Source organism: Plectropomus leopardus, chromosome 4, assembly GCF_026936395.1.
Source record: "Plectropomus leopardus strain MGB_pleo_1.0 chromosome 4, ASM2693639v1, whole genome shotgun sequence".
Taxonomy (NCBI): domain Eukaryota; kingdom Metazoa; phylum Chordata; class Actinopteri; order Perciformes; family Serranidae; genus Plectropomus; species Plectropomus leopardus.
This window is the reverse complement of record NC_142179.1, coordinates 21736923-21787732: the sequence shown is the minus strand read 5'-3', so window position 1 is coordinate 21787732 and position 50810 is coordinate 21736923. Positions and strand designations below refer to the sequence as shown.

The window sequence follows — 50810 nt, the reverse complement described above, 5'->3', positions numbered from 1 at the left end:
CACCTTCAGAGTATCTCTTTTCTTCCTCTCTCCGCTCATCTCTCCAGTGGCCCCACTTAAAACATTTGCCAAAGCATTTATTAATTGTTAAACCATTTTTTCCCTCCTTCTTCACTTCTTCATCTCAATCTCCTCTCTCCCCATCGATGAAACCACAGAGGAACTGTTGCCACATAAAAGCTCCAGCATTTGGTAAAGTGGTTTTGAATGAGATTCACTTTTATGTGTTGCAAATCAGGCACGGGAAAAGCATTTACTTTGCATCCCACTTGAGGGAGTGAAGATCTTCCAGACAAAAAGGCAGGGAGAGATGAAGGAATGGGGGCAGCTCTCAGTCTGTAATAGAGAGTTAGATAAATGGCTGGATCGGGGAGACAGATTGATCTTTTTATGTTGAACTTGATGAACATGAATGATGCACCAGATTTCCTGTAGCGGTGAATAGAGATGAAAGGATTATCTAGATATTTAGATCATTGAGGCAGGAACGTTGCCCTGCACTGCTGTCTCTTTCCTCCCCATCATAATTCAATATTTACAGTTTAAGCTGGAAAACTGCTCCCTCTTGGCTGCCTGTATCTGGTATCCATGGCAACAGATTTCGAGAACAGAGTGCCGTCTGTATGTGTCCGTGTGTGTGCGTGCATGTGTGTCTGTGTGTAATGTTTACTGATACACTGCAATTGATTGGTTGTTGGGGAGCAGCTGTTGACCCCTCGCTCTCAGGGGTCTCTTTGTATTCTTGCACACATCCCAAATCAATAGACACATGAATGTGAACACGCACATGTTAGTTAGTCTATATTTGTGAGGTCCTAAAATTTATCTTGGAGTCAAATAATCCAAAACCCTGATGTCAACCCCCGAATTTTAATATAGCCTTATTTTAAAACATTAAAGGGACAGTTTAGATTTTGATTTTGAAGTGGGGTTGTATATCGTACTTATCCATAGACGGTGTATTACCTACAGTAGCTGTCAGGCAGCACAACTCCAGTTTGAAGATGAAGCAGGCAGGAGTCCCATATGAAAGCTGAGCAATCTACTACTGTGTGGAGGGGCCAGCAACAAGATGAATTTCAGCCATCTAAAAAATGTCCCAACTACAAAACAATCTCTCAGTTTAAAGGTACAAGTACAAATTACCTTTAAAAAAGGCAAAAGAAGAAAAAAAGAGAAGAGAATGATTTTTTAAAAATCCTGAAAATTGAAAAAGAGAAAATCCTACATTTTTTCTGTAACATAATTTTATATAAATAAAGAATCTAAATATAGTTTCTGGACATGTTTCCATTTTGGATGATTTTCTAATAAAATAACCATTTTTTTTGGGGGGGGGGGGCATTTTTCACTATTTGTTTTGTAATTTGTGGGATATTTCTGCTAAGTTGCTCATTGCCTTTTACCCCTTGTTTTCAATCGATATGAAACCTCAGGTATCAAAGGGTTAAATAGCTCGCATAAGGCATCTGAAAACACAGCACAAGAAAACTGATGTTTAGAATAGTTTAACCCAGAATCACCTTAAAAGCAACAACCAATAATAACTTTGTCATTTTGAGTGTCTATTTCTGAACTTCCTATCATTGGTTTGACATTTGGTCCTCATAAAGATAGACATAAAATGCAAACAAAAACACACATGCATAAATACAATACTGGCCCCCTGCCCATACGTGGAGAAATGTGCAACCAGGTAGTAAAGAGTTGCTGTGGCATTGCTACGAAAACAGTCCCAATAAAAAAAGAGAATATAAACCCACGTGCACAAACCCACATGCACATAACACGTTTGTGAAAGTAATCAATGTGCCACAGCAGGGGATGTGAAAAGCAACAACACCCAAACCACTGATGGCACTGCAGATTTTTAACTACAACTTTGAAACTGGGCTGAGTGTTTACATGCTACTGAGCACACACTCACAAACACCACCCCGGCTAATGAAATACCTCCCAGTGGGATCTCTACACACACACACACACACACACAGGGGATGAGTAACAGCTACTAACTGTGGGGCACCAAGAGAGAAAGGTCATCTGACATAATTTGCATTGCTTGTTAATGTTAAAGGATGTTTTCCATACAAGGAAGGTCAGGGTTTGCATGGAGACACGATACAAACACATCTGACAATGATGAATTAATGGAGCAACTGTGGCTTGTTCAAGGTTGGTTGATGTGGGTTTTCCACCCTGCTGTAATTTGACATATTAAGGGGAAAGCACCAACACACACATTCTCTCTCTCTCTCTCTCTCTCTCACACACACACACACACACACACACACACACACACACACACACACACATACGCACACACACGCACACTTAAATCCACCTTCACTCAGTCACTTGTCCCCTCTCACAGACCCTGAAGCAAAAGTGTGTTGTGGCAACTCTTGTCTCGCTGAACACATGTTAAATTGGACTTAATTACACTGTGTCTGTCAAACAACATCATCTCAAGTCATCCCAGTCATTGTGGTTTATGGGCAAACCATTTCCTATTAAGACAAAGGCAATAAACTTAATTTATAGGTTAGCCCACGGGTTTGCAAAATGTTTCATGTCAAAACTTTCAGGAGGATGTGCAAGACAACAACATCTGATAAGATTTATGTATTCAGTAATGACTCAGTCGAGGTTTGAGTGGCTGTCGATTGTAGGTGAAGGGAGTGGAACCAGTGATTATATTTTTTCCTTTAAATCCATTACCTTTGAATTGAAGGAGCTAGCTGTCTGTGTTTCTAAATTGTTTATTTGAATTATTTGTAATTGGACAGACCTGTTTTCACACCTGTGTTCAGATTTTATTCCTGCCCCGTGCACAGTTATTACGTCCACACTTTTGATAGCTGCTCTGTAGCGTGCTTACTCGTCACATTAGTGTCAGCGTCCGTACAGCTGATACCACTGTCAGCACAGTTTAACACATCTCCTTCCATGGGGAAAAATGACTGATGGTCACACAACACTTTCTCCAACTCGGCACAGAGCATTAGCACACTCTCACCAAAACAACCGCCATGTCCTCCACTGATGATGTGGTCCTTGTGAGGGACGCATCAGGACAACTTAGTGTTTACATTATGTGGTCAAGTGCGTCCCAGACCGCCTCAGTAAGTGGAATGAGAGATTGAATCACAATGTGTCTTGGTTGCGTATAGTGAGCATGTCCCTCTCAATATTTAGAACATATGCATTTGTCTCTTCCCTATAAAGAAATGAAAGCAGTAGAGGACTCTTATTTTGACGAAATTAAAGACATTTACACCATAAATTGTTGCAGAAAAATTCTAAATTGGTGCATAAGATTCACCAGATGCAAGAAATTAAGTATTTGAAGCTCAAAATTTTCTGATGGAGGATCCCCAAACCTCCCTGTTTCATAACTGCCTTCCCTCTAATGTTGAAATGAAAACTACACCCTTGGGTGCTGCTACCTTGGCCAGGACTCTCCTGTGACAGAAACTTTAATCAGAACTTAAGTGAGGCTCTTTCCTGGTTAAATAAGTCTATCAAATAGAAAATTTCTTCATATTTTTGGGAGGTGCCTGGGACTTCAGGACCATGGATGTTCAAATTGAGTCTGGTATTCTGTGGGATTATACTATTATTTGTTAATGTGGCAGCAAACTGGTTTAGAGTCCAACCCAATCTGACTGGACTTCAAGCCTCTGATTTGGTAAACTCAACATCTGTTGAACTGACCCCGTCAAACCTTTGATTTCTGTAAGGGAATCAAACACTTCATTTTCGATGTTCAAGACATTTTTTGAACCAAGATTCCTATAATTAAAGTTTCATCCAATATGTCAGAATCATTATTGCAGAGCCACACTCTATAAAACTTTCTTAACCCTTATAAAGCTGAGAGAATTGGTTTGACTTCTGTCAAGAGCATTGGCAGTAAGCAATGAGCAACTACACAGGAAATGGCCCCAAAAGTAGGAGGAAATTAGCGGGAGAAAAACAAACAAACAAGGATTTTTTTATGAATATTTTTTTTCTGTAACGTAATTTTAAATATATGGTTATAATAATGAGAAATAGGCCAATAGTTTTTTTCCCTGAAATTTTTAATTTTTCCTCTTTTTTTAAAAACTAAATTTCAGGTCATTTTCCTTTCACCTTTTACTATTTTCTTCAATTTGCGGGCCAAGATGCTCATTGCCTTTGTCCTCATGCTTTCGAAAAAAAAAATCAAACCAATTTGCTTAGGTCTCAAGGGTTACCTAGCGTGTGAAAGACTCAAGAAAACTGATGTCAATCCAGGCTTCAAAGGGTCAGCCTGTTGGAAAAAAAAATGCAAAACACCATATTGTCCTTAAAGGAGTGACTCAGTCAAAACAACAGGCATTTTGCCAGATGTTGCTTTCACCCTATGCATTACAGTCCCACAGGAGAAGGCCATGGGAATTAGGGGAAGGTTGTAGAAGGAGACGCGCTGAGCGTGTTTGCTGCCAGGTGGAGGCGATGTCGCTCCTCCTCTCTCCTCTGCTCTCTCCTGCTCTGCTCGGCCACAGCTTTCAGTCTGCTGGGTGAGATCATTACCAGACACCAGGCTCCGGGACCTGACATTCACCGATCGGAAAAGCAGAGAGAGAGAGAGACACAGCGAGCGCGCGCGAGAGAAAACCCTTGATCCGATGCAACCGGCGAGGGAAAGCGACCTAAACCACCGTCTCCGGCCTCGGCTCTCCAGTCGCCCGCTGAAAGCGCGGTCTCGTCGCTGACATTTTCCCGCTGGATTTGGGCTTGTAGTCGGATGCGGGCTTGTTTTGACTGCAGTAATAGTCCTACTCCCCCCCTCCTCCCCTACCAACCCGAGTAGCGGATTTGCGAGGGATCTCAGCGCTGTGCAGCTCCCCGAGTGACCAGCGATCCTGCACGGCACCGGAGACGCACTCTGCACCGCCGCGGCTCCTCACCACACCAGCCAATCCGCCACAGCCTCCAAAGATCGTATTTCTGTGAGGAATTGGACACAAGCGCCAAGTTTCCGATTGGATTTTTTTTTCCTCCTGTGCGGCTACCTTGCTTCTGTCATCAGATCGACTGCAAATCCTATTTTCGCTTTTTTCCCCCCTCTCCAAAGCACCGTTGACGCCATTTTCCTCGGGGTTTTCTGTCAAAAAATATATACATATATTCTGGCACCGTTTGACAGCTCCCCGGGAGGCTGTCATCCCATCCGTCGCTTGTGTAAAATGTTTCTAAATGGATTGTAAATGATCTTGATAAAATATTTACACGTTAGAGCCGAGTGTGTGACAACATTAGACATGGGTAAGTAGCCCCGGTTGACTGGCCACATTCCACACCTGAACACACCTCTGCTGTAAATGTTTTTAGAAATGTTATTAGCTGCTTTGCATGCTTGCTTTTTACATGCTACCTTAACATGTGTACTTTTTTTTATATTCAATCTGTGTCGTTTTCATCCTTTACTTGACATGAAATATGTGAAATTGCTTGACACATGCAAACAAATTCCGACCAAACACACGCACGCGTGCTCATACTCACAGCACCACGCGCACATTCACGCACATAGACACAGACCACCCCAAACAATGCTGTACCACTCAGCCACCATCCATTATGACTGTGTAATACCTCGGTAATTAGGTGGCAGTAAGATAAAACAGCTAATTAGGTCAATGGGGTGAAGTGTCCACTACACATTGATCAAGGAACAGCTCAGCCTTAAATGGACCTCCTGCATCTTCACAGACATTGATAGTCCATCACAAAGCATCACAGTGTGTGACATGCAGCAAGCAGTTGGCTGTCATGTCCCATTAAACTGCATCTTATGGAATGTTTTGGCATATTTGTGTTTTTTCTGCATGTTCTGGTCGAGTTGTAGAGGCTGGAGAGGGACATGTGTCACATGAATGATGTCAAGAGCTGGGGAAGTTGCAAGCTGAAGCACACTCAGTATGCGAGGAGGGTGTTTCATTCCTTATTTAATATTCGTTAAGGTTTGTTTTTCATTTTCTAGCACAAAATGCACACATGCCACTGTAGCACGAGCGCAGAGGTGCCGACATACATCCAAATTGGATTTAGTGGGCTTGGTGAAAGCCGGTGCTAATCCACTCTGGTTATCAATAGCTGGTCAGTTTCATGTGGGTGTCAGAAACAGCGTGGCCAGAAGTGATGGCCGTGCTTCAGTTGTGTGGAGTGAGGTGATGTGGTGAAAGTGAAAGGCCACTTTTATCAGCAGCCTCCAGAAACCTCCGTAACAACCACAGCACCAGAAGATAAATAGACAAGCTTGGATGAGTCAGGGAAAAGTCTGGAAAAATGATCAGCTCTCTGGGATATGTGGGAATGAAGGTGTGGAAACTGGATGAAAAAGGAAGGGCATGAGAAGAGAGGCAATTGTAAGAGAAGTGTGTGATGGAAAGAAATAGGGTTGAAGGATGGATAATAGAGGTGACTCAGACTCGGAGGGAACCATCGATCTTGTCTTGTTAACAGGTTTGCGGGGAGTTGAAACTCCGGCAGCGTTTTTTGTGGCGTGGAAGTATGAAGCAGGCTATTAAACCCCCCCTATTAGGTAATGAGATGCCCATGCCACCTTTAAATTAAAGCATGAGAAATCGATTAGGTGTATCCCCTTCTGAGCTGGATACCTCTGGGTCGAAGTGGGATCAGAGAGGGGGTTGGGGGGGGGGGTGAATGGGATCCAAGGACAAATCTAACTGTTGGCAGGCTCTCTTAACAGAATATCAGCACTGGAGCACCTTTTGGCAGAGCGCACAGAAAGAGAGAGGGCGGGAGGGAGAGGTAGGAGGTGGAGGGTGAAGGAAAGAGGTAGCACACAGAAGAGGGGAGAGAACAGAGGTTTGGGGTGGAGGGGGTGAGGTGAGGGGAAGGAGGAAGACAGTTGGGGAGAAGGGGAGGTGTTTTTGCTGACAGCCATTTTGTGGCTTCTGCTGCAGTTAAAATGGTTTAACATTCATCTGCTTCTGCGGGGTAGTTAGGTGAGGATGGTTTTAGTGCTACCTGGCATATGGCTCATCCAGAGGAGTGTGTGCGTGTGTGTGGCTGCACAGAGCGCCTGCAAGGCCATCATTTTCTATTATGGCTGTCCCACACATGGTACTTTATGATTGTCCTTCTCGCTGCCCTACAGCTGAACACATGCCTGTGCCACCCGTGCCGAACTGCGGAGAGATGGCTTTTTATTCTGTATTCCCCATCCAAATAGAAGTTCATTATGTCCACTTAAAAACAGACTATGTTCTTTAATGTGACAAAATGATGGCTTCCTTCACCTTACTCCGCTCTGAGGTAGAGCACTAATAGACTTCCTGTTTGAAAACTCGTCCCGGCTGCATTTGGAAGTATTAGAAGGCCGAGGCCATTCCTTTTGATTTGTCTCCAACCAAAGATTGGATCCTTCTAGAAACATCGGTTTACGTGATTGCCCCTTCACTAGAGGGCTGGAATAAAAGGGAATAAGGCGATAAAGAAAAATGAAAATGGCAGACAGACTATGTTCATCATCCCTCTGAGATACTCATCTGCAGCCAGGGATGGCTGAGCCTCTACTACACTCTCACATCAAAGAAAAGGAGGAAAAAAAAGACTCTTCACCTTGTGCAATCACACAGGCGTTTGGTGTGGATAAATGTGTGAGCCCGTGTGTGTGTGTGTGTGTGTGTGTGAGCACGCATCTGTCTGCATGTGAGCTATTTGTGAGTCCACCTCAGGCTCTGGGCTGCTGGGTATGCAGCCTTAAAAGGTTGTGTTTCTGCTGCCATCTCTCTGCCTCTCTCTCTCTCTCTCTCTCACTCTGACTCTGTCTACCTCTGTTTTGTCTGTGTGTCCGTATCATTCACCATCTCTCGTTCTGTCCATCTGCATTCCATTATCGACGCTTTATCATAATTGTTTTCAAAGGACGAGGCGAAACGTCGGAGGAGTGTCTCATTCACAGCCTCTCACATCCAGCGCGGGGAATGACCTTATGCTATTTGAGAGGGAAGCTGGTTAGCGTTGGTAGTTTTGAGAACATAATAAAGCTATTTATGCAGTGAGTCTGGCCTCTCACAATCACCCTGCTGTCTGAGGCTAGTCGAGGTGTGTATGTGTGCGTGTGTGCCAGTGTGTTTGTGTGTGTAAGAGTGAGAGAGAGAGAGAGGGATAGAGAGAGAGAGAGGAGACAGTGAGGCTCAGGCTAGGCGAGGGAGGCCCGAGGAGGGGTCAGACTTACATAAACTCTCAGCCTGTCTGCCAGTAACAGAGAACTAACACAGCTTAGGGCAGCGAGCAGGGAGGGAGGAGGAATAGTCATGACCCAGCTAAGTAGTTTACACAGTAATGGGCCAGAATGAAGACTGTACTAATGTATGACGCCATTTTGTTGTCATACTGGGTTATAGTGGTGAGGGGAGTCTTGAGAGCAAAGTGAATAGCTTTCTTTTTTGATGTGTGTTTGTGTTGTTGTGGTTGGCAGCTGTCTCTTTTTCCTGTCATTGTCCGCAGTCACATGACAGACGGAGTGGGTAAGTTTCACACATGCCATGAGGGCGAGTCACCAAGCTGACATTAGGGACTGGGAGGTTCCTGGAGGACCAAACATGGTCATGTGGGCGCTGCACGATCAGGTCGGGACTGAGCCTGGACTCTCTATCTTTTGGTCATCCCTGTATAACTTTGAATACTTGAAAAGTTACTGAGGGGCCACTGTGGTGGTTTTGCATGTTTTATCCCATTAAATGCAAATCGCCTATACTGTACTTTACTGCTGACCGTTTCCCGAAGCATACCATACATTTTTGGACCGATTTCCTAACTTCCAGGAAGCCAGTGGTTTATTGGTTTTAATGGAGTATGAAAAGACTGTCCTGAGATAGGTAATCCATCAAACTGAGCATTTAGCCTCCTTTATTTGTACGTCACTGTTACTGATTGATGTAACCCTTGTCGTCCTGTGGTTATGCAGCGAGCAGGCTCTGTTTTAGAAGACTGTTTGTAGTGGAAGAGCTCTGACATTTGAGATTTTTAGACTGCCAGAAAAGCATTGCACTCAAAATCAACTTGAAATTAAACTCAAAAGACAAATAGTGACAGTGTGAAAAGAATAACAGGAGTTTGTTGCATTAAAGGAGCAGTGTGCAGGATTTAGGGGCATCTAGTGCTGAGGACTGCAGATTGCAATCGGGTGAAACTTCTTCAATGTGCCAAACTTAAACTCCCAGTTAATATTCCTTCAGTGTTGATTGTTCAGGAGTTTTTTACCAGGAGCAAAATTATCCCCAGAGGTCTCTTCCTCTCCAAAACAAATGGACCAGGTGATTTAAACCATTAAAAACACTGATGCAAGTCAGTGTTTCTCCAACGCCGTTCAGCTAATTGCAGACGGGCTGCTTCTAATGTGTGCTCACCTTTTTTACTTATTACTTAAGATCAAGACATTGAGGAGGTTTTAAGTTTCTTCATCTCCAAAACAGACGTTTTTGACGATTCATTTAAAACATGAATAGCCTTATCTAGAGCCAGTGCTTATTTTGTCCGTTCTTGGCTACTGTAGAAACATTGCTGTGGGAACATGCCGGATTTTGTGGATCTGCTCCCTATATAGATTTAAACGGCTCATTCTACAGTAACAAAAACACAAGCACCCTTATAACATACTTATTACATACTTCTATTATATTACATTTCTGCAAAACCCTACAAAGTGGACCTTAAAATTAGTTGCTAACTTTACATTCTTACCATAAAAGATTTCCTGAAGGCAGCAATAAGGGATAAACTGTCCTTCCACAGAAATGTATTAACATGTGAAGATAGTATAGCATAGTATGATAGTATGATGTAAAAATATAGCAGTCTAAAGACTCAAGTTTCTTAATGAATGAAAATAGATGACTTTAAAGAAGGCTGGAAATCAATTTGAGAACATATTAACATGCTTTGGAAAATGACTGGCAGCATTAAGTTGGCCATGTAAAGTATCTGCGATTCGTGCTCATAAGCTCTCAACATGCACAACCACTGTTATGGTCCTTCAAAGAATTTTCGTACTCAACCACCATGGGGCTACCAGAACCTCCATCAATAACTCTTATGAGTCAGCTTCCAATGACTGCGGTTTCAGATTGGCAAACTTAACAGCTAAAGAGAGGGTTTCGTAGAAACAAACCTTTTCATTTTTATTTAATCTAGCAAATGCAGAGGAGAAATGAGTAACTGTTGACTTTGACCTCAGGGCTGGGCACTGTTTATGTGCAGTCTTACACTGAAATACTGCTGTGGATTATGATTATTCAATCACACTGTAAGCACGGGGCGGCACAGCGGTGCAGTGTTTGGCACTTTTTTTCTCACAGCGAGAAGGTTTGAAGCTGCTGGCCGACGCTTGGGTTTTCTCTGGGTGTTCCCACATGCAGGTTGGGTTAATTGGCGACTCTAAATTGCTCATGTGTGCCCTGTGACTGAGTGGCGACCTGTTCTGTACCCCACCTTTTGCCCAGTGTCAGCTGGGAGCCTTTAAAAGGATAAGCGGGTATAGCTGGATGGATGGACTGTAAGCATGTGCTGTGAGGCCTGTTGGGTATTATGATGGGGATCAGCTGTCAGTACAGTAGTGTGGGCTGGTACGAGAGTGCACACAGAGCAAACACACACACACACATTCAGAGTTTCAGAGAGTGTATTAGCTGAATTCTCAAAGCCGTAAACCTTTTGTGCTCTCAGGTCATTGTGAGTCTGCAGCGAGCTGTAAGCTTTTACTTGAGTCATGTCTGCAGGTAGTGGTCTAGTCCGGGTTCACATCAGTGTAAATGGTGTCAGTCTGAGCTCAGTGTGTGAGACAGCATTCCCCACTTCCAGCTCAGTCATGCCTCATGTCATATTGACTGATGGGATTCCCTGGAGCTGCAGTGAGAAGTGTAGTCCAGTGTTTGTTTTGGTTGCTTTCTGTTTATACGCCTGTGTGTAAGTGCATACGTGTGTGTTGTGATGGAAGTATGTAATATATATCTGCGCCGGCATGTGCAATGATCCAAAAAGGAAAACCTGAATCCTGTGAGAAATGGCTACCACAACGTTTTCTCTGGAGAGCAGAAATAGCAGCGGGGGGTGAATAAATGTACGCGGTGACAGCAACACTGTCATTTGGATGTTGTGCATGGAGTGTAAGCAGTTTTTCATGCATGTGCGGGTCTATCAATGCCACTGCATGCGTGTGTAAAACAGTTCAGACGCTGGTTTTTCCAGACCAGCTTGTAAACCACATCTGGGGAAAGAATTTAGATTCCTTCCCTCCGTCTTTCTCCTTCTCCCCATGTGTGATTCCCTCCCTCCTTCCCTGCTCTGGTGAAAAGAAAAAAAAAACAGAAGTCAGCTTCTTTCATTTTTTCTGTCTTGTGTCCTCAGGCTAACTTCAGCCTGGTTTTAGAGCAGAGAAGAGGAATGTCTTATTTTGCACTGATCACTCTAGTGTCTGTACATTTCTGCTTCAGATATGTCGTGGAGGACAGAACGAGGGGATGAAGGGAGGGAGAGGAGATTAGCAAAGAGTGAGTAAAGAAGAGGGCAGGGAGAGAGGAAGGCAAGCGTCAGTGGGTGTCAAAAACGGGTTTGTTTATGCGAGGTAGAAAATGCAAATGAGAGCGCGGCAGCATGCCCCCACAGTTCTGTGATGAGCCTGTGTGTTTGTCTTCATACATAACAGGCGGCTAATGATGTTGATGACAGCAGACAGGCTTGTGCTGAGAGGTAGCACTGGAATGGAAGCTATGAGGATTACAGGACTCTGTTTTAGTCGCCCTTGTTTTCCTAATCATATCCTTCACCTGCTCTCTCTGCAGACTGTCCCTGGCTTCGCTGTGTTCCTGTGGGACAATCAACCCAACCCCAGTAGCTGATTGACAACAACCCGACCAGCCCGACAGACTACTGTTCTTGATCTTCCTATTGGCTGGCTGCCACAGCTTCCCCGATCCTGACTGGCTCTGGCGGGAGCGTGGATGGAGCCAAGGGATCTGGTTGGCTCGGCCCGACCCAAAGAGGCGGAGATACAGGGAGGCAGGGTGGGGCCAAATGAAGAGGACCAAGTAGGAGCAGGGGGCATCGGTTTGGCGCGCAGCGATGATGTGATTAATGGCGGCATCAGCGAAGGGGAGGGGCTAGAGGAGCAGGGGGAGGGGCTTCTGGAGGAACAGGAGTTCTCCATCAAGGAAGCGAGTTTCCAGGAAGGAAGTCTAAAGCTGAAGATTCAGACCACCAAGCGAACCAAGAAGCCCCCCAAGAACCTCGAGAACTACATTTGCCCACCGGAGATCAGGATGACCATCAGACCTCCAGTTGGAGAGGGCAAAGGGGGGCGGCAGGGACGGACAGGAGGTGGGGCAGGGCGAGGCCAGAAAGATGAAGAACGAGGACCCCCCAGAAAAAGGGTAAGTCACCATCTCTGGAAGCACTGTCCATTTTGTGTGGTTTCAGTAAGAGTGTAGTATGTCATGTACAAAGCGGTATAGTGGAGGGTTTGCGCAGGTATACGTGGTAAACCTTTCCCTTTTTCTGGCCATTTATAGTATACCACCAGGCAATAATCGCAGACTGCCATAAAACATCTGCCACCACAAATAAGGTTGGGTATAATTGGGATTTTTTCTGATACCTGTGCTAAAACGATACCGGTGGCTAAATGGTGCCTGAACTGATACTTAAAAAAAAAAAACAGCACAAAACAGTTAATGACACAACTCGACAGACAAACATTTCTCTATTATCTGTTAAGGATTAACTGAGACTGTGCCTACAATAAGAACAACCTGTCCACCTTAACAGTCTACCTTAAGGGACCCTGGGTGGCTAACTTAGCTTGCTAACTTCGGTGCTACCCCAATTCACTTTAGCAAGTGGGCAAGACATGAGAGGTTGGCTTGTGTCTGGGAGTTTTAGTGTTTATTAACTGACAAACAGCTTTAGCTGTACACACACACACACTGCACTGCCACTTAACTTAATACTCTGCTCCGCTCGCTGCAGCCTTTAGTGTCATCTGCACACACATACTTGCTCGCTCGCTGTTTTTCTCGCTCGTTAGTCACACAGCCTAGCACTAAAATGAGGCACCAAAATCTGCGTTATGATTAGGTCAGGTATGTAGCAATCGTAAAGGAACCGATGCCATGTTGGCACCTAACCCTAGCCACAAACTAATTTTCTATTTCTGGAGTTGGACCATTTATTAGCAGCACTGTTTAAATATATATACATATATACAGTATATATGTATATATATATACACACACTGTTATGCATTACACCACACTCTCAGAGAGCAGAGCGTACTCTAGGCAAAGATGGAGCAGTAGAACGTCAGGCGCAGTGAAAGTGAAACATAATCATTTATTCTGCCGGCTCTAACAATTTGCTGTCACTCACAGCAGCTGCTCCTATCATCCATCGATCTGATCTGATCAGCTCTGAATGCACCAACAAATCAATTATCCACACTGCGAGTACCAAAGTGCTCCTGAAGAAAAAGAGAACTCATGGAGAGCTCTGCCTGTCTAGCATTTACGGACCCACTAAAAACCTCAGAATTTTGACACAGAATAATACAAAATGACACGCATTTAAAAAAAAAAGAAAAGAAAAGTTTGCTGTTGTTGTTACACCCCTGTCGCCACAGCCACACGTGCACCCTAATGCTGTGGGATACACTAAATCTGTAAGAGTATACCCACTTCCTCCTTGGTAGCACACCTGTCTCATCAACCACCACTACACCACTGGTTGTACAGTTTGTTTTTTACAAGTTTGAGTTTTCACTGAGTGAAAAAACTCATCTTTCTACCTCAACCGCTCATTTTCTGACATGCTCCACTATATGTACCTCTCTCTCTCTCTCGCTCTCTCTCTCTCAGTAGCTCGTTTCCCTGCTTGGTTACACAGGGTCAAAGTTTGCTGTGTAATTGAAACCAGTCATGGCTAGCTGAGATCACAAAGTGACACACACACACACACACACAGACACACAAGCACACAACATACACACTCACATAAGAGCTGAGAATAGGGCTGACATAAGCAAGTGACAGCTGCTGTCTGCTCTCTCCATTTGTGGTCATATACACAGAGACCTTTCCTGTCTCCTCTCCTCTCCTCGGCTTTAATGAAATCAGCTCTTGTGGGTCACGCCCCTTCATCCCCCTCCTCCTCCATCACACCCTTTACTCACTACACTGGTGCTCGGTGTGTGTGACACTGTGTACGTACAGGTCCTTGGGGGAATCTAGTGTTTGTAGCGTGTGTTTACCTACACAATGGTGTGTGTGTCCAAACCTGACAGCCATCTCGGTGTCACTGAGCTCGACAGGCCCAGCAGGAGCGGAGGCGTCATGTTGTCAACATGATGCTGGGCCTCGTTTTGTTCTGTTGTGCTTCAGTCTTGTTGTTTTAACTCCAATTCAAGGGGGTCATGAGGTAATTGCATGGTCAGATTTATCTCTGCTCTATGTCTGTGTTCAAGAGGGGTCTGATGCAGCCAAAAAAATAACTGTGGGCGGTTATTAAAAAAAACACACAAAAAAAACAGCATTATCCAGGAGCTGTTTTAAATAAGGGAAATTTGTACATAACCAGCCATTTAAAAACACCTCTTTTACACAGAAAATTGTCTAATTGTTTAAAGACATGGTCTCTAAAATCAGTAAATGAGAGGAAATACAGTTGCCAGACAATTAGAGGCTGCATGCTGCTCACCCTCTCAGATCAGCTACCTGTGTTAAACCAGCTATATACAGATGTTTTGTACATACTTAACATCATGGGTGCTCAAAGTTTTGAGCAGCTGACTGAGTGCCAAATTAGGGAGCCAACATAAAAGAGCAAAGGTTTTGTTTCAACATGTGAGACACACATGAAACAAGGGGTCTTGGGGTCCTCTGCCAGAAAATTTTAAGCAACAAACACTGAATCTCCTACAATCTGTTGAATTATTTTGCAATATTTTGGGCCTATTGCAGAATAATTTATGTTTTAAATGCTTTTTTTCCCTGCTGTCATGTTTTTATTGAAGGGGGACAAATGTACATGTTCTAAATATTGGGGGCGTGCCCTACGTCCCCTCTGAAATGTACACCCACCAGCATATGGTTGATGGCCGCACATGGGGAAGGTGCACACATAAAGTGAAATATATTTTACCACTTACTTCTACATTAAACTGCAGAGTTGTCTACGGAAATAACTTACTTTTAATATATGAATATTTATTTGTGTTTTTGGTAATTCATTGAGTACAGCAATCGTCAGATTAATAAATAGACAACTATTATAACACCAACGACAACACCAAAAAACAAAAACACTGACACTGACATTAAAGTGCTCTACATATCGTAAGGTGCTGCATCCTCGCACACAGAGGATCAGTTATTTTACACAGTTTCTTCACAGTTTGTTCAACAGAGCAATACTGATTTTGGAGGTCTGGCACCCTGTAGCCTCTGCCTGATGGTAACAGCTCATATCAAATTTTAGTTAACAGCACTAGCACTGATGACAGCACACACATCCTGCAACACTTTGGCCATGCTGCTATTTGCCATGAGACCAGTAGCTTTCTACATAGTGCCTTTCATATCCTGAATATGCTTATTAGGGGGTATAGTTTGATGCAGTAGCTAAGTAGGGTATTTAATGTAGTTTCCCAACTTGTGGCTGGGAACCCAAAAAAGGAGTTGAAAGACAGATTTGAAGGTGTCCTAAGATAATTCACAGGCAAGGCAGAGAAGAAATATGATTCTGCTACACAAGGTTTTTCTGCTAATCATTTTCTTAATGAATTACTAGATAATTATAGCAAAGTAAAGCAAGGAAAACTTGTTTTTGTTAAACTGGTGAAAACTAGTAGGCATTTGCAAGTGGTGAAAAGTGGTTGGAAATATGTTGATAAGTCTTAAAGGTTGGAAACGGCTGCTCTACATGTATGGTGTCGTTTTTTTTTTAACTGGAACACTGGCTGAAATCACCACCTCAATCTGTCACCTTGTGCTTAGAGTCTGGTGGTGGTGACTCAAATACAAAATTGCAGCTAAATTGGAAAGAAAGCATGTGGGTGTTGCTTTGTCATCTGCAGATTTTGACGTCATCCACAGAACACAATTTCAGCCAGTCGTCTGCAGGATGTGTACTCTCACCACAGAGTAGACTATATCTGACCTGCTGTCGCATTTCTGTGAATAAATTCTATCAAAAAGAGGTGTTTACCACTAAAAAATGTTTTTAAATCCATGAGCAAGCTGAGCAAGCTGCACTCTAAAATTTGGGCAGCCATTCCTAATCCAGCACCATCGGTCCCCATTTGGAAACCCGCTGCTACAGTATGATTGACAGAGGTTGTCATAGTGACAGGGGTAGCAAGCTGGTCTCTATTGAGATTTGAGGTTTTAGGGAGGGGAGGGGAGTGGAGGATGTGTTGGTGTTGATTCAGATCAGTTTCAATCCTTCATCCCCTACACTGCGTCCCTCAATCACACACCCCCATCCCCCTTCCCTCCAACCCCCCTACTCCCCCACCTCCCTACATCCTTTCCCTCCATCCACCCATCACCTGCCACCCCAAGGGTGTAATACAGGCAGGCTCACTGGAGAGGAACGGGTTAAAGAGAGAGGCTGGGCCGCTTTCTGTCTCTCTGTCTCCCTCTCGTGTGTGTGTGTGTGTGTGTGTGTGTGTGTGTGTGTGTGTGTGTGTGTGTGTGTGTGTGTGTGTGTGTGTGTGTGTTGAGGTTAAATACTCTCTTTGTGGTGTGTGTGAGGCTGTGTGTCAGGAGGGGAGGGGAGGCAAGAGGGGGAGCAGATGGACAGCCTCTCTGCTCTCTGCTGTATTGTATCCACATCTACTCTTTCCCTCTTTCTCTCTTTATCTTTTATCTGTCCCTCTTTCTCCGCTTTTCTTCCCTCACGTCTTCCTCTTTTCACTCTCCACTCCTTTCTCCCTCTTCCTCCCTTCTTTCACCCTCTGTTGTCTTGTAGCAGATGGCAGCGTGGGGCAGCAGCAGCAGCGGCAGCAACAGAGCAGAAGCCAGAGTGTGAGCAGGAGATGGGGAGAGGAAAAGGGGGTTGTGGAAAGAGGAGGAGGAGGAGAGAGGAGGTGGGGGTCAGGCATATGGAGAGCCTGGTTAAGGGGCCCCCTCAGAGGGAGTGTGTATGTGCGTGTGGTAGTGTGGTGAATAGAGGAGGGGGAGAGGCAGGATACAATAGATGCCCATTAAGACAGAGATTTGACTCTAATAGACAGAGAAGGGGAGAGACAGACAGATAAGTAGGCAAACATGCAGAACAACGCATAGTAAGACAGCGTTGGCAGCCTCTCCGTCTTTTGTGGATCTTCTGTCAAAACTTCTCTTCTCCGACCTACTAGAAGGTGAAACTTTCTGTTTCTCATATCAAAACTAACATGTTCCAGCATCAAATAGTAACCAGACGCAGCAGGCAAAAAGCAGAATAAACACCAAAACATGCAGATATGGGTTATGTTAATGTTCACAACTGACGAATTCAACAGCAGAGGCAAGGCAGAATTGGTGCTTGCATAAGAAATAATATAGATTGAAGCACAGGCTGCATCTGAAATCACACCCTACTGGCAAATGAAGAAAATCACATATTTTTGACTGAATTCCTCAATATTGATAAGGTTGGGTGTTTTTTGGGTTTCTTTCCAATACCGGTACTAAAAAGATGCTCTTAAATCACTACCAGTGCCTAAGTGGTGCCTGAATCGAGAAACCGACAAAACAGTTAACTACACTGAGGAACAGTTTTGTTGTTTTTTTGTTTTTTTTAAATCGCAAAGGAAAATTTAAACTTGAAATTTTTACAGTATATTTCACAGTTTAAAGTATACTTAAATATATAAATATGGATAAATACAAAGCATTATTAATTAATTCACCTTCTAAATAAAACTGAACCCAACCACAAAAATGTAACACCAACAGTTACAGGACCACTATCAGCAAAACAAGTCATTGTCTGTTTAGGCTTAACTGAGACTGTCACTACAATGAGAACCGCTGGTCCACCTTAACAGTCCACCTTAAGGGAGCCTGGGAGGCTAACTTTGCTTGCTAACTTCAGTGCAAACCTTCTTCACTCTAATAAGCAGGTGACAAGCAAGACACAGGAGCTTGGCTGATGTCTTGAGAAGTTGTATCATTTATTCACTGACAAACAGCTTGAGCTGTTCACACGCTGAACTGCCTCTTAACTTCAAACTCTGCTTCGCTCGCTGCAGTCTCACTGTCACCGACACACACACATGCACGCGCTTGCTCACTCTATCTTTCTCACTCGCTCTCTGTTTCGCTTCTCACACAATTTGGCACTGAAATCAGGCACCGAAATCTGCGATATGATTTGGTCAGGTAGTAACAGTCATATAAGAACTGCAGCCACGTTGGCAGTTTTCGGTACCTAAATATTGCTATTAAAATGTCATTGTAGGGTTGACTGTGAGTGCTTTCACAAAATATTCACACAATTACATTTTTTATAAATAGTCATGAGTAATGTAGATATAATGACTAAGCAGGTATAGGCAAATAAAGCCTTGATTCGACCAACTAGTCCGGTTCAGTCCGGTTACAAATGAGAACGGCTACTTTTGTGTTCCCATTATTGAAAGTTGTAGATGGTACCAATAATAAAGCTGTTCCATTTCCAGAGTTGTAGTTTTCATCACCCCTCTGTTGAGGTACCTCACAAACTAAACTGATACTAAAAAGCAGAGCTAAAAAATTGTCACGTCACAATTCAAACATCTCCCACCACGTATTGGTATTATATTTTTGGAGCTGGACTGTTCCTTAGTTGCACTGTTGAAATATTTACGCCTTAAGTTTGGTTACTGATTGCACGACACTGGGAGTGCACAGGCACAGACGGAAAAGCAGAACACCAGGTGCAGTGAAAATGAAACTTTACTGCAACTATCCATCGTGCGTCTCAGTCCTCAAACTAATGCTGAGGGGAAAAAAAGATCTCATGATGACCTGTGCTATATTCACAAACCCACCGAAATGTCCAAATTTAGAGACGGAACACAGAATGATAAAAAAGGGACACAGACATAAGATAAAATAAAAAGTTTGCAGACCTGTCATTTCATGGACAGTCGACGAGGTGCAGGCATTGTTGGTGAGAGGAAAGAGGAAATATAGCAAGAGCTGACTGGAGTAGTGACGTGAGTATTATTATCTAGAAACAACCCCACCATCATTATGTGCACTCTCTGCAGTGGAAGCACAAACAGATCCACAGTTTAGGTACAGGTTACATACAGTCTAAGTAAACTTTTCCAAAAGTGATTGGTGGAAACAGCTAGAACACTCTGATCATGATATCGATATATTAATATATTGCCCAGCCCTCCCCATTTACCATGGTGCTCTTTATTTCCCCTCATCATTTTATTTGAGTGTCCAAATGCTGACTGTAAATGTATGTATATAGGATGTAGTACCCTTAAAAATTCCCACAGTAGAAAGAAAAGTAGCGTCCATAGTGTGGACGATCCCATATTGCAATAAGTTGTGTTCTATAGATGCAAAAATGACTGCTCTAAAGCTGCCAGCGATGACACAGAAAAACAGCGATTCATAAATGTCCGAAATCTCAATTTACTATTCAGGATAGAGTGCGCTATTAGTGTCCATTTTTATGTAGAGCTTAGTGAATGAGTGAACGACGGAGTGGGTTCAAACTCAGAAGCACTGAAGAAAACATAAGAAGATGTAGTTTCCAGGTCTTAAAGGGAATCTCACCCACCTATCATCTTCATAGCGGGCATCTATAACCAGGGAGGTCAATGAGCAGGCGCCTTGTGTCAGGGGACAGACCCACACACACACATAAACGGGATATGATGGGCTCCCCTTCTCTGTCTCCAGCTGACATCACACACATGCTGAACGTCCCCTCACACACAGCTCTTTGTCTGGGCACGCTGTGTGTGTTTGGAAGATGAATGCGTGTGTTCTAACGGATTGGGTCCCGGGTCAACCACTGCATCACTCCTCCAGACACACACATAGACACACAGTTATCGATCCAATGCCTACACATGGGGGAGCATACGCAAGCTAAAATGCATCCACTCCCTTTCTTTCTCTCTCATACACACACAGACACACACACACACACACACACACACACACACACACACACACACACAAATCATGTTGAGCAGTGATTGCAGTTAGAGAGAGTGTTTTCCTGGTTATCTGTCCAGTTCTCTGGACGTGCCAAATGTGGCTCTTAATCCATTTCACTATCTGTGGGGAGAGATAAGCCAGAGCTTTTCCAGGAGTCCAGGCCAGGCTGTGTGTTGTTGTTGTATATGCGCACGTGTGTGTGTGTGTGTGTGTGTGTGTGTGTGTGTGTGTGTGTGTGTGTGTGTGTGTAGTAGTAGTGGGTGTATACGAAACCCTAACGCTAGACACACACTTATCTTGTCTTGACAGCCCCTCTGCTTGGTGGTCCCCCTGGCTGTGTGTGTGTGTGTTGCTGCTTGGTGGTCTCCCAGCAGTGTTTGGGATTATTATGTGTTAGTCAAGTGCATTCACAAGGAAATTAATGCTGCCACAGTTGCCACGCCAAGTGTGTGCGCATGCTCTGCGTGCACATGCGTGTGTGTGAAATGGTTAGCCTTTTGATGTGAGTTTTTTTATCCCTGGCTGAGATGGCGGTTGGTGACCTGAGGGACTTGATGAGCTCATAAAATAAGAGCGCGTGTGTGTGTGTGTGTGTGTGTGTGTGTGTGTGTGTGTGTGAAGCTCTGTACTAACCCACAGAGAGCAATCCTTGACTGATTTATGAAAGTGTATGATCATGAAATGATCACCTCTAATATGACCTGACCAAACTGTCATATTAGACTTTTTTGGTGTCTGTCATCACTGCAAAAATAACTAGGCTTTATTTTAGTGTGTGTGTGTGTGTGTGTGTGTGTGTGTGTGTGTGTGTGTGTGTGTGTGTGTCCTTAGTGTGCAGTCTTAAGCCCTTTTTACACTGCCTACTAATGGCAAGAATATCACGCCTCTATGCCACCTTGCTGTTCTTTATTAAAGCTTCAATTGCAGAATGGGGGACAGCGTTGTCTCACCTTTAAGCCAGGATCAGCGGTAGTAACAGTGCCAAGTCAAGGACTGTGTAAAAGGAACAGCCGGCATGTTTGACGACATGTTATGTCTGCAACCCACCGCCTGGAGATTTTAAAAGTAGCAAGTAGCAGTTAGCAGCTACCTCAAAGAAGAGGAGCAGCAGCCAAAAACAACGTTAGACACGTAATGGACATGGATGGAGCCTTGTGTCTCTACTCTGTGTTTATTTCATATGTATTTGTGTTTTCTAAAAGCTTAAGGACGCAGAAGAAACACTGTATTATTGCCATAAATTGCTGTAAACAACCTCTATTGGCTGCATCTATGCCATTACAAAGGACCCAAGAAAGTATGAGGGCAGTGACATTTACAACGTTTTAAAGTAGATGTATCTTGTATTTAAAGGGAGTATAAATAAGCCCATAAACCTCGTTAACACTGCCAGTTCAAGGCAGATATATCATACCCTTATTTCATGTTGCCGTTCTGTACATAAGGTACAACTACGGAAAAAGAGAGAGCTGTCCCGTCTTTAAGTCGGCAACAGAGGTAGCAACAGTGTCGAAAATGACTTGTCTGTAAAAGGGACAGGTGGGAGGGACAGGCAGGGTGATTGGCAGCAAGGATGTGACGTTTTGACAACATGTTATGTGTGCGACCTGCTGTGGTAGATTTTAAAAGAAACTGTTAGCAGTTAGCAGCTACCTCAAAGAAGAACAGGGGCCAACAATGTCTGCATATTGGGAAAATAATGAGGTACGGGAGCAGAGGACAAAACTAGCCGTTACAGGGACGTAAATGATTATTATTGCCATGTTATGCCATTGTTATTGTTCAGAAAGCGTTGCCGATATGTATGTTATATGTTGCACTATAGAGGCCGATGCTGTTGTGTTACATGTCATACTCATCACTCTTTTGTTTCCACAATGCTGGCATGCTGTCTAAATTAATCACAGAGAAGGGATGGCATCATGCCGCTGTTGTTTGGTTCGGTGTAAAAATGACTTCTTAGCAGCCCCACAGCGTGCTCTCTGTGTAAAAAGAGCTTTTGAGAGTAAGAGCTGGGAATGCTTTAAGGGGCGTTTCCCTGTGGTCGATGGGGGATGGGACATGTGTATGTTTGTGTGTGTGTGTGTGTGTGTGTGTGTGTGTGTGTGTGTGTGTGTGTGTGTGTGTGTGCTTGCATGCTGGGGAGGGGTGAGTGATTTAGCACCGCTGAAACACCAGCTGTCCATCTGTGTCTGACCCCCATACACACCCTGTACACACTTGAAACACACACCGACACCCACACTGACACACACACTCACACACACACACACACACACACACACACACCTCCTCGCATCTAACCTCTGATCTGCTCTTGAGTATCTCTCAAACCTGAAGAAAGTCCAGACAAAACACAATCTGTTCATCCGTCGTTCTCCTACCAAAGACACACACATATGCACACACACACAAATATACACACACTCTACATTACACTAAGCAAGATTGCTCCCTAATCAGCTCTGCAGTAGTGCTGGTGCTGCAGTGTATCCACAATGAATGACTCTGCAAGGTCACTCCTAGTGAGCACATGCACACACACAGACACACACAGTTACACAAAGAGACGCTGGCGGCTGGCAGAAGAAGAGATGAACTTTGACCCTGCCGGACATTCAAAAGTCGAGGTGATAGCAGGACTCCACAGTTGTGTTAGCTTCCATGTGTGTGTGTGTGTGTGTGTGTGCTGTATTGTTTGTTTGTGTGTGTGGGTCAGGGTTGAGACAACTGGAGTCTGGCCTTTGCTTTCTTACCCTCAGGGCTGGATTTGGTCTCTATGTGAGTGTGTATGTGCGTGTGTTTGTGCTGACCATTTGGTTGGAACTGTAGCTAATTTCTCAATCAGACACACACATACCATCTTCCCAATCTGTCCCAAAGGTCAAGCCCTATTCATTCACTATTGTGTCCAGTCCCAGTGGGTTGCTGTTCCTCTTCAGGCAGATGTAGGCAGAATATAATAGCCCGTCTAGCTCAAGTTACATTTTAATGAAGATCTGAAGCAGCCACTTGCACTTAAAGAAATGCCACTGGCTCAGTTGGCTCAGTTGGGGAGCAGCTACCAATGAACATGAAGACATTTAACAATGGCAACCAATACTTTGCCAGTAAGTCATGTTTTAGTTCAGAAGAATCACAATTTTTCAAGATTTTTAGGATGCTTTCTTTTTCACAGCAACAGCTAAAATAATACAAAACAGACTTTGTGTAGTAAAAAGAAGACTAAGTCATCTTCCAACTTGGGCTGCTCGATTATGGCAAAAATCATGACACAAAGTATTTTGGTACATATTGAGATTGCATTTTAACACCATTAGTCATTGACTTTAGAAATACAAAGCATTTATTGAACTTTTTTAAAACAACAACAACAAAAAAACAACCTTGTTCTTTTATCACTGGATTTTCTTAAACTTTAAATACAATATATTTTATGTATAATTCTATTGAAAAACAGGCTTGAGGAGTATGAAAGATGCCCCAGTCTGGCTAAGGGCACTGAAACATTAAGCAAACGCGTGACTGACGGTCAGTGTCGGGCCTTTGGTAAGTGTTTGTCGCCCTGGTTTTTGCAGTGTGTCCAACATCATTGGCGCTTGTCTGCTTTTTCATTGGCTGATTCAGCATGTTTAATTTCTGTCAGGGCGTTAGTGATGGCAAAACGCATCAGTAAATAAAATCACTTGATTGGCTGTTGTGCTCAATACAGAAGAAAAGAAAAGTGAGGAAAACAACCAATCAGCTAAAGTCAATAGGACTTGAGATTGCAACAAACTTGCTATATTAGGTAAGGGTTTTTTGTTAGCCATTGAACGTTTTATCAGAAGCGGTTCTGACCTGTTTGTGTGACTGGCTAAGTACCGTCTTGAATTCGTCTTGTTGATCTTCCAGTTTCCCTTTTTGAATGATAATTGCAGATGCTTTTAGGGACAGGCAAAAGCGGTACATTAATGTTTTATCTCAGTTATCATAATTATTAGAAGCCAAAATAATAATTGAAAATAAAAAAATAGATATTAATTAGAAATATTAAGGAAAAAACAAAAGACAAAATCCAAGTACTCAAGGGTTTGACAAGGCAACATCAATTTAAGTGTAGACTATAAAAAAAAAAACATACACAGGCCTGAATTGGGTTTTGGATAGCGGTTGACTGTGACTCACATAACTGTGGGATTATCTGGAGGGCGGCCATGTTTGATGTCCTCTGCGGTCAGGGATGATGTTGAGTCACAGACTCATGTGTTCCTGGTGGCCGCTTTGTTAGTGTGGCTCCATCATGCCTCTGCCTCTGTGGTTAGTCAGTGTGCATGTGTGTGTATGTGTGTGTGCATACATGTGTGTATGTTTGTGCACGCAAGGAGGAGTTTGTATTATGTGGTTTTGAGAGGAGGTCCGGCAGGGATCGAGGGTGATGTTCGGTGCAGGGAGGGAAGCAGAGGGGATGATTGGAGTCAAAGGAAAGGAGAAGCAGGCGCAGAGTATTGACTTTCACTGTGTCTCACTTGAAGCGTAAGTGTGTTTGTCAGTGAAATCTGATGGCCCCATCAGCTGTCCGGGACTCGCCTGTCAGAAGGGGTGTGTGTCGCTGTGTGTGTGTTTCTGAAAGCCAGAGAGATGACAGTGGAGAGGTGGTGTCCAAAAATCTTTTTTACAGGCTGTCACCGGCTTTATTGGCATGACAGTATTCTTAAACAACATTTTTGATTAGTTGGTTTTAGAACACTATGTGGTGTAAAACATTTTCACATTAAAAAATGTAATGATGCAAATCATTAAAAAGCCTCTAAGCCGGGGCTTTTCAGACATTGTGTGTTTGTGTGTGTCACTCTGCCCAGTTCTCCGCTGCTTTTCATGTCTTTGTACCAGGCTTTGTAAAATAATCCGTCTGTAGTTCTGCTGTTTATTTATGCTCGTTGTCTTTTAAGTATGGATGCGGACATGAATAAATGATATAAATGTGTCTGTCTGTCCTTCTGTCTGTGTGTCCATCCCTCGGGACGGCTCAGACTAAACAAACAGCTGTGTTTATGAAGCAGGGAAGAGCCACAAGGGTCTTCTGTTTAGTGGTCCATTTCAACACACACACACACACACACACACACACACACACACACATATGCTCACATGCACACACACATACACACTCCCGAATGCCCTGCGCTCCTCATCTTTTACCTGCCCTGCTCTGTTGCGTTTTTGCCCCCTTGTGTTTTCTGCCCTGCTCTCTCTCTCCCTCTGCCCCCTCTGCTCGGCGTAATGCTCGCTCGCTCTCAGACCGAGAGGAATGCCACTCCGTGTGACCTCTCACCTACTACAAGGAGGGGTGCTGGTTTAGACAAGGGAGCGAGGGGGCAGCTGCAGTCATGTGCCCAGGCCTGGAAGGAAACACACAGCCCCACACACACATACACACACACACACACACAGCCAGGTTGTTAGCTAAAAGACACACACTCTAATTCTAGTTTTGTTTGCACTGATGCAGATCTAGATGTACGCTGCTTCTCCCGCCTCCCTTTGTGACTGTCTGAGAAAGTGCAGGATGCCATGCTTTGGTCTGTGTGTGTGTGTGTGTGTGTGTGTGTGTGTGTGTGTGTGTGTGTGTGTGTGTGTGTGAACGCGCGAGTGGAGTGCAGCCTCATACAAAGGCGTTATTGTTGGTGCGAGGGGGCCTGAGGGGAGGCGGGCAGTCTGATTGGTTAAGACTATTGTGTCTCTCTTTGCCCATTCTCCCTGTCACTGAGGATGTCATAAAGTGGCTCTTTAATAACTCTCTCTCTTGCAAGCTGGGGATCATCTGAGGTCTTGATATATTCACAGAAATATGTAGACAAAGCAATGAAAGTGTTACTTTATGAGCTTTAAACTTGAAGTGCAGCCTCAAGAGTTATTCTTCAAGACGTAGTAATTCGTCTGTCAGCTACTGTTTGTAAGCAGCACTTGATGGAAAACAATTGGCTCTTCAGTAGTGCTGCAAATAATGGTTATTTCATTTTATTACCCATTAATCTGTTGATTAATGTTATGCTACACGATTAATATAATTGTAATTAAATAACTGTTATGTAATTATTTTTTTCAGTCTATATAAAATATCATAAAATAGTGAAAAATGCTTATCAGCTCCTGAAGCCCAACAAATTGCGATTTTCGTCAATGGAGAGTAGTTTGAGTGAGCATAGTAGTTTCACTTTTCGTGTCCCCGACAGAAAGCGTTGTCTGTTTGGAAGTACCGAGCATACGACTGGATATATAAGAGCTGGACTATACTGTGCGAGTTGCGTGAAAGTTTGTAAACTGTTGTTTTGATTTAGTTTTCCTGCTGTTAAACGTGCCCTCTTATTCGTGGATTATTCTTTCATTGGAGGCATGCAAGAATTGATTAATGAATTGACCATTTTCAGCAGCACAGTCCAGTGTGACTATGTATTATTTCCTTTGCCTTTCCTTATCAAATTGGATAATAAAAAAGTGATTTTGAATTTTTAATATTTGGTATAACAGAGCATTGCCTGATAAGGAGACACCATTACTTAAGTTTTTATCACCCAAATATGTACAGAAATAGATGTAATGTAATAGTCTCTTGTTTTGTAGGCTATTGCCTCAGTAATTAGACAACAATGCGTTAGGGTGCATTATTTCTAAATAACTAATCAGTGAGTGGGGCTTTGCTGTTACAGACCACAGTTTGCCAGAGAGGAAGTGTTTAATCTCTGTGCAGCTCCTGTCTTGAATTACCCATCATTCCACACAGGAAGCCATCCCTTAGGATTTAGAGCAGCTCATTGGCTGTTAATTGTTTCCTGTTGTACAGAAGTGGTACAATTGGGTCATATGGTGCACAGAGCACCGTGAACAACTCGTTCGTCTGTCGTGCACGTGTATATAGGTTCGTTATTTACTTCTCCCAATATTTGCACTGATTAAACAGTATTCTGTCTGTCAACCTGCATTAGATTTGTTCTTATGCTTTCCCATAAAGAGAGAAAGTGTGTGTATGTGTGTGTATGTGTGTGTGTGTGTGTGTGTGTGTGTGGCCTGTCTCTCTGCTTGTGTATATTTTCTTTGTGCTGAGTGAAATGCATAATGCTGTCACTGGAGGTTCGTCCATGAAAGGGACAATTGGCACATAATCGCTGTAATAATCACTATGAAAAAACTCTCTTAGCGCTATTCACAAGTAGGACACACATATGCCGGCACACACAACATTAATGCTAATAGCGGGGATTAGATGTATACTTTGTGTAGCATGTAAATGTGTCTGTCATTACTGAGCGGGTGAAAACCTCCAATTGCACCGTAATAACATGCTTCGGTTCAGCCAATCACTGGCTTTTGTTCAGATTGAGTCATCTACGTCTGAGCGTGTCTGAAGAGAGTGTGACAAGGAGACTCTTGGGTGTTTTTGCTGCTATCTTTAGGAGCACTCCAATCTGAAGGATTACTGCTGTGGACGTAGGAGGGAACATTTTGCTCGGGACCAACTGCTGTGCATTAAATCTGTCTTCTGCCTTACAGTTGGCCAGAGGACAAATGTACTGTAGATCGGATCCTTGATCACGGCCAGCAGGGAGGGCACATATAACAACGTGTAGACAAGACTATGCTTCAGATATAGTGAGGTTTTTTTTGTTGTTTGCTTAAATAATCAAGCTCTATTTTTGTTAAACTGTCGCTGTAGTCAGAGCACATAGTTGTGAAATTGTAGCATTAGTTTTGAATGGAGCCCAATTTCCAAACTTTCCCACCCAACTTTCCCAGAAGATGCTTTAGCTGGCACAGATGCCACTAGAGCTGAGATAGTGGAGCGTTGGCCGAGGCGCGCTGAGTGAAAACAGACGCACACAATTTTAGGCAACGGGCCTGATTCCAGTGATCCACAAACTGTCCCACCTTGACACCCCCTCATCTTTCCTCCCCCCTTCTCCTCCCTCTTTTCTCTCCCCTGCTGTGGGTCTCCTCAGGCGCATGAATGGAAGTCTTTATTCCCGGGAGAACTGGTGGGAAGAACGAGAGAACGAGAAACAGGGATGGGGTGGGGGTAGGGGGGGGCAATGAGGGAGGGAGGGAGGTCTGTGAGAGTGGCCACAAGATCAACACAGTGCCTCTTTTCTCCTCCATCGCTTTTCCCTCCTTTTCTCCGCACCCCTCCCCTCCACCTTCCCTCCCTCTCCTTCCACCCCGTTTTAAGTGCTGTGGACACAAAGCCGTGTTAGTATTCATGGTGTTTGTTTGCAGAGGAGCTGTGTGTGTCTTTGTGTGTGTGTGTGCGTGTGTGTGTGTGTGTGTGTGTGTGTGTGTGTGTGTGCGCAGAGCTGTCAGAAACACAGATCACAGTGAAGCAGCGCTCTGAATGGAGCTGGAGAGAAGGGGTGGGGGGGGTGGGGGTAGTTCCCACAGGGGAGAATGGTCAGCTCCAAAAAAGAGAAAAGAAGAAGAAAAGGAGGGATGTGATAAGGAGGAGGGGGCTAGTGCACGAGGCCACAGGGGCAGAGGGAGACAGCATGGTGTCAAAGCCAAGGAGAGTGAGTGTGTGAGTGTGACGAGGAGGGAGAAGGTGGGAGAAAGAGAGGATCATATCAATCATAAGGTTTCGGAGGGAACTAGTTGTTAACGGGTCTAGGCACCTCTCTCCTTGTTTTTCTGCTGGTCCTCTTCTTCCCTCCCTCTCTCTGCCGCTCTCATTCTTTCAGTAACCCCCTCCCTCCCCGTTTCTCCCTCTCTCTTTCCCTCTCTCTCTCTTTCTGTGCCTCTCTCTCTCTCTTTCTCTTTGTGTGTCTGTCTGGACAGCTGCCCAGTTCCATACACAGGGAAAAATGAAACACTCTAACCACCGGGCGTGCAGCCAAATAAAAGGCTGCGAAAAACTATTTGAAGGGCAGCGTGTTTGTGTGTGTCTCTGAGTGCGTGCATGGAGTTTGTGTATATGTTTGCCGGTGTATTATGTGTGTATATGTGTGCTGGGTTGTGAGATTTGGGTGTGCCTGTTTAGGGTGTTCTTTCCCAGTATAATGGTGCAGCCAGGGTGCTCTGTGTGTGTGTGTGTGTGTGTGTGTGTGTGTGCGTGTGCGTGTGCGTGTGCGTGCGTACGTGAGGGAGAAGTTCCACTCTGAGTTTATTCAACAGTGGAAAACGAGAGGCTGCAGGAGAGGAAAGGACAGGAGGGGCCGTCACATACCTCCCCTCACGTCAGAGTGGAGGAGAGAGAACTTTTTACATCCAGATCTGCGTTCACAACAGCCACAGTCAGGCGCACACACACACACACACATGAATTTGTCCGTAAATATATGCTGACTCATTTGCAAAGTGCCTTTCAGTTGGGTGATTGCAGCACTTAGTCACATATTATCCACAAGCTCCTCTGCTGCGCTCTGACCTTATCTAATGGTTACATCACCAGTAGAAAGGAATGTGCAGCTCCATATCTGCCCGCATTCGGGTGTTGGAGACTGACTGTGACTGACTGAGACCAATTCATGTTGTTACAGTGCTGACCCAGTGGAAGACTTCCTAGAAATGGTTGTTGACCTGGCAGCTGAGCACGACCCTTAACCCCTGAACACGGCCCTGCCTAAGCGCCTCGAGGGAAGGAGAGTGCATCACGACTAAACATGCCTTGGGTCTGTTTCGTGCTGGCCTCTCTCCATATCTAAGTGTGACCCGAGGGGACTTGTGGAAGAAGGACAGTGTGGAAAAGGTTGAAGCCTCGCAGCTCTTGTGCTGGTGGGCTGCTCCAGGGTCAGAGTCCAAGCTCTGCTGATTTTCCCGACCGCTGCCCCCTGCTGCAGGCCAGCAGTAGCACAGTCCCTATTCACACAGCACTTGAAAAGAGCAGGGCAGTGTATGTACAACAGAGAAATCAGTTTGCAGAGTACAGCAATGTTTTTCTGTAGCACTGGTGCAGCCGTGCAGAGACTGTTAAAGTACATGATAAGGATAAGACCTCCAATACAGTGATGAAAAGGCAATGCAACAGAGAAAAGTGCATAGCACATATGAAAATGTAGAGTAATAATCACATAGCAAGGAGAACTAAAACAATAAATCCATTAGGTGTCAACTATTAAATTAATCAGCAACTAGTTTGACAACCAATTTATCTTTTTGAGTAATTTTTTTAAGAGAAAAAAGTCAAAATTCTCTGATTTCAGCTCACTGGTGAAGACACTGCATGTTGCACTGGGGCCTAAAGAGAGTTGGGATAAAGGTGCCTTTTACAAGTGATTCAGATTGCACTCTATAATACGACTGTGATCACAGAAGAACTCACATTTAAAAGTGTTGTTGTCACACAAAAGTGTTGTTATGTGCAATTTATGCCCTCAAAAATGCCCTTCATTTTCTCTTTTTTTTGTAAAATAATTAGTAGCAAAAATGATAAATAAACTTTATTTAAAAGAAAAATATTTAATTAAATAAATCATTTCTTATTTTCTTTAGTATTTTTGTTATATACAAATTTGTAAAAATGATTGCTGGGTTATGTTGATGCCTTCCATTGTAAAATTTCAGTTTTATCATGTGACAAGATGATGCGATATATGGTAGCTAGTTGAAATGCAAAATCAGGTATTCAGGTGCCCATCATTACAGTGTGTACTGGGGCCCATCTTAACTCATTTACTCTACTGTTTCAGCCTCTTAAATGTGAATATTTTGAGGTTTCTTTCCTCCTTTATGACAGTAAACTTTTTCACCATTTTCTGACAATGTTTAGAGCAAACAGCTAATCAATTAATTGAGAAAATAATCAACAGATTAATTAATAATGAAAATATTTGCTAATATTTTTAGATACAAAGCTAGTGACAATCTGTCAAGTTGTATGAGTGACTTAGATTGACCCTGTCTCAAACGGCAAGGAGAGTAAGTCTTTCTTTTCACACTGTGTTGACTACAACAACCACGAGACTACCTTGATCCATATGCCCACTATTTATATCTACTTGTGTGAATATCAGACAGTGTATTTTCCCTGGAAATGCTTCATGGAGTGTACGAGGCAGAGAGAAGGGGAGGCGGTGGTAGAAGGGCGGAAACTAAGAACAAAAAGCTGAACTGGTGCCAATAACCCAACCACAACCAGAGGGAGGGGGGCTCCCTATTTCTGTTTTGCTCTCCTATCTCTAGTAGGAAAGGTGTCCATGCCTCCTCTCTTTATTATCTCTCAGTGGTGGCTTTGTGGTTAGTTTGTGTATGTGTGTCTGCCTGACTCTAACCACCTCCATCTCCCCGTCTCTCTTTCCTCTGTGGCCTCCTTTAACCTGAAACAGCAGGTATTCTAGGACAGGTTAAATGAGAAAGCATGGGTGTATCAGGTGTCTGTCATCTTATCCCCCTGTGGACTTACAGCATCTCCTCTCCAGTGTCACTTTGTGCACACACACACTTAAAACTCATATATATACACACACAAACACACACACATACATCTCAGGACTTAAAGGATACTATAGCAGTGTGTTCAGGAGGTAAATGAGAGTAAACGCACGTGCATTTTGTGGCTTTGTTAATCATGCTGCTTAGTGTTTGCTTGTGTCTAGTGTGTGTTTTTTTATCCATGTGTGGAGTGTTATCTTACGCAGTGTTTATGTGTGTTATTGCGCTTGTGAGTGTGTGCAGCTTGCTTCTGCTGCCTTTGTGGAAGTACAAAAAGTGTAACTGCATAACTACTGATTGGACAGCAGAAAGGGGAAGAAAACAGTTGGATAGTGATAGAAAAAGGAAAGAAGAGATAAAGGCAAGCCACTGGCGGGGTAGAAGAAATGAAGTGCTTCTTCTTGCAAACATGCATACTGTGATAAGAACATTATATGCTTCTTTACTGTGTGTGTATGAGAGTGTGTGTATCTACAAAGAATGAGCTAATCACCTGGCAAGGTGCCGATCCATCTAGACTTAAATTGGTTGCCTGATTGTTTTTATACACTTTGTGCTACTATGTGTAAAACCAGGATTTCGTGAAGCCTTTGAAATGTGTACATCTACTGTATGCATGTGTGCGTGCGCGCTTGCACGCCTGTGTGTATATGCTGAGAGGCAGGCCTGTGGTTAGGTTACATCTCCCTGCAGCACAGCAGAACAGTGTCTTGTTGCGTCATACTGAGTCTGTTAATAACAGGCTAAACCACAAAGGCCATCCGCTGCTCTATTTCTCATCTTCCAGCAGTACATCGATTAAGCAGCAGTGATACATTTAGCAGGGTTAGGATTTCTATACTATATCAAGCTTTTACAATTTTAGTTTTACATGACAAATGTAAAGTAAGATTTGCTTCAGATTTGTGGCACGTCATGGGAAAAATGTAGATAAATTGTGCCATAGTTCAGAACACTAAAGCTGTGAACAGTACACGAAAGTTGTCAACAAAGTAAAGATAATAAATAGTAAATAATTCTGGGTCTAGGGCAGTCAGTGTTTAATACTGTGTGTAGTCAGACACCCCCGACTCCATCCCCCCCAGCTCTCACAGCATGCAACATCCTTGCCACAGGAATTTAATTGCTCTGTAAACAAGCCTTTTGTTTTGTTGCACACTGTTTGCTCATGCACACAAGATGCATTAAAAGCTCCAGTCCTGCCGTGAAAAGACGAGAATATCGTATCAGAGAAGAGCAAATCACTGATTTGATTTGTGCTGACAAAAAGAAACTGACTGCAGCACTGGATGCTGTGTGACATATGTATTATCTCTGTGAAGATAGGCTCATGTTATGAAGACAGGATATAGAGTAGTCACAGCTTTATGATCACATTATCATTATCATATCATTTGTCTACCCCTGCAGCTATATACAGCTGCCTTGTGATGGCCGATCGTATGTGGTAACCGGTCTTTGTTTCTCCTCTCTGTCCTCCACAGACATATGAGCGTCAGTTCAGAATGCCTGAGCAGAGAGAGGGAGGCCTGCTGCAACTACTGGGAGATCACACTCCGCCCAAACACCAGCTTCGCAGCTCCCTCCTTCCTGCACACACACTTGCACACACACAGCAAACACAGCACACCCTCACGCAACAATTCCAGCATGCACACCAACACCAAATCAATCCGGACTGGATCACGTCTACAGCACCTTCAGCATCCCCAGCCAATCCTGCAGATTCGGAGCCAGCCAGAGAACTGGCAGGAGCCAGCAGGAGCTCTTTGCTCGATCCAACCCAACCGTTCTCACGCACAGCGACACGAAGCCCCTCGCCTCAGAGATCTCTGACTCCAGACCTGCAGCTGCCAGTGGTTACAGATGCCAGTATTCTCAACTTGACCTCTCTCAGCAGGTATGGTTTGTTTTCTTGTATGGTGGATTTTATCATGAGCCAAACATGATCATTAGAACAATTATGCTGTGCACTACGCAAAGTGGATGGGAGAAAGTCAATATAATGCTGTATTGTGATGTTTCCTGGTTTTGTTTAATTTTGCTATAATAACAAAAAAAATGCAAAATATTACAGGTTATCATAATTGTAAAACTGTGAAAACTTTATATCATAAGAGTCCTCTAATGATACCAATCCATAAATACAGACACAAAAATAGTCAATACTGGTGAATACTGGTAAATACTGGTGAATATGGGTACTGGTTATATTATGGTGAAATACAAAACATTCTTTCTCTCTCCCTCCTCTCCCTTTGTCATCATTTTTTCTCTGTATACATCTCTCCAGGGGGAGGGGGTTGCAAGAGGTCAGTGAGCAGCTCTTTGGGAACATCAAGAGGAAGTACGGCAGGAAGGACTCCCAGAGGATGCTCTGTAATCCCCACAGTGCTGAAACACCTTGGGGAAGACAGCCAGAGAAAGAATCGGAGAGCCCAACTAATTCAGAGGAGAGGCAGAAGTACAGGCACGAGGAGACGGCTGAGCGGTTTCATGAAGAAAGAGAGGAAAGGAGGAAAGAGGACAGAGAGCGAGCGACTGCTGGGAGGAGGGGAGATGAAGAAGACAGAGGGATGCCCATGCTGACAGAGGAAGGGAAAGGAAGAAAGAGGAGGAGGAGGCCTTCTTTCGACGAGTCACTTTCTGTAGAGGAGCAATTACAGCAGCGGCAGGACTCTGACGCTACAGAGAAGCACCAGCCTGGGCCCCCAGAACCCAAAGTATCACATAAGATGGAGACTCACAAAAATGATTCTCGGCTCACGAGTCAGGCAGATGTCAGCAGAGAGAGGATAGAGAAAGCAGAGAGAGCAGATAAAGGTGATAAAAGGGAAAAGGGAGAGAGGGCAGAGAGAGGAGAGATAGTTACAAGTGGAACTGACCCAGAGTCAACTTTGGGTGCAAACAGAATGAAAAAGAACCCAGTGGGTCGTCCGAAAGTCAGCACAGACACCCTTAAACACAGAGAGCCTCCTCACAATCACATCAACAAAGCCAATCTTCACACACACCCCAGACTCCCAAGCCCAAACCCCAGCCCCAGCCCCAGGGGCAGCATCAGCCCCAGCCCCAGCCCTAAACCCAGGGCTAACATGAGCCCCAGTCTCAGCCCCAGGCCCAGGGCGGCCCTGAGTCCGAGCCCCAGCCACAGCACCAGCTCCACAGCCAGCTCCAGACCAACTAAGGCCAAGGACAGATGGTCCTACCTGAAAGCTAAAAGCCATGCCAGCCTCACGTCACCACAGAGAGACAACCGGGGTAGCCCCTCGACCTTAGCTGACCCACCATCAGCCTTCCCCATCACCCCCTCCAGCCCCCTCTACACCAACACCGACAGCCTGACTGTCCACACACCCATTAAGAGGAAACGAGGACGCCCCAAGAAACAGCCTCTCCTCACAGTGGAGACCATCCATGAGGGCACCTCCACCTCACCTCCAAGCCCGCTGGCACAGGAAACCTCTGTGGGGCTAAACCGTCGAAAGAAGACACACACACTCAACACATTAGTCCAAATGGGCTCCCCCACCACCAGCGCAAATTCTAATAGTCTGAAACTAAAGCGTGGCAGGGGCCCCTCCAGGCCAGTTAATAAGATGAAGCTTGGTAAAATGCAAAGCATCCTGAATGAGATCCTTTCAGGTTCCAATCAGAACACGGCTCTGGCTCTGAAGTCACCTTCTGCCCCTGTTAGCTCGGCTATGAGCGCCATGGCGTCCACCATCGAGGCTCGGCTGGGAAAACAGATTAATGTCAGCAAGAGAGGAACCATCTACATTGGTAAAAAGAGAGGGCGGAAACCCAGAGCAGAAGCCCAAGGCTCTAACCCTCCTAAAACCACTAGGGACAAGCCCCCTCTGTCTGTCTCCACGTCCAGTCTCTATGAGAGCCCTGTAGTGCCTTCTGCCACCTTGTCTCCCAGCTCCAGTGCTCCATCCATAAGAACCAGCCACTCTGATGCTGCTATGCCCAGTTTGCAGCCCATCTCAGCCCTGCCCTCCAAGCCACCGGGCAGGAGCTTCCTGTCTGGTGGATGGAAACTGTCTCCTCCACGCCTTCTGGCCAATTCACCTTCGCACCTGTCAGAGGGGGCGTCAGTGAAGGAGGTGACGCTGTCTCCCATCAGCGAGTCCCACAGTGAGGAGACTATTCCAAGTGACAGCGGGATTGGGACGGATAACAACAGCACCTCAGATCAAACTGAGAAGGGCCCCGCTTCTAGACGCAGGTGCTAATACACTTCCTTACATTTCTTGAACTTTGAGGTTTTTGTTTTTTTTGCATTTCAGTTTTATGTTATGTTATTTATGTTTATATTCATATAAAATGCTGTTTTAAAACAGAAGCCTACACAGAAATTTGAATTGTACAGCCACTGGCAAGTACTGTTAGAGAGCAATGCAGAAGAATTGCTCTTCAGTTAACTGTGTAATGTTTGCTTAATACTATACCAGTTTAATGTTTAAAGTCCCACACGCACCAAACCGACATCAAAGAGCTAGTGGCGACTAAAGCAGACTTTCCGTCTAATCTTGTCATCTCTGTCTCGGCCAAATAGTTGCACATGAACAAACCACAAAGACTACAACTGACGGCCAACCAGCACGTATGTTCTGCCACTGCATGAGAGGAAATGAGAGGAAAACTCCATATCAGCAGTCTGTAATCCGCATTAAATAAGGGAAACCGGAAGATCGCCTTGATGTTAGTCAGCACAGTAACATCACAATCTAATGTTAAAAGAGCAAAGCATATTTACCATGCTGAACAATAACAAAAATCATCAGGAAATGTTTTTGCCAAAGAGCTCAATGGTTTAAGAAAAAAAAATCTTGCCTTCTGAAGTTTGTTTTGACCTCACGCCCTCTTGACTTTAATTATTGTTTACTTTCCTCATTTCCATTTCTCTCGTGCACTGAGCTGAACTGCCAATCAGAGTGATTTCATTCAACATGTTCTGCTGTCTCAGGGGCCAATTCAGCATGCCAATAAAAAGCCAGCAAGGGCCACCGAGGGCCCATGGTGCAGGACAAAACGCAAAGACAAGGGCAACATACAGCCCAACACTGACCAGCCACCATCGGCTTGAGGTGCCAGGGCCTTAACCTGAGCCATGCCATGAAATACTGATAGCAATCATTTTATATCCATACAGGGTTAATAGTAAACAGCTGGTCATTTTTGTTTACATATCGGATCCGCACTTAGTAATGGCCAATAAGCAAGTGCAGGCATTGGAACTGGTATTGGGAAGGAAAATGGTATGGAGACATCTCTGGCTTTAATGTGATTTTTTCTATTTCATGTTGTGTTCATACAGGTACTCATTTGATCTGTGTGGGTTTGAGGCTGCAGAGGCAGCAGCCCTGGAAGCATCCAACAGGAGCAGCAGAGCACGCTGTGAACGGCAAGCAACCACTGTTGACAACTTCCTGTCGCAGCAGGAAAAGAAGCAGAAACATCATCGACGGAAGAGGAAGTGCCTACAGAGCCGGGATCATCTTCACTTTCTCTCTGAATTGGAGGAGGTTAGAAACGCAACAATACATTCAGACTGTGATCTTTGACCAAGCACTGTAATGTGTATATTAAACGGTATATTTTTCTTACTCTGCGTCTTTTTACCCTCCATGCAGGTTGTGTTAAAGCTCCAGCAGCTACGAGTGTCTCACAGGCGATACACCTGCTACCCCCAGCAACCCTATCCCTCCATTTTCCGCCTCAACTTCCATCATTACTACCCTGTTACCTACGACTCCTACCCCTGTGACTCCAGCTCATACCTCCGCAGGAGTGCGGATCTAAAGGCTAAGAGGAGACGCGGCCGTCCAGCCAAAACCAGCGAGCCAATCACATCGAAGCTGCCTTTTGTTCAAGGATATGGTTATCCGCTGGCAGGGGGAAATTACTATGCAGCACCGTATGCGATGCCTTACGCACCTCCTCTGAGTCTCGGCTACTTTCCCCCTGCTCCCCCATTTTATCTACCCCACCACTCACTTGGACCTGCGCCTCCATCTCCCTTCATGAGGCCCGCTGTCCCCCCTCCCAAGGCTTTCCACTCAAGTGGACATTCAAAGCTCCAGCCAGGGGCCAAGCTCCGCAGCACCAGTGGGCCACTCCAGGGGCCCTCTGTAAGAGGAGAGGGCCTGGGATCCCTGGGCAGTGGCAGTGCAGGGGGTCTCGCAGGGGTTCGCCTCCATAAGAGGAAGCACAAGCACAAACACAAGCACAAGGACGAACCCCTCCTTTCACTGCGAGACCGGCAGGAGTTGGGTGGGCTCTTCAGCGGAGCTAAGACCAACGCTCGTCTCAGCATGCTGAGCGACAGGAGGGACTTGGCCAGTCAGGGCTCTTCAAAGCATTTGGAGAAGCAGAGGGGCAGCAGTAGAGGCTCAGGCCTGGGATCCAGCTTAGGGATGTTTGAGTCGGACCAGCTGTCCACACACTCTCTCGCTGACAGCCAGTTCCACTCCCGTCAGACTCGACAGCCAATAAACAGCTTCATGAGCAGCTACAGTAGCCAATCGCAGCGGTCAGAGTCCGCTTCTGACCTCTTTCTAGGGTCACGTGAGGACGAGTGTGGAGGAAGGAGCAGGAAGACGAGGCTCACTGTGTTTGGAGATCAGGGCTTAATGTCATTCCAAACTGCCCGGCAGGAGCCAGGACAGATGAACAACTGCTCCAGTCCCTCCCTCACTGGTAAGAACCTCTTACATCAGGATTACCTGTTCATTTTTAAACCACACTGTGTATTTGCAAAGGAGTGCACTGACGGTTTGCCATGATCAGAAACCATGACAGCAGGAATAGTATTTCTTTTGATAGCGGTGTCACGCTAAATTATATTGCTTACTTTGATGAAGTGTTGGAGGTTGGAGGTTAGCCCAAACTTCAGCAACTGCCTGTTGCTCGCTTGTCTTTATCTAACCAGTTCACTTATGGCCACTTCCTGTAGCTGCCTCACAATAAAAGCCATTCATGGATCACCTGTGGAAAGCTTCTGATGTAAAGAGTCAGCAGGGAGTGTTCGACTGACATTAACAGTAGCTGAACACAGCAATGGACCTCATTACAGATCTGACTGTAAGGCAGAGGAGGGCAGATCATAAAACAGTGAGACTCCTATTTGTTAGAGTAAAGTCAGAACAGGAATATAGTGAAACAAAACTGCAACTGATGGTGACTTCTACTGTACACAGGAGTTTAAAAATAAATAACTGAACTTGATTTTAACATGATGTTGACATAGCTTGGACAAGGGTTGCTGCGTGCACATCCAGTGCTTCCTGCAGTGAGGAATGATGCATCACTTGTGCTTTACTGTGTAGCATCTTACAAGCCAGTTATGTTTAACCTGCCAAGGTTGCAAAACTGTTCACATAGCTAAATCTGGAGCATGTTTGCAAAAATAATTGGTCTCCAATATATTATTCTGCTCCCTAGTGATGATGGTCTTGTAATTTGCTGGCGCAGAGACTTAATCATATATTTAGTCAGTTAACAGGGTTTCCCTGTTTTAAACATAGATGGCAGCATTTTCGTCAAGGTGATTCCTATTTATAAAAGTGCCATGAACAACATAATCCAGACATACAGTGGACAAAGAGGCAGGGTAACCCCAAATCCTCACTTCCAAAATAATGTGTATTTTGGTACACTCTGTATTCTGCTGTCTTTGAGCACATCTGGCTGGGGATAGAGAGAACGTAATGCATGGATGGAGACGACTATAATTCACCAATCTCTCCTTCCTCCCCTCCCTCCCTTCCTCCTCTCCTGCCAATGCCTTTGCCAGAGATATATTATTCACACAGTGTGATTTATTTTCTACAGACACGCCGTAAAAGGCCCTTGCCTGTGTTAAAAGAGCTGGCTGGCAGCCAGGGGTTTAATGACTGGGGCCTAGTCCAGTGGTGGGGAGGAGAAGCCAGGGGCTCAGTTAGAATACACCCCCCCCCACCCCAGGGGATCCAGGACGGATGACTCATATACACACAACTCCCCCACCCCCTACATCCCCCCTTTTCCATGATATCCCTCTAGTGTTGTTATGCCTCCTCTACCTTCCATGTCCTTCCCTCTTCCCCTTGTGCTGCTTCTGCAGTTCTTGCCCTTGCTTTCCTCCTTTGCCTGTCTCCCACAATCCCCACATCCATACCCAGACTTCCCCTTGTTCCTCCGCCTCTTCCTCCCCCTCCCCCTTATATCTCTCTTTCCTCTTCCCTTTCTCTTTCTGCCTTTTCCCCTGTCTCCCCTCCCCCTCGTTCTCCCATTACCCTCTCTTTTCCCCATTCTCCCTGCCCCTCCTCTAGCATGACTTACTGCCTCACTTCACAGCTTTAGCCCAATTAAAACACTGGCGCGTGTGCATACGCATGCATGTCACACAACCATACATGTACACTTGCACATGCATGTGCACCCTAGACCTTAGATACATACACAGTTAGATAGATCCCCATCCACAAGCTGATAAAAATGTAAAATTCATATATTTGAGCACGAGCACTGACGAGTTTGAGATTGTAAATCATTCCTCAGTGGAACTAGTTTGCAGTGATTACATTTTTTGTGAATGTGTTTGTGTGTGTTTATTAACTAATCAGAAGGTCTCCCTGCAGCTGACAGCAATCTCTCTCATGCACATTTGCATAAAAGCAGGTCATCTTATACTAAATTACACATAATCATTTTCTTTGTGTCACATGACTTCTATAAACACATGCATGCACTCCCATGCAGAGAAACAGTCTCATCAAATGATAAACATAGAGAATCACTCCATCTTGTCTGAAACCCGGTCTGCGAGCATGTATCTCTGTGCAGTAGTGACTTCCTATTCCACAGAGAAACAGGTCCTCAGTGCTATACGGCCCCTCACACTGCTGAAGGTCACTGGTTTTATGTTCCGTGTATGCAGCTCATAAATTTCTGCTACTTTGTAGTGTGTGTGCGTGTGTGTTTGTGTGTGTGTGTGCACACTTTTGTTCAGCTCATAAACTACTGCTACTTAGTGCTTTCTGCATTAGACTAATTTCACTGTCTGCCCTGAATTCTCGAGCAACAATAGAGTGAAATGTTCCGCTGAGTTTTAAATGGAGGGCGGTCAGGCCTCTCTTTATCTTCTCTTACTCTTAGTTCATTAGCAAACACCTTACCGTGGATCCATGCACTCTTAAACTCTTAATTTTCCCTTCAAATTGGTTTCTTGTAACATAAAAAAACATTGGATGATACAAATATGTTCTGTATCTCAAAACAGAAATAGAAGTGCTGCAGGTGCTCTTTGGATACTTCAGGTGTACTGTGTTTATTCCATTTTGTGAACGTCTCATTACATGAGTAAAGTATACTCTTGATCAAAAAGTATAACATGGAAGTCTTTGGATGTTTTGTGCAGAAAAATAAAAATGCATTTATTTTGCATGTATACCAATGTATAGCAACTCACAGGTCTTCATCAGGGTCATTGTCTGCTGTAATCTGCTTAATTTTTGCACAAACCTTACTCCTTGGATCACTTTTGAAGGAGACTTGCATTTTATATTTTTTGTTTGAGAATACACTTTATTCATGCAATGAGCTCTCTACAACTTACACCTAAAAACATGAAAGTAAATTATTCTAACCCAAGATGCCATGTTGATCAAATATTCTCAATTTATTGTGTGCATCACTTTTTATATGATACCCTTTAACGTAGTTCACCATATTTGGTGTATAAAACAGTTTTTGGGGGTATAATACGGTCTCAATTTTTTATTTTTAATTTGTTTAACAAAAGAATCCTGAAACCACTTTTATTTATTTATTTTTACCAACATAGGCAAATGTTAATTCCCTTCCTCAGATTGCAAAAAAGTAGTTCTATGATTTTGGATTCTGGATGTTATACTGTGGTAAAAACAAATGCAGATTCCACTGTTTTGATTGCACATAAACAGTAAACCTTTTTTTTTATGCATATGATGATGTGCTCCTTATACTATTACAGTTTTAGTAAAATTATACAAATAGCAATGTATCACCCTGCTTACAGTATAGCAATATATCACAATATATTGATTCATAAGCTCTGAATCATGATTCTTTATGTATCGCCAGATCTTGCCGGTATATAACGTTACTGGTTTGGTTTATTGCAGTCGTCATGTGTTAGAGCACCGCAAAAACATGCTACATTGTATCACAAGAGTTCTGGAGGGAAAGAGGAGAGGAGATGGTTTGGGAATCCAGGAATGGGCGTAAAAGCTCAAGAAAAAGAGACCAAGCATGTTGTATGCACACTGCTTGGGGACTGGTGGCTGATTGTGCTTTTCCTCCATTTTGGCTGTGGCTCAGTCTGAGCCCCGGGAACAGTGCCCAGGCAGAGAGGAGGAGGAGGAGGGGGGAGCTGAGAAACAGGACAGAGATGGGAAACAAAAAGAATGACAGAGATGGACCAAGACCAGGAAGCGGTTTCTGAAATAGAGACGGAAATGAAATGGTGCAGTGTTACCAATTTAATTGAAAATTAGAGAGTAGCATATTGCCGCCCATGAAGAGTAGAGTGGAAAGAAGAATGAGGGTGATGGAGAAAAGGGGGAAAGAGACAGGATAGAACAGCGTGTAAAGGGCATACTGCCCAGTTCATCAGTGTGAAGGAAACAATATGGCTCCAGTTTCTTCTGCTCAGCCATTCTGAACTGCTGAATTCATTATTTGTGCATGTTGGGCATGAGTGTGTATGCACATGTGTGTGTTTGTGACTGCGCATGTGGATAAATGTGTCGATTTGTGTGTTTGCATTTGTGTGTTTGGCTTTTTGGCAGCCTGTGCTCCAGATGCACAGGGTTGTTATTGTGTAGCGACGTATTAAATGGTTGAAGGAGACATTTCTGTGGGTTTCCTGCTTGCAGAATGGGATCTCCTTCTCACCCCTCTCCTCTCTGCTCTCTAGTAGACAATTACAGGATAGGATCTGCTCTCCTGGCTCAGCTGGGCTTTGAAAGGCTTACATGAATATGTCAAAATTAGCAGGAAGCTCTTGAAGCAAAAAAAAAAAAAAAAGACATTCTCACCATGAGCTAAATTGGCATGATGTCTTTCCTGGCCTTTCCAAGGCTGCTCCTTTTGACTGACATCTTAGTGTGAAAACTGGTTTCTCTTTATAGACTTTGCTAGTTATTTACCTTGTGATGTCTCACCTCACTCATGCCCACTCTCTCCTCTCCCAGATGTTCCCAGTAAGCGGAGGTATAAGCGACGGGAGGTGGAGCAGATCCAGAAGGACGTGAGGAGAATGCATTCTTTGAACTTTGAGCATGTGCAGAAGATCCTCCGTGCCAAGCGCCTGCAGCGACAAGCCAAAACAGGAAACAATGTCATCAAAAGACGGCCTGGGCGGCCCCGAAAACAACCCGTGGAGAAATCGGAGTCGAGTAATGAGAGGGAGGAAGATCGGGCTGATGGTCGGGGTTTGGACATGTTGGCCGGTCGGAGAAGCGATGGCAGGACTCTGGGGATGCCCGTCCTGGAGAGGTGTGACGACCTGCCAGGTAGGCAGAGCCTCAGGCCAAGCTTGACCCCCGAGCCTCTGGAGTTCTCAAATCACGATTCCATCTCAGCAACGATTGAGACCGTGGTGCATCAAGCGCGATCTGTGCCTCCGATGGCCAAAGGTGGGAAACGCAGAGGCAGGGCCCACAGCAGGGACGAGTTATGGGCTCCCTCCAGTCAATAGACCTGCAGGAGGGAGCAACTCCTGAACGGAGAGCAGTTATCGGAGTCAGTGCTGCTTCAGATGCAGCGTCCTTAATTGTTGGACTCCTTTGGTGCACTTTGACTTGTTAATGATTGGCGAGGACTACAGAGGGTCAGTGGAGGAGCAGGAGGAGGGAACACTTTCGGTACCACCCCTCTGCTTGCTACAAGACATGAGCCTTTCGAGGATTCATTGGACCTTCATTTACAATGGCACTATATGGTACTATTTGATACTGACTCTGATGCTATAAAAGTGTGTGGTACTTATGATAGTGTAGGATATTATGTGATTCTTTATGTATCTGATACAGTGATGTGTATGGTACTTTATGATACTGTATCTGAATGTGGCTTTAGCCATATATTTACCAGCAAGGGGAGGGGGAATGGTTAATATTAAACTGTGCAGCTCTGCTTATTTTTGCCTTTCTGAGGAAGTTTGTCAAAGACATGTGGGATAAACAGCAGTAATTAAACCACCTTACCCTTTTACTTATCCCTGTGTTTTGCTCCCACCCTCGTCTGTACCTTCCTTGTTTTCTCTCCGAGGAGTAACTGATACTTGCTGGCAGCTCCTCACCCCTGGTCCCGCTCCCCACTCACCCCAGTTCTTTAACCCTCCCTGGTGCCTGCCGCTCAGCCCCATCTCGCTTTGTCCTCTCATCTACTCCCAGTCATGTTTTACATCTCCCATTGCTTGATCTCCCTCAACCCACCCCCGCCCCCGTCTCATCTATTTCTCGCTCCCTGCTCAGGCCCGACCTGAGCAGGGACATAAAGGCAATATAGTGGATGAGACTGTCCCAGACTGTACATAGAAACAAAGTCCACTGTTGCCTGCCTTGTACAATGAGAAACCAGCTCATAGACGCGTACTGGCATACAGTATATCAAATTGTTGTACCATAGACAATGAAAGTTGTGTATTGTTTTATAACCAAAAACAGACATGGGTGCGACTCAAGACAAGTTTGTTTTCAGACCGAAAGAACCACATATATTCATTCATACACTCATTGTTGTGTTTATATCCGGGGGCATTGCATACAGGAGGAATATCAGGTGTGTTTTTGGTAAACCTTAAAACTGGTTTATTGCACTATGGGAAAAAAACATACACTTGCATCAATCAAATGCAGCACTTACATGCTTGTTCCAGCCTTATGTTTTGGCCTTCGATGGTTTGGATATCCATTCCAGAGAGCATGCATTATTTTAATCAATTTGTATATGCAGGCTGCGCAGCCAAAAGCGTTGAACCGAAGCCCGAGTCTGAATCGTGATTGGACAGTTCAGCTGAAGAGGGCTCACAGTCAGTGTTTTGAAAAGTTAATCCCAGTCTTTCTACTTAACATGATTTTAATCCATATCCTTGGATTTTTTTTTTTTAAAGCAAATCCAGTATTTAGATTTAGAAACCAAAGTCTCAGTATTCAGTGTAAGGATGTATTATTTAAAAGAATCAGAGTTTGACAAACTCTCCACCATGTTGGCACCAATGTAAAGCATTCCTATGTGCACTCTAGAATGTAGCCATCTTGGATTTTTGTGTCAATATGTTAAGCCTTTGTTAAACTCTATCTACAGTATCTGTGGCTTTGGGTAGTGGCTGGTTCTTTCTCTAAGTATTTCAGAATATAAGCAATCGATCAGTGTTTCTTTGGCAACTTTGTTCAAGTTTTTTGTTTTTTTTACAGGAGATTTACAGAGTTTTCTTTGGGTTGGGTGGGATTCTCAGTTGCAGCAGTTCAACTTGTGCCTTATGTTTCTTTCTCTCACCAATTACATTTGACCTGAGAAATAACAAGTGGCAAAGAATGCCCCGGAAATTGACCCCAAATATTCATGATTGTGCATATGACGCATGTGTCTTAGTCATCCGAACCCTGACACTGCCTGTGTCCCTTCACAGCTTCCATAGCCAGCATCCTCTGTTTCCCAGCTACAATGTGTGAATTCTAGGATAGCGAAGGAATGACTGCTCTTACCCAAAGCTGCGTTTCCATCAAAAGCTTTCGGTATAGTACCTTTGGAACCAAAAGCAACACCTATGAACAGGTATTTAGACCCTATATCTGTATAGTGTTTCCACCACAGACAGTACTCTTACATGTGGGCGGGGTTGTTGTTACTCACTGCTCCGTCCAGCAGTATTCGCTGTATTTGCTTGTTCACAGGTGATACTGAGTGAAGTCTGCACCTCATTTATCATACACAGAACGGGGCTGCAGGCTGGAGTGAGAGTCTCTCTCAATCATGGGATATTTTTAAAAAAATAGCACGTTTGTGCATCGACTCCTCGTCAGGCAAGAGCAGGGGTTTAGTGCTGCCGGAGAACACCAAGCGAAGCTCCATTTTGTTTATTTCTCCAAGTTAGAATAAACATATGAAGTTCACACAATCTGCTTGTGATGCATGTAATTTTTTTAAATGCTTGAAGATCCACTCATAACTTAAAGTGTATGTCATCCAAGAGAGACAATAAAAACAGATTGAGTGGTCAAAGTTGTCATATTGTAATTTAAGGTGTGCTGATGGATTCACATCGCCAACTCGTGCATTGAGTAACACTACAAGTAAACGTTCCCCCTTAAAAGTTGCGGGCAGTCAGCCCAGCTGCTGCTCGAGGCTCCAAAACACCCTTTCTGTATTATAATTATAGTTTACTAATCTATGAAAACTGGTTACGGTAAAAACGGATGTCAAACAAGCCACTGCTCAGCCCTGAGCACAGAGTATTGATTCTCCACTGACCAATTGACGCACTACAGTGTTTCTACTTCCACCTTTCGGTAATGGATCTGTGTGCTAGCTACCTCAGGCAGAGGTATGACCAAGAATGAGGAAGGTTCCAAAGGTACGAAAGGTACCATCCAAAACTTTTGTACTGAAAAAAATGCATACTGATCTGAACCGACCTGCTGGTGGAAACGCCCTGTTACAACGATTGGTATTAGTTGCTTTTGTTGGTTGTATTGGTTAGGTTTCAGTGAGACGTCTGGGACTGGTTAGGGTTAGGGTAATCAGGGGCGGAGCAAGGCAGGCCATTCCTTCACCATCCTAGGATTTGCAAAGTCACCTCCCAGCTTCCTCCTAATTTTCTTACCCATATTATTATAACAGAACTATAGAGTCTGAACTGATGAATATAATATTACTGTACTGAATACACATCACGTACTGGCCTACATACTGCTCCACAGTAGTGGTGGAAACAGAACGATACACTGTGTCAGATGTGTTTCTGTCCAGAAATATTGATTGTATTCAGTGTCCCAGATGTGACTACAGATCACTGACTCTGCCCAGTATTTAACCAGTTATTTAACACTGGTTATGCACTTGGCAAAGCAGGAACAGAGGAGGTTGTCATGAAAACCATCTTCTCCTACATCGTTGTTTGCTATGCATCAGGCCGTGCCTGGCAATGACCTTAAAAGGAATTTCTGTTCTGGGTCCACCCTTCGACAAAGAGAAATAAGTGGTCTTATTTACTGAATAAAATGAATTCATGTAACAAGAATTGTGAATAATACCAGTAATAATTTGTAATAAGTTGTGCAGAAAGTGACTATCATTTCATGAAAACTATAGTTACTGCAGCTCTTTGCAGTACAGCCTTAACCAGATGTAAAACTACAGTATTGAAGTGTTTGTTGTAAATAGTGTTAGTATGTCCATCCTGCATGGATACCGGTTGGGCTCGGCTATGCTGGGACTGTCTCCTAAAACCACAGTAGACCTTATCTCTATATTAAGACTGCTCAAGACCCCAAGGAAACACACACAAATGATAACCCTGATTGATTTTTCTATTCGACAAATTCTGCTGTACGTTGACAGTCATCGGTCCAGTCCGTTAAATTACACAGAATGCTAAAACAATTTGCCTTATCACACCTTTAAAAGTTTCTGGAGTATAAAAGCCCCTTTGTAGTGTACTCAACCAAAAATAGGAATCCCCGCTGACTTGCAGCTATTTTGCCTGCAGCCAGTCGGGGCAGTGCAGTAGCATGAAGCAAGTGAGGTTGTGTGTAGGGGGGAGTTCTCAGAGGAAATAGCCAAAAATACACTCGTCCTAAAGTTAGTGCGCTTAACCTTGCTTCGCTAGATGACTTTCGGTGGGTCTGCAGTCTGTTGTGGTAAGGATGAGGTCTAGATGTGTGGTCCGTGAGGTGTAGAGACTACATGCTTGGCAGCTTACTCCACACTGTGGTCGGTCAGTGGTTTCTGATGTAAGAGTTAAAGACCCCAGGTGTTGTCTGTCCTGTCTGTCTCTCCTACCAGCCAATGCTCCGGTGCCTTCTAACACTGACAAGTATTGTCCTAATCCAGAGCTTTCACTCTACACAGAGACTGCAGAGGGGATGTGGCTGTGAATAGGGTTCAAGGTCACTGTTGTTGTATTGTATTTAGCAGCCAATCTGGACCAGTGGCTACAGGATGCCCCTAAGAACTGATGTAAGGGTCTTTTACCTTGTCTTTGGTCCAAGCATCAAGGACAGCGCAACAGTGTTTGACCTTAAACCAGTGGTTCGGGGTGTGTTTACTGAAGTCTGCACTTACCAGTTCGACTAGAATGGGATATAATGGCACCTACATTTTGATCACCCCCCCATTCCCTTTGTAGCATGCTGTGACGAGTGTCCTACACATGGAGTGAGGGGTCACGTGAGACAGAACCTCATAAATGTACATGAAGTCATCCTCACAGCATACATTACAGTTCTAAGCTATAATGTTGTTCAAAGCTGAAAGTGCAGATCGAGAAAACCAATAAATGTACTTCTTTAGAGCACAAAGTGAGCTCTTCTAACAGTGTGGGCATATTTTAGTTTGTATACATAGTGTATTTGAACCTTTTTCTAGAGTGGGTTTCCTTTATTTGCATGCTCAACCTGATTGTATGCATAAATATTTTAGACAAGCCGAAAGTTGAATTTCAATTGAATTTGGAGCAAGACTTGTACATTGTTTGATATGTTTCTTTTTGTAATGACTTTTTTAATTCATGAAGCATTTTTGTACATTGTATGAATATTAAAAACTGCAAATATTTGACATATAGAGTAAATACTAGATGCGCATGCATATGCATATATCCGTCACAGTATGTATGTGTAAATGTACACATATATTTTGTATTTGCATTTGCTGGCATACAGATATATGTCTTAAGCACATATATACATGCAATATATATGTATATCCATGTCCGCTGGCATGCTTTTGGTCATGTTTATCTTTCATGATCTTGTAGGTTCTTTTTTGTTTGTTTTTTTTTTTATTTCTCTTTCCTCAGAAAGAAAAGCTCATTCTTTTGCTACCCTTCTGTTGGCTGGCAGCGTTGAGCACTTATCAAGAAGAACTACAGTTGAAGTTGTTCATGTTATCCATTGTGTGAAATAATAAATGACTTTATTGACAGCTGATGGTGGCACATATTTTCTTCTTTCTGGTTAATACTGTATTGGAAACTATTCCTAAAAACTGCTTTGTCACATGCCGAGATAAGGCCAATTTTGTGATAAGAGCCAGTTGAGATCTGGTCTGTGTGTGTGTGTGTGTGTGTGTGTGTGTGTGTGTGTGTGTGTGTGTGTGTGTGTGTGCGCGCGTGTGTGTGCAGCATGCATGTGAATGTGTGTGGGAGTAAGATGACAGGAGGGTTTGCTGCACGGTTGGTGCTGAAAGTCAGATGGTCTCAGTGAATGAGTACTATCCCACAATGTGTTCACTTGTCGCAGTTTAAAGAGAGGGAATCCTCTCATTAGATTATGCTACAGCCTCACTCTGTCACACTCACTCACGCGCACACACACATACCTACACACTCTTACTCTTGTTCATTAGCCAAGCCTACATCTCTAAATCCACCCTGCTCTAGCCCATCAGTGTCTGTTCTAGGTGGGCTGGGCTGCAGGCTGCTCTGTCATTGGACAGAGCTGAGTGGGAAGTGCCCCACTATTGGCTGCTGCCAACTAGTAAAATTCTTCTGTTACCATGGTTGCAGGGTGAGCTGCCCAAATGTGTCTCAGTGTATCTAGTGGTGCTGATGGAACCGTTGGCACCGTCGGTGTTATGTTGAAAAAAAATCCCCCCTCTGATGGAAGCGAGGGCTGCAGTGGGGCTGCACCCAAATCACTCTCCACTGATGCCTGTAAATGAGCCCACATGGCCCCACTCCACCTCCAGCACAAGAGAGGGGATGAGATAGATCACCAGGGCTCTGATCACGATGAAACAGCACAGCAAAACACATCCTGCATGAAGGATGGACTGTTCAGCCCGAGCTACACTTAAAAGAGAGAAGCAGGATCATCAATCTGATGTGCAATGTGTGGATTTTCTCACCAGGTTTCGTGTCAGATGTAGTTTATTCCCAGACAGCGTTGTCCACTGCACACGCTCCAGATATAAAGATTGCATAGATATATATATGTAACATTGAAAAGTGTTGATAGAAAGATGTGACAATATTTAATTTGAAAAGGGAACCTGGATCAGTAATTTATAGCAAAATTCTGCCCATCTATAAAGTTACGTAATTCATTAACATGTATATTTGAAAGTGTTCACATGGCACTTTCATGGAAATATAAAGGTAAAATATACTCCACCTGGTCAGTAGGTGGAGCCCCCATGCTGGACAAAAGAAATGGATGAAATCTAAACTCCTTGTCATTGTTTTGCCCTCTTTTCTCCTTGCTCCAAAAGTGTGCAATTTTTTTCTACAACTTTTCAACTTCATATAATGATACTGTATCATTTTGTAAATCATATCTTCTGTGACATCTGTGCAAGGCAGAAATATTTCAGTACAATTATAGAAGCACATAGTAAAAGAAAGAGAAATATTTGCAGTGTTGGATCAGTGTTATGATATGGTATCTGGAGATACAGACTGTGATGGAAATGCAGTGCTGGAGGTTTGCACTCAGAAAGTGTAGGAGGAGGACAGGGCTTATAAATTGTGGTGCTCAGCTGGGGCCTGTATATCCGAAACTTAAACAACCTGCTTTTTAAGGAAACCGTTCCAAAAATTTGGGAGGATCATCCTCCCAATCCTCGGTGGACCAACCTCCTTTGGGATGAAGGATTTAGGGTTGAGGGTAAGTCAGGGTGTGCATCTCATAAATATGCACCATCTAAGTTGACCAGTCACAGTTCTCGTGCTCCACATTCCCCACATACACCCGATGCATAATGACATTTTTGAAGAGGTACATGTCAGCCGCGAGACCAAAGGGCATTACTACAGAGTCACAAACTAATCTGCAGAAGTGTCAAATGTAAAGTAGTTTGCAGAAACATACAATGCCCGCCATTGTATGTTTCTGCAAACTACTTTACATTTGTACGTTAGTGTGTAGCAAATATGTTGAAACTTTTTACGTTTCAACAACACCGAGTTGTTTTATTGACTGGAAATCTTTACACATCTTGGGAGACTTAGCCCAGAATAGC

At 44.1% G+C, this 50810-nt stretch overlaps 1 protein-coding gene across 1 annotated transcript; it reads left to right on the top strand.

The window, feature by feature from the left end:
* The first annotated feature begins 4538 nt into the window (after window positions 1-4538).
* Window positions 4539-48776, top strand: setbp1 (SET binding protein 1). Its single transcript, XM_042489000.2, has 7 exons — window positions 4539-5295; window positions 11841-12428; window positions 33080-33495; window positions 33889-35826; window positions 36919-37126; window positions 37235-38300; window positions 42818-48776. Exons 2-7 carry the CDS (start codon window positions 12000-12002, stop codon window positions 43321-43323), a joined length of 4563 nt encoding a protein of 1520 aa, XP_042344934.2. The 5' UTR covers window positions 4539-5295; window positions 11841-11999; the 3' UTR covers window positions 43324-48776.
* The last annotated feature ends 2034 nt before the right edge of the window (window positions 48777-50810 follow it).

Coding starts and splice junctions, on each gene's coding strand:
- setbp1 (XM_042489000.2), top strand. CDS start 12,000: ATGGAGCCAAGGGATCTGGTTGGCTCGGCCCGACCCAAAGAGGCGGAG. Junction 35,827..36,918: donor GGCCCCGCTTCTAGACGCAG/GTGCTAATACAC, acceptor GTGTTCATACAG/GTACTCATTTGATCTGTGTG. Junction 38,301..42,817: donor CTCCAGTCCCTCCCTCACTG/GTAAGAACCTCT, acceptor CTCCTCTCCCAG/ATGTTCCCAGTAAGCGGAGG.